Source organism: Hydra vulgaris, chromosome 09 (assembly GCF_038396675.1).
Source record: "Hydra vulgaris chromosome 09, alternate assembly HydraT2T_AEP".
NCBI classification, from domain to species: Eukaryota; Metazoa; Cnidaria; class Hydrozoa; order Anthoathecata; family Hydridae; genus Hydra; species Hydra vulgaris.
Window position 1 is genome coordinate 19047013 of NC_088928.1, and position 72089 is coordinate 19119101.

At 27.1% G+C, this 72089-nt stretch overlaps 2 protein-coding genes and 1 non-coding gene across 4 annotated transcripts in view; 2 read left to right on the top strand and 1 right to left on the bottom strand.

The window, feature by feature from the left end:
• The window catches only part of LOC100210351 (serine palmitoyltransferase 2), a 16436-nt gene extending 13324 nt beyond the window's left edge, over positions 1–3112 (top strand). The window contains exons 8-11 of the mRNA XM_065804959.1: positions 253–289; positions 1672–1770; positions 2094–2223; positions 2597–3112. Coding sequence (XP_065661031.1) covers positions 253–289; positions 1672–1770; positions 2094–2223; positions 2597–2704 — 374 coding nt within the window. The 3' untranslated portion in view covers positions 2705–3112. The remainder of the gene's footprint in view (positions 1–252; positions 290–1671; positions 1771–2093; positions 2224–2596) is intronic.
• A 5824-nt stretch (positions 3113–8936) lies between these two features.
• LOC100198701 (signal peptide peptidase-like 2B) lies at positions 8937–52648 on the top strand. 2 transcript variants are annotated; one of them, XM_065804960.1, is made up of 13 exons: positions 8937–9143; positions 11785–11913; positions 18414–18602; positions 19183–19269; positions 20548–20687; positions 25603–25668; positions 33451–33665; positions 34100–34223; positions 41693–41883; positions 44030–44149; positions 44232–44312; positions 44439–44593; positions 52008–52648. In XM_065804960.1, the coding sequence occupies exons 1-13, from the start codon at positions 9105–9107 to the stop codon at positions 52074–52076; spliced, it is 1605 nt and encodes a 534-aa protein (XP_065661032.1). In that variant the 5' UTR covers positions 8937–9104; the 3' UTR covers positions 52077–52648. The 2 variants fall into 2 exon arrangements, with proteins under 2 accessions (XP_065661032.1, XP_065661033.1); XM_065804961.1 differs by lacking the exon at positions 25603–25668.
• A 13809-nt stretch (positions 52649–66457) lies between these two features.
• On the bottom strand, positions 66458–66529 carry trnad-guc (transfer RNA aspartic acid (anticodon GUC)). The gene has a single exon. It is a non-coding gene; the product is annotated as a tRNA-Asp (tRNA).
• Between the last annotated feature and the right edge of the window lie 5560 nt (positions 66530–72089).

Here is a 72089-nt window from a genome sequence, read left to right on the forward strand (position 1 = left end):
AGTATATAGAATCAGTTTAATTTCATGACTAGAACATGAGGGTTTAACTTAATAACCAGAACCTAAGACAATTTGCAATAATTATGCGCAATTACTTGTAAGGCAACATTTTATTAACTTATCCAATATTTTTTTAATTTGAAAGATAAAGTGTAGAAATTTATTAAAAGAAATTGTTATACAAAGCAATAAAGTATTGTTGTTTTATGTTACTCGTTTTAATGTGTCAAAAATTATTTTGAATATTTTTAGGTGCTCGTCGTTTAAAGCAACTCAGAGATAATGTTGTGTAAGTATTGAGTATTTATATATACACATATGTAAATTTTTATATACACATGTAAAATTTCTTTAAAAGTATGGCAATCTGAACCTCAAATAAACTGAATTTTTTTTTCAAATATCAAGATCTAATGTTTTAGAGTTTTTAACACATTTAGGGGGTTAAGGTAGATATTTTTATATATTGCAGGCCTTGTTACGAGATTTCGCTGCGTAACGAAAACGCGTAACACATTTCTAAGTAACTCAATTCAGCAAATATATTTTGTATCGTTAGAATTTATATTGCGTCACTAGCAACTTTTCAAAATATGAACTAAATTTTATTTTGAAAAAAAAATTTTTTTTCATAAAACGTAAAACAATATTTGCTTATTTTCTTGTGATTTTACAGTTGGTTTTTGATTATTTTATTAACTGTTAATATAATTTTATCTTATTTATTTTGTGAACTCTTTTTAATGTTTTAAACAATAGTTTTTTTTTTAATTTATTAGTTTACTGATAACATATTCGTGATCATAATTTATTTTCATAAATTAAACGAACGTCATTAAAACTTTACGTTATTGAACTAACAATAAACAAAATCAAAATCAAAAAAACAAAAATTAATAAAATATTTACATTAAAATAAATCGTGCATTTTTTTAATTATAATGACAAAAAATAATTTTTATATTTCAAAGGATTTTATATTTAATTCCTTAAGATAAAGCTTAAAACACTTTCTTTTTTTTAACTAATTTTTAACAACAATAAAAAAAATTGTTAAACAAACTGTTTCTTTAACAAAAAATCTATTAGTTTACAATTGAGGTTAAATACTTTTACTTACGACTTTATTTCTTCTGAATAAACGTCACGTTAACGACATCATCAAAAGATAATTTAAATATTCTAAAAGATAAAAGTTTTTGCGTAGCGCAAAACTGCTGAACGCGTAGGCAAATCGCCTTTTCGCAGGCAAAATGCGATTTGCGTAACGCTTCTTAACAAGGCCTGATATTGTTAAAGGGTCACCCTTACAAATTACAAATAAAGTTCCAATTAAAATCCTGATAGAGGACAGAAATTAAAAATTTTTTGGTGTAATAAAAGCTCTTCATACATATTTCTCTTCAGTAAAATTATTGATAGATATTTGTTGCCCAAAACCTCTATCAATAATTTTACTGAAGCCCCCGATTGAACCTTGACGAGATTGGCTTATTTTATTTGAATTAAATGATTAAAGCCATCATTTAAATCTGCTCATAAAACCTTTCAGTTACCTTTTATATACTTAACCTTTGATGAGTCTGATTTTTAGTGTATACCACGAAAGGTTTTAATTTTTAAAGTTAGTTATAGCTTATGTTATAAGTTTTATTGATTAATTACTTATAGGTCATTTCGCAGCAAACTAAGAGATATGGGATTCATTATATATGGTCATGATGCTTCTCCTGTTATTCCTATTTTGTTGTATATGCCTTCTAAAATAGCGTGAGATTTTATAAAGTTAAATTTAATTCAAATTTTTAATTTTTTTTTTCAACTTGTTTTTTTTTCTTTTGTTGCTATTATAGAAGACATATTTCTTGATGGTTTCAGTGCTGTTATAAAAAATATATTTCTTAATGATTTCAGTGCTGTTGTAAAAAATATATTTCATGGTGGTTTCAGTGCTGTTATAAAAAATATATTTCTTAATGATTTCAGTGCTGTTACAATAATATATTTCATGATGGTTTCAGTGCTGTTATAAAAAATATATTTCATGATGGTTTCAGTGCTGTTATAAAAATTATATTTCTTAATGATTTCAGTGCATTTAGTCGTGAAATGTTAAAACGAGGAATCGCTGTTGTTGTTGTTGGTTTTCCAGCTACTCCTATAATTGAATCTAGATCTCGCTTCTGCTTGTCTGCAGCACATACACCTGAGATGCTGAATAAGGTATTTTACATCCTTGTTTAAAATTTTCTGTTAAGGTCATTATTTTTTTATTATACAAATTTTTATATAATCAACAAATAGACTGTCATTATGACGGTCTTAATTGTTGCGTCATTGTAATGGTCAACAGTTATGTTAACATATTTCATATTTATTTATAATTTTTAAAAGTTATTCTGAAATGCGTCTTAATACAAAGGAAAATCTAAATTATACGATAATTTGTAATTATTATAATTATAATTATAAAATGATTATAATTATAAATTTAATTATATTTTTATATGTCAATTTTTTTGTATGTTTAAATGAATTTATGTGATTCTATCGTTTTATTTTCAATCTTGTAAATTTATCGTCTTTTTTTTATTAGGTTTTACTTGCTCTTGATGAAGTTGGTGATATTTTACAGCTAAAATACTCAAGAATATCTCCGGCTAAGTCTTTAAAAAAATGTATAGAGGACAAAAAAGATAATTAAAATATAGAAATTGAAACTTGGTGTCTTTAAATTATAGCTGAAAATAATGTAAATAAATCGCTCTCTGCGATTCACTTAACGAACTCTAAATAAATTATGAATCTTAAATTCATGTAAAATATACTTCGATCATAGATTTGTTTTTTATTATTATGTAAAGTTTGCTTTTTGTTATTTCTTTGTTTTTGCATCTATATTTTTTGCAAATTTAACTATTTTGCTCAACTTTTTTCAATTGAACTTTTTTTTTTGCTGATTTTTTTTATTATGATTTCTTTTCCTTTTTTTTTTTCCTATTGTTTTTTATATCTGCGTCTTTATTGTATTTACGTTTTTGGTATGTTTGTAAATTATTTTTAAATAATTACTTGTATATGTCATTAACTTAAATTGCTAAAAGACATTGCAGCTATTGCCTTATTGATTTTTTCTTACAAAGTTAACCAAAAAAAGTAACCATTTGCAGATTCATAAGCATCACTGGAGAGCACCACTGGTTTGGAATTAATCACATTTATAAAATTATTTACAAATGGTGGTTACTATGTTTAAAATTCCTTTTTATGCCAAATAACGCGAATAGGAAACGCAGTGTCGGATTAGTAATTTGTTTGGTATGACTACCCTTCAGTTATATTGAATGAAGCTTTTACAGAAGAAACAGTTGTCTGTTGAGTTAATATTTATTTATTTAAACACCTATTTTTACCAGTAAATCTCAAAATATTTAGAATAGAAACTTGATCATAAACATAATCCTTTTTACTACAATGAATTTATAAAGGCTGCTAATTTTAATTTATAACTTCAAATTTATTTTTATCTTTATATAGCCACAAAATAATTGTCATATCAGCATACCTTGATAAACACTAATGGGCATAAAATTAAAAGATGAATTTAATTTTTTTTAATACCAATTTGGATAGAAAATTTAAGAAAGCATTTACCCTAAAAACTTACAAAAATTTCTGAAAATTGAAAGCCTTATTTTCTCTTTAACATCCAAAATAATGACACAGTGTCATATTTTGCGAATTCAACGATGTGCTAACAAAAGTAGAGGCCACATACCATATTTGTTTTAATTTATTTAGTTTAATTAAAAGCGATTAGTTAACGAGGCTAGTTAAAAAAGAAACAAAAGATCTCAAATAAGTAATATAAGTTAAAAAAGTAAGTTAATAAGGATATAAAATAAGTGTCAATAAACTTAACACTAAATATTTCGCATTCAGATTAGTTATAACTGATAACTGTAATATCAAGCAGACCAGTTTAATGTTTTATAAAATTTATTCCAATTCACACGCATGTTGACAAGAGCTTTAAAAGCTCTTCTCTCCTTATTGCCTTTTCCAACTATCTTCTCATATTTATATAAAAGGCATTGCACTGTTGACTATAATTATTATCAGGTGATAAAATATATTATAGAGTTTCTTCAACAGTCATATCGGAATTAGCATTTCTTGTGGATTTAAAATTGGATTTCAACATTGAAAAGAACTCTTCCATTGGGTTCAATTCAGGGGAGTATGGTACTAAAAACTTGTGAGTAATTTTTTTTTCTCTTAGTAATTGAAGTATTGCAGCTCCTTTATGAAAATTTGCATTATCTATTATAAGAATTTTATTTGGATTTACTGCAAAGAATGGTACTAGTTTGTTGTTAAAAAAATCAATAAATGATTGTGTACTGTAAGTACCGCTTTTGTATTGGAAACATTCAACTCCTAAATTGGAAATTAAGCACATGAGGCTAAAATTCTGTCCTTTATTTGCAGAGACTGTCAATTATGCTTTTCTATCTTTTGGAGAATATCCATATGAGCGCACTGTATGTTTATTGAATCCGGCTTCGTCTAAAAAAACCAAATTTGAATCAGCAGTTCTAGCAACTTCTGCCGCAAAAATTGATCTCTGATTTTTTCTTTCCGTGGTGTTTCTTTTAGAGCTAATCTTTTTCGTGTTAAATTTAATTTCTTTAATTTACGGGAAACAAACGAGGTTGAAACGTTTTTATCATGTTGTTTTAAAATTTGCATTCGAATTACTTTTTAACTAGGGCATTGTTACAGACCACGGAATTAAATATTGTCTGTTCAATGTTTGTATTTATAGAATTTTTGATTTTAACGTTTCTTTTCTTTTTACTGTAGATGACGTGAAGGGTGTAGTATTGCTGTTTTTTATAACACAACTAACAGCATTTCGAGTTAAATTACAAGCGTTGAATATTTCCTTGATTGAATATTTTTCACAATTTCTCAGTGAAATAATCGTATTTTTTGTTTCTTCTGTAATTGTTTTCCGTACTTTTATTTCCATTGGTATTTAAAATATAAGGGTTAAAATTAATTTTATAAATGCATTTATAACTTTGCAAACGTGCACTTATAACTTTGTAAGACCCTGTATTTAAAAAATAAATGAGTAAAATATTAAAATCATTTGATACTAAAAAAGTAAGGTTTTGAATTTTTTTTTTAATTTTGGGAGTAAAATGGAAGAGAAAAAAAGTAACAAATCAATTTCTAATGTTTTTAAAATAAATTGACTTTATTAAATTTGATTAACTAATAAAATAAGCTTATAATCCATCGATTAAATCTTATCTTATGCAATACGGAAAATTATATTCAAACTTTATTGAATCAACTAATATTTAAAAGGTAAAACTTTTACTTTAAAGATATTTAAAATATTTAGAAATAAGATATTTAGATTTTAAGAAGTTTTAGAAATTTAATTTAGAAATTAAGATATTTAGAAATAAAACAAATTTAAAAAAAAAAACAAAGCTGTGTGTAAAGAGCTTAGTGTTAGTTTACAATAAGAACTAATCTATGCCGTTAATTTTTGCTTGATTACAGAGACAGAATTACAGAGATTTGATCGCGGGATCAAGTCTCCCTTTAATGTGCATATTAAATAGTATACTATTTATTTTCTATTTATCACAATATTTTTTTTTTATACAGATAATGCCACGTATCTATAAGAGAAAAGAGGGAGCAAAACCAAGAACTGTAATTGACGAAGAAAAAATGAAGCTATCGGTGCTTCTTACTTTCATTGTTATCTTTATTTATTTACCTATTAAAAAAAAAGCAGTGGCAGAATATACTCTAAATAAAGAGCATGGGTAGAGTTGATCCCCCTGATCTAGTCAATCCATGCCTGGAATCAAGTCTTCCATATAAAGGAGACTTGATTCTTTTTATCACAACGAAGTTTTATTTTATATAACTTTAAAATAGTTAACATTTCATAAAAATACTCTTTTGTTAGATTTATATTGACTGGTATATAATAATTAACTTATTTCATTATATTATAAAAGTTAAAATAAAAAATTAAAATGGGGATCAAGTGTACCTAGTCTTCCCTATCCAAAGTTGTAAAATATGGTCAATATATAAATATGGTAATACTCTCAAGGTAAAATTGTCAATGCACACCAAAATCACTTACAAGAGACATCATCCATGCGCAACACAGATTATTAATACTCAAATAGTTTACAACTTTTAATGGAATCACTATATCTGTAAACCATCACAGATTTTAAAAAACCTTTTTAAAAGCCTCCCAACCATTAAACTGAATTTTAAAGCTGTACTTTCACAAGGAGATAACAGGAAGAGTTGCATTGCAAACTTTCAAGTTGATAAGCAAAAATTCTAGAGATCAAACCTACTCTGCCTTAGGCAAGGAATAAAGTAACGCAGATTTACATTTACGCTCGCCTAATGAAGGGATACAAGTGTAGTCAATCTAGTTACCGGTAAAGTTTTTCTACTAGACAGTAGCCAGATACAGTTAAAATCTGTTCAAAATGAGTATTTTTTATCGAAACACAATCTCTACCCAATTTTTAACCAAGAACACTAAGGGAGGAATATTATTAGTTAGATTTAACTTCTTCTAGCCTTTGCCAAGGAAATTTTATCTTACAAGACAGCTAGGCATTAGACACGTTGTATTAGATTACATGTGGCAAGGTGATCGTGAGATTCCTAAACTTGACCTGGCCTGAGATCTAAGGGACAATTATAGTAAATAACTAAATTTTACTCAAATGAACTAATATTTTAACAAAAACTAATATTTTTAACGTGATAAAAAGAAGCATAAAATTTATAACTTTTATATTGCATTGAACAATCACGAATTGACGAACACGCTAACGTGCTTTGTAGCATACAAAATTGTTTTAGATGATTATTCCATTTTATAAAATTCATTAATAGAGCACTTTTTTATTACTTTAAGACATTAGCTTTACTTTAATTTTTAACTTAGAACAATTTTTTACTTCAAACTAAAGTTTTCTACATGTATGACTTGATTCAAAACTATCTCGTCAACTATAAATTCCTTCCATCGCGATGACTTTAAGTATAAACTGAAAACTATTTTAACTTTAAACGTTTAACTAAAAATATAAATATTTCTCACAGCAACCTTCGACTGTTTTGCCAAATTGATTAAAATAGGGTCTGTTGCACAGTTGGTAAATATTCAACCTAACTGGGTTTGGGTTTTTTGCTAATTCTTGGTACAAGCATTAGCAAAAAATCCAAAAAACCCCAATAATGTAGGTATATTTGCTTATACAATAGCTTAAATAATAATTTCATTTAATTGTAATATAATGCCATTTTGAAATAAAGCTTTAATCTTAAAATTTTATTTATATGCAAAGTATAATTAGACAATACGTTCTTTAACATGCCAAAGTATCATTCAGAGGATAATGACCATATTAAGTGACCAACCTAGTAGAGTAATATGTAATTATTGTAAGAAGAGCAATCTCCAATAATGCTTTAAGGGAGAGAAAAAGCAACATCTAATGGTTGTAGTAAATGAGTAGCTTTAGCTGATAGACATCTCATTGTGATATCATAGTCTTTACATGCATTTAGCACTTTTTCAGAAAAGTGTAAAAGTTTTGAAATACCAATCTTCAAAGCAAAAAGTATCAAACCATCCACTAATAACCATCGCCTTACTTAATCATCCAAAACAACCACTTTTACTTCTGTTATAAACAGTTTTATCAGGCAAACCTTTCATCCAAGTATCACACAAATGTTCTGATATATAAACAACATAAATCAGTAAAATAGTACCTTTAGCAGTTCCAACAAACATTCAATTTGTGTAGTTTTTAGAAGTGTTTAAAATTCTTTTAGGATACTTAGTGTCTTGTTTTAAAATATATTTTTTGGATCCAGGATCTTCCTCAAGTTTGTCTTATCCTTGTAAATGATGCAGTCAAGTGAAACTCAGCCAACTCAGCGCTTGAGTAGTACTACTGTACGCAAAAAATGTTGGACGCTACTTTGGATTAGTCTTAATGACTATTTGTGGCTGTTCCTATGCTAAGTCAACAATATCTCCGGATAAAAATATTGTATAGAAAAATATAGCATGAAAATTTAAATAAATAAAAATAAATAAAAATAAATAAAGTATTACTTCAATTGAATAATAATTTTTGTTATGTTTTATAACAGGACTTACACGGAAAACAGATTTGCAATAATTCTGAAATAATTAATCCTGTATAAATATTCGTCAAATAAAAATAAAAATAAATATTTAACAAAAAATGTTTGTTACGTTTTAAAAAACTTGTAACCCACTCTTTTCCTGGAAGTTTATCTTTTAGAAAATATACTTTCGTTCCAATTTTATTCAAATATCGTTGAGGGATAATTCTCAAATCCAATAAATCAAATGGAAATCCCTCAGCTCAGCCAAACCCTCAGTCGATGTAGTAGCACACTCCCTTGTGGCAGCAGGCTATGAAATAGTCGATGTATGTACTGAAGCCAATTAATATTCCTTATATTTAAAAAGTCTCCATTGACGAGAGCGCAACAACCAAAAAAAGTAAATTTATTTTAGGCCGCTTAACTGTAGGTTTACGGGGAGAAAGATAACACCTATTACTATTTTATTTTAACAACAGACAAGTAGTTTAATAAAAAAATTGCAAACATAACTACTTAATTTAAACATAGTCACAAGAAATTAAATCTATTTCTTGTGATTATGATCTAAAGAATATTTATATAGCAAAAAATAGTTATTTCGAAATAGCCTCCATTGTTTTCAAATATTTACGGTACCGTGTTATTTTTTAGTTTCGGTTCTATGCCGGATTTAATAAATTTAAATTTAAACTTAACCCCGGATAATGTTTTCAATTTATTTTGATGCCGAAAGTTAGTTTAAATGCTCATTTTAAAAGGGATAAAACCGTTTACATCGTCTGCTGTTAATTTACTCATCAAATATGAGTTGACATCTTGAGAATTAGTTCACTTAATCTTAGTTTATTAGTAGAAATTTCTATCGACATTTGATATACTTATTTGTAAATATGAAGAAAAAAGGCTTACAGTTACTATTTGCAATCTTGGTAAGATATTTATCAACTATTAATTCAAGTCGATTACTTATGCTTCATTCAAAAAATTCTATTTTTTGGAATATTTAATAAAAAAAGTCAAGCTTGGTGACATTTATAATGTCAAAAAAGAAAAGAAAACTGTAAAAAAGAAAATCAAAAAATAAATAAATAAAAGTGTTTGATGTTGTAAACTAGTTTTAAAAGTATGGATATATTAGACTTATTACATTGAACACATCAAAACTTAGTCCACGCGATCAAATTTGCTGTTCAAGCTTTATTACGATTAGAAAGTAACAGTCAAATTAGGGCAAATTCAAGGTGCAGGTCTTAGGTTTGCCAGATGTCCGGCTTTTACATTGGAGAATACAGTGTCAAACCTAAAAAAATAAGAACATTTACACCGATATTGATGTTATGCAATATATGTACATTAAAAAAAATTAGCACTGCATCCAATTCTTTTCTGCACCCCTCAGTGATATTAAAACTGTTTTGGTTTTGTTTTAACATTAACAACAACAACAACAAGATATTTATTTAACGTAAATTATTTTTACAATAGTATTGATAATGATTATAATAACAATAATAATAGTAATAATAATAATAATAATAACAATAATAATAATAATAATAATAATAATAATAATAATAATAATAATAATATATTATAATAATATAAGATTAAAAAAAAATAAAAAAATGATAGTAATAGTAATAATATGTATGTTTACAAAAATGCTTATTGAAATGAAAAAATAATAATAATAATAACTAATATTATAATGGTAGTTATGAGCATAAAATTGTTTATAATAATAAGTTAATGATTTAAACTAAAATACATATTATACATATTTACAAATCAATAACTGGAGATAACACCAAGGGTCCACGAAAGGCCCTTTACTCCAACTTTAAGAAGCAATGGAAAAATTTTGTTCCATTTTTATCTTTTTGTTCTGCCTCTTCTAGTTTTAAAAAGTTTGATGAGAATACTCTCATAACTGGTTCTGGAATTCATCAGATGTACTTAAAGGCGAAGTAAAGAAAACAAAGGTTTGTTTGGAAGCATGCCAGAATAAGGTTTAGACTCAATACCCTCTTACAAAAAATTTGTCATTTTTATTTAACACCTCAGTGTCACAAATAGTTGTTCTGAAAGAAAGATTGGACTTATACAAGAGTTTGTAAACTCTTCATACTCTGAGGATCAGAGACAAAACAGTTGTTCCAGAAAATCAAAAACAGATTTCAAAGAATGTTTATCAGAAAGATTTTGTTAATTTGAAATAGATATTGGTAATTTGAAATAGATATTGTTATTTATTATATTGTTGTAAATGCAAACATGTTTTATTTGTTAAACTCTATTGTTAATTATGACAGATGGAAGGTAATAATACTAATAATATAAAACAGTAATTATGCAAACATATGCTTTTTTACATACATTTGTTAGTATATATTGGAAAAAAATGATGAATATTCAAATTATTGAAAAAATATATCTACCTGTTCCAATGACCCTAGTAAGCTAAAATTTTCTATATAAGCTAGTATATAGATGGAGAATATGTATTTACACAATGTATTTGCATTTTTTGAAAAAAATTAAAAAGTGCATAGTTGGCATCCTAATGTACATACATATGTTGAATAACAAGACAAGTGTGTGCATAGATTTAAAAATGATAGTCAACAAAAAAAAATGTATAAATATAATAGAATAACATAGATATATGCTCATTCCCTTCATCTAGTATTTTTTTCTGATTCATATAACTTGCTATCTTTCAAGTTGTCTGTTAAACATTATCTTGTTTATAAACTTCTTTTCTCTTCAGTTATAAACTTCTTTTCTCTTCTCCAGTAAAAGTTATTATAATTCTCCTTGTTAGATTTACTTTATTATTACTATATGATTGCTGTTACTATTTATTGTTTTTTGTTATTATTATTTATTGGTGTTTAACTTAGATTAATACTCGTACTATTAGTAAATAACCATGAAATGTAAAAACTTTTATTCCAAAAGATATATTGTTATTGTTGTTATTTCATAGCAAAGGTTGTAAGTAGTTTTGTTATTTATTAATGATAAAAACCAGGCTGTTTTTAAAGTTTACTTTGTTAAGTTTAAAGCTGTTCTAAAAGGTGTAACTTTTCTTTAAACCCTATTATTAGTCTTTAAAATTAACAACCTAACAAAGAAGTAAGTATGAAGCTGAACAGAGTCAATATAAGTTGTATTAAGATTTTTTAGTCAAGAAAAGTTATTCAAAAACTAATAGTGTTTTGTGAAATACAATATAACTTATATTATGCCCTTCTTTTATGTAAAGCGCTTGGTGTGCCTCACTTTGTAACAATTAATTAGAAAACAGTTTCAATAAGTTTAACAGATTTAGTAATCTTAAATTTTATATTAAATTCTTTAAATTTTAAATTTTCTCATATTGAAATAAATAAATTTAGCTTTTCAGATTACATTTTTTTAATTTGGTATTAACTTTTTTGGCTTGGTATTAATAGCTAATGAAAATGTATTTTAATATACATTGCACTTTTTCTAAACAGGTTTTTAGGAAAAATTGTTTTAGTGTCAAAAATGATCATAGTGTTTAGATTTTATCTACTATTTTAGGTCCCTTATACTTTAAATGCTTCATTTCCACTTGCTATTCTTCATCTTGAAGGGCAGTTAGGTTCTGCTGATGTTTGTGCTATATATAATCCTGAGTTTTCTGCTATACCAATGGAGTTGTCAAGTACTGTAAGTATATTTAGCAATGTTTATAGAGTTCCAAATTAAAATATTGCCATATTATTATATTATTATTATACTATACATTACCAAAAATATTTCTCTCGAAAGTATATCAAGTTTTGTCTCAAAAGAAGCGTAATTTCATAAAAACTTTTTTTTAGAACTAACTCTAATAGTAATTTATAAATAATCAGGCCAAAAAAGTTTATTGTTTGTGGCCACAGGAGAAACATAACTTTTCAAAATTAGTTTTAGTCATAACCCTTATGTACACTCCTTTGTTAGTGACCATAGGAGAAACAAAGTTTTGCAAAAATATTTTCAGTCATTACCTCTTATGTACACTCCTTGCATGTTCTACTTATCTAAATCAGTGGTCATTTAAAATAATGCAGTTAATTGAGCCAGAGATATTAATTATATATAATTAATACACTTTATATAATCCATTTCCTTGTTATTTAATTGTGTTTTGTAGTTTGATTTTGTAGTTATTTAATTATATTAATAAACTTTATATTTGATTAAAGCCAAAGTATGTAAGATAGACTTTTTTTATTACGGTTTACAACCATTTTATCAAATATGAAGTTAGTATGGATGATTCACACAAAAAATACTATGTTTTAAACCATTTAAAGGAGATTGTATATACTGGAACAAAATGCTATCAGTTTGTCTAGATAAAGCTATAATTTCAGAGGACTGCAAACTTTAGTTTCAATTTGTTCTATGTAAAAGCTTTCACAATAACCCATCAGACAATGATGCAACCAATAAATTGATAACAAATATCAGAGACAACCAACAGCCATCATGATGCGCCACAAACTTCACTCTTTTATGTAACAAGATGGAGAATCAATAAAAGCTTATCTAATATGAGCAATCTGAAACAATTTTCTAGAAAATGTCTAATGAAACCCCTAACAGCAGATCAACATATTAGTTTCATTATATGTGACGCTTTTATTTATTATTATTATTTTTTATTCAAATAACTCCCAACAAGGCTTTCAGCCTTGTTTGGAGTAAATTGAATAAAAAATAATAACAATAAAAAACTGAAAGCAATTGCTATTAAGTTAGGAGTTACTAGAAAACAAACTATAGAGTTGAAGAACAAAGAAATGATTGATAGAAGACTTTATGACAATGGGAGAGAGGCTCAAGCTTGGCAGATAAAGCTACAACTACATTTACAATGTGTTTTTGGACCTTGTCCAAAGTAAAAGAGCATCATTAGAAGAACCACCCCAAATATGATATCAGTATTCCATACAGGGATGAATAAGAGAGATGTAGAGGTAGAGAATGGAATCAGGAGTACAACCTTTGCAGATGCTAACTTTGCAAATTTCTTTTTGTTAATAATTTAAAAATAAACACGGTAGCTAACACCATGCTACCAACCTTTGCTACCTAACCAAGTCTTATTGTTTTTGGTGTTTTAAAGATCGACATCCAAAAACCAAATGCCCAGCACAAATTTCACCTGCACACATTGTCAAAGAAATTGCCACTGTCAACAGTCTGTTTCTCAAAGAAACAAAACAAAACCTACTCCAAAATAGCAGTTGTTTAAGAATATAACAAAGAAAGCAATAGCGCAATATTATCTGCACATAGCAGTAACTAATACACCTGATAGATTAATTAAGTTTATCTTAAACAAAAAAGTATAACCCAACCACTAATACATAATCAGACAAAACCAACAAAATAGAAATTATGATGTAATAAACATCAGAGTTTCTATCGAGTTGGAACCTTTCTTACCATATAACCATAATACCTCTAAGGTATAACTCAACATTAAAGCTCGAAGGAATCTTGCAGGGCTCATTTTCATTAGTTTGCAAAAAATTGAATGTACAACTCCTTGTTGTAAGTAACTTGGTGGTATTGGTAACTGTCAGAATGACAATTACCAATACCACCTCGTAAATAATACCACTTACTTATGAGGCATTTTTCCTACTAGGGGCGGACCCCACACGCCAAAGAAGCAGTTTAAAAACTCAAAATTAAACTCCTTAAAGCTTAGCTAGCTTTTCCTAATTTCAAAGTTCCGCTAAATATAGAAGCAAATGCCTAAACCGGCATGGCTTGTCTAAAAGGGTCATTGACTTGGCAATTTGTTGCTGCATTTGCTGATTGACTTGTCTAAAAGAGTCAAATTTGACCCTTTTAGATAAGTCAATCAGCAAATGCAGACACTTTACACAATTCAGTCAGCAAATTTTGACATTCAGTCAATTTGTTGGCAAAAATTGTAATGGCACACACTTTAACCACCACCACTACGTGACAACTACTCGCGCCGACTCTGCAGATGCCTCTGACACAGAACTGCAGGCTTTCACAAGAAGGCGTGTGATCACATGTCATTGTATTGCCAGGCAATAATATTTTGCTTTGATGATTTGATCTTGGCTATTTCAAAAAAAATTTTAAAAACACACTGAATGAAAAAGATTTGGAATTATACCTTAGAGAAATAAATAACATCAAAATTTCTTACCTGATGTTTTCATATAAGCAAAACGCTTTTCAATATAGTAACACTTTACTGAATATGATTTTTGTTTGAAGTATCATTGACATTCGTAGTTTTTTAATTAATGTTATAAAAATTATTTAAGTTATGCATTTTATAATATGCCTTTTTTATAATAACTATAAGGGATTACCTTTTTCCGGATATTTCCAGAATTTCGGATTTTTTTTTTAACTTTTAGTTTTTCCAAATATCCAAAACATTATCCATACATGTTTTGGATATTCAGAAAAACTAAATGTTTAGATTTATATTTTTGTGATATATTTGTTTTTTAAGCTTTTTCACTCATCACTTTTACAAAAATTGTGAAAGGTTTGAAAAGAAATTAGAAACAACTCAGCTAAAACCAAAATTAAAAGGAAAACAAGGAAAAACATATTCTTGATTTTTTCCGGATATTTTATTCAAATAATTTTCCAGATTTAAAATATGACTTGGGTGATATATGAGCTATATAAAAAAATTAAAAATCATTTTGTTTTTATAAATGAAGACTTTCTTAGACAATAAGTGTCTCTTTAATGAACTTTATATAAGAATTATTAAAGTTAATACATTTAAAAAGATTAAAAAAATTTTGTTGAAAAAAAAAAAGACAAATATTTTTGAAAGGCATTACTAAAACATGGCATTACTTAAACAAGTTGGATCTTTATTAATTTTAAAAAATATTTAAAAAAATCAATGTTTAAACAAAGTGTGAAATGGTTTTTTGATGCGTAATTATTTATTTTACTAATTATTTACACATATTTTTAAATCTGTAAAAAAACACTATAGTTTAAATTAACTGTGAATATCTTTATACAATTATTTAAAATTAGAAATAAATCATTCCTTTAGTTTATGTTTCCCATAATATTATATCCTGTAATATTTTAATATTTAATTTAATGCTAAAATAAAATAAAAGTAAAACTTTATATATAAAAATGTCTATAGAACTTCAAAAATGTTTTATTTTGTATTTTTAAAAATTGAAAATTAAGGCAATGTTGCCAAAATGCAATTTTTAAGTAAAATTAAAACTGTAAAACTTGATATATGTTTTAACATTGCATAATTTGAAGTTTACATAAGTTAGATATTTGCATACACTTTCATAAATTGCTATTAAACCCGAGTTAATGGCAAGAAAGAGTCACAGCACTTTTCCTTATAAGCCAATGTACAACTTGCAATGAACTCAAACCACATTTTTACAAACCTCTCTCAGGTTTTCTCATCCAGGCAAAAAGGCCTAGGGAACCCTTATCCATGGAATTTGTTGGGCCTTTACAATCTACCGCAACTAATAAATACATCCTCATGATAGTTGACAAGTACTCCTACTACCCATTTGTGTTCCTCTCAGTGTTAAACTCAGAGTATTCCTAGAAAAGAACAGTGTGAATAAAACCAGAACTATATCACCCACAAGGCAGCAGCCAATGCAAACAAAAAAATGGAAAAATATAAAAAGCTGGAAGTCTGGCACTGAAAACATTAAGTCTTGGAAAATAAAGATGGTAGGTAATATACAAGTGGATCTATTTTTTGTAATAAGGTTTCTATGTTACTAATAAAACACCCCATCAGAGGATGATGAACTTCCAAAGCTCATTAGTAATATGTACCATTTTACTAAAGGTTCTAACAAAACAGAGTTCCACAATTCTATACAGACGTCAGATTCAAATAAAAGGAGATTCATTTGTTGACAGAGTTCAACTATTAGGAACAATATTACCCCACTTCACATGTATCAAATTTCAAACGAATTTCAAAAGCGAAAGCATTTATTAAAACAAAACAAATCTTTTTTTGTTTATCAAATACTTTTTATGAAAAATTGTGAAAATGTATGAATTATTTTATTTAGAATTTAAGTAAATTTTTTGTTTTGTTGTTTTTAATGTAGTTATTTCATTTTTAATTTAAATAAAATATTGTTTGTTTGTTGATGTTTTTTTGCCATTTTTATTTTATTTTAATTTAGAATTTAAATATAACGTTTGTTTTGATATTTTTATTTTTATTATTTTATTTAGAATTTAAATAAAATGTTTGTCGTTTTTGTTTTTATTTTTTATTACTTTGTTTAATGTTTAAATAAAACTTTTTTGTTTTGTTTTGTTTTGCTCTTTTTATTGTTTTTATTTTATTTAAATTGCAAATAAAATGTGTTCCATTTTAATTTTTATTATTTTGTTTAATATTTATATAAAATGCTTTTTTTGTTTTTTTAATTATGTTATTTTGAATTTAAGTCATGTTTCTTTTTCCATTTTTTAAAAAATTATGTTATTTAGAATTTATTCAAAGCATTTTTTTTGTTGCTGTTTTTATTTTAATTTGAATAGCAAATGAGGATAAATGCCAGCACTTTTTGTATGCTCGCACTAAATTTTAAAACAGAGAACGTCTTTCACGTGTGGTTGCATGCCTTATATGACCACGCATATAAAACTTTTTTGACAACTTGACCATAACTCTTTGCATGTTTTGATAATTAACGCTTTTTAATTTTTTAATTAGCGCTTTTTTTTTGATAATTAGCGCAATAAGAATTTGCTAAAAAAAAAAGGTAAACTTAAAAAAAAAGAGAATAAAATCTAAAAAAAACACAAAATTTAAACTTAAAAAAAAAAGTCTTAAAGAATGTCAAAATAAATAGAAGAAAAACCAGAAAAATTTAAACTTTTATTATTTAATGTAAACTTAATTGTAAGCGAGAGTTAAAGTTATCACAGCTCTGTCAATCTTTATCATTCCCTCCAATTAATAAATAGGCTAATGCAAGGGTGGATACATAGTGAGGGGCAGTGTAACGAGGTCATCTGCTCCCACCCCCCACCACTTGAGATTTTTTAATTTTTAGAAACCAATAAACACAGCAAACATGTTTTAAAGCGTAAGTAAATTAGGCTGTTTACAAGTGCCATGAAATTTAATAATTTTGTGATTAAAAAATTGTTTGCAGATGCAATTACTTCAAGATTATTGTAATTATTTTGTTTCCTTAACTTAGGGTGCTTTTTTCAGCAACAATATACGATGCAAGCCAAGGAACAAAACAGATGTCTGAAATTTTTAAAAGCCTATTTGTAAATGTATTTATGTATTTGTAATGTGAAAAATTTCTTGTTTCTTACTTCTCCCCTTAAACTCTAATCTGATTATTTTTTCAATGATCACCTTTTATTACATTGCAATAAAGTTTTTTTTTTTTTTTTTGTAATTCATCTTCCCAAAGCCAAAAAGGCCTCTACAGATGAGGAGGCTACTTGTGGTTATAACTCTCTCTCAACTCTATAACTCTGAAACACAAACCTTGATGAACAAGGCTGCTGCGCAGAGAAACAAGTACTCAGGAAATTTTGTAGCAGTTTAGTTATAATTATGAAATCATTAAAGTTAAAAATCATTTGTTTTAAAAAGATATTGACACAATTAAAAGCTTATTGATGAAAATTGTGTTGCATGAAATTGTTATCTTAAGTTTGTTTAATTGTACAGAATATAATATGAAATGAAAAATTGCTTAAAAATTTTATTAACATTAATGACTTTTTATTACTTTTAAAATTTGTTACATTACAAATATATAAATAGATTTAAAAAAATTTCAGACATCTGTTTCGTTCGCATTTTTTAAAAGCGATTATTATCAAAACTTGCAAAGTGGTGTGGTCAAGTTGCCAAAACAAAGTATTATATGCGTGGTCATATAAGGTGTGCAACCTCATGTCTCTTACGCAAAAGCTTTTATATATATATACATATATATATATACATATATATATATATATATATATATATATATATATATATATATATATATATATATATATATATATATATATATATATATATATATATATATATATATAAATATAAATATACATATATGTATATGTATGTATATAAAACTAATAAATTAATTTTTCATTATTTATTACAGCCCAAGTATAAGGTGTTTGTTCCATATCCACCTAATGGGTGTTCAGAATACATTGATGTAACAAGGTCATGGAATGCATCTTCATTTGTAACATCAGATGGAAACTGTTCTCAGTTTGAAAAATTTCAATGGGCTTCTTATGCTCATGCTAGACAAGTTATTATTGTAAGATCTAATGACTCAACAGAGGTATGAAACTTAATTATAAAATGATAGTTAAAAGTATAAAATGATAGTTAAAATTTAAAATTTTGGATCATGCTTAAAACTAGCCTTGCTAGTTTTAAGCATGACCTATTTATAGTTTATATGCTTTTATCATATCATCTGATAACTTATAGTTAATATGTTTTTATACTTATAATCTGATAGCTTACAATCATCAAATCAAGTTTAAAAAAGTTTTTGCAACATAACTAATAAATTACTATAACGATTTATGTTAAGTATATAATACCTGGAAGATTCATTTGAGACTAACATTAAACATGATTTGTAACCAAATAGCTTACAGTGTAATGTTTTAAAAACCCTATACTAGACTTAGCTTGTTTTTTCTCTTTTTTTTTTTTTAATGTATAGTGACCTGATTACAAAATAAAATATTCTTGAATTAAACATCAACTCATTATACTATAAGAGAGATGTCTTCTAATGAGAAGGCTTGCTAACTCATGAAACTATTATGTAATAAAATGTTAAATTAATAAATTGCGTTAATAAGTTTTGTTTTATTGATTTTTACTTTTTTTACCATTTTTTATTAAAGGAATTTGAAACTGGTACCCATTATCAACATAATCAAGTTCATCTATCGGTTGGTATGATATCTTACAATGCATGGAACAAGGTTCAGGTAAATAAATAAGTTAAAGATGTTATAAAAGTTGCAGAATATTTTCTAAGATCATGTGTGAAAGTTTTGTTTAATTGAAAAGTTAAACCATTGTTAAGATCAGTCAATTAAAAAAATAACATTCAAACTGTTTTCCAATTTAGTTACTCTAATCCATGAAATAGAAATAACAAAAAATAAAAATAATAAAAATACGTATATAAATCTTATTCAGTAGTGGTTTACAATTGTTTTTCAATTTTTGAGTATATTCAATGATTCTATAAAGTTAAAGAGTTATGTAAACTTCTCTGAAAACTTAAAGATATAAATTGTATGTTTAAAAAATATATATATATATATATATATATATATATATATATATATATATATATATATATATATATATATATATATATATATATCTTTACATATAAGTTATACCAAATTGTTTATTATTCAGTTCTGATGTGCTAAACTTATATAAATTTAAATGCATAATTTTTATAAAAAGCAAGATCAATTTTTTATAAAACAAAGTTTTATTTTTATACTTTTAATAAAACTTTAAAATAGTAAAATAGTTTATTTTTATTTTTTTAAGTTTATTTTAATTTTAAAAATAATGAATAAATTTCTCTTCTATTTAGCAAAAAAGTAAAATATTCTATTTTTTTAAATTAGATTTTTTTGTCAAGCTACTGATTTTTAATTAATGTTTGATTTTCATTTATGTTTTTTACTCAAATTTGATTTATGTTGATTAGTGTTAGTTTATCTTATGTTGTTAATGCTATTAGTTCAACTTATGTTGATTAGTTGTAGTTGAATTCAGTTGAATTGCAATTTTACTCAATTTTGTTGTTGTTGAAAATAAAATAAGAATTATTAGCATAATTCTTTTTTTCTATTGTTTATTGTCTATTTCTTAGAAAACAATGATTTATTAGAAATAAACTCTATTTTCATAATATGTTCAAAGAGAAGAAAAACAAGCTTATTATTGCGATTTTTAGTTTCAGAACTTTTTTGTGCATGTGCTGATTAGCTTAGTATAAAATTGTAAATTTTGTTTTTGTATCAATACTAGCTACAATACAAAAAAATAATAATAATAACAAACTCATGAAGTTTTGCACCTAATAGATGAAATTAAATTTTTTGAAAGTATTTAATACAAGTTTTTCTACCAAATCCTGGGTTTGATTAGAAAGGATCTAAGTTGTTTTGCACCAATGCCTTTATTTGTTTTATTCTTTAAATTTATCAAAAAATCTGTTTATATTTTTTAATGTTTAGAAACTTGGTGAACCAATTTATTCGCAACTTTATCATCCTCATGAGCCTTTGTTTGACCCAAATATTGTTATCATATGGTTCATTGCAGTTTTTACTGTGTGTGCTGGGGCATATTGGAGTGGGATTGCTTTTCAACAGAGGTAACAGGTATTTTTGAATATATTTTTTCTAATAAAATTATTTGGGTTCTTTTAAATTTATTTATTTTTTGCTTTTATTATAAATAATATGTAAAACAAAAATTTAATAAAATAAATGAAAATTTAAAATTTTTTCAATAAGTTTTATAATTTAATGTAAGCTCTGAAAAAACTCTAAGCAAGATTCAATTTGAAAAGGAAAGTTTTTTTTTTGTTTTTTTTTTGACTTTGGCTATGCTAAGAATAAGAACTCTGTTAAATTTTTTTTGACTTTGGCTATGCTAAGAATAAGAACTCTGTTAAATTTTTTTTGACTTTGGCTATGCTAAGAATAAGAACTCTGTTAAATTTTTTTTGACTTTGGCTATGCTAAGAATAAGAACTCTGTTAAATTTTTTTTGACTTTGGCTATGCTAAGAATAAGAACTCTGTTAAATTTTTTTTGACTTTGGCTATGCTAAGAATAAGAACTCTGTTAAATTTTTTTTTTTTTTTTTGACTTTGGGTAATAATGGATATGCAAATAATAATAACAATTTTAAATTTATTTTTTTTTTTTGACTTTTGCTAAGAATGGCTATGCTAAGAATAAGAACTCTGTTAAATTTTTTTTTTTTTTTGACTTTGGCTAAGAATGGCTATGCTAAGAATAAGAACTCTGTTAAATTTTTTTTTTTTTTTTGAATTTGGATAATAATGGCTATGATAATAATAATAAGTCTGTTAAATTTTTTTTTTTTTTTTGACTTTGGCTAATATTGGCTATTCTAAGAATAAGAACTCTGTTAAATTTTTTTTTTTTTTTTGACTTTGGCTAAGAACTCTGTTAAATTTTTTTTTTTTTTTTGACTTTGGCTAAGAATGGCTATGCTAAGAATAAGAACTCTGTTAAATTTTTTTTTTTTTTTTGAATTTGGCTAAGAACTCTGTTAAATTTTTTTTTTTTTTTTAATTTGGCAAAAAATGGAAATGCTAATAAAAAAAACTCTGTTAAATTTTTTTTTTTTTTTGACTTTGGCTAAGAATGGCTATGCTAAGAATAAGAACTCTGTTAAATTTTTTTTTTTTTTTAATTTGGCTAATAATTGCTATTCTAAGAATAATAAATGTGTTAATTTTTTTTTTTTTTTTTGACTTTGGCTAAGAATGGCTATGCTAAGAATAAGAACTCTGTTAAATTTTTTTTTTTTTTTTGACTTTGGCTAATAATGGCTATTCTAATAATAATAACTCTTTTAAATTTTTTTTTTTTTTTTGACTTTGGCTAAGAATGGCTATGCTAAGAATAAGAACTCTGTTAAATTTTTTTTTTTTTTTTTAATTTGGCTATGATTGGCTATGGTATTAATAAGAAGTGTGTTAATATTTTTTTTTTTTTTTTGACTTTGGCTAAGAATGGCTATGCTAAGAATAAGAACTCTGTTAAATTTTTTTTTTTTTTTTGACTTTGGCTAAGAATGGCTATGCTAAGAATAAGAACTCTGTTAAATTTTTTTTTTTTTTTTTAGTTTTGCTAAGAATGGCTATGCTAAGAATAAGAACTCTGTTAAATTTTTTTTTTTTTTTTGACTTTGGCTAAGAATGGCTATGCTAAGAATAAGAACTCTGTTAAATTTTTTTTTTTTTTTTGACTTTGGCTAAGAATGGCTATGCTAAGAATAAGAACTCTGTTAAATTTTTTTTTTTTTTTTGACTTTGGCTAAGAATGGCTATGCTAAGAATAAGAACTCTGTTAAATTTTTTTTTTTTTTTGACTTTGGCTAAGAATGGCTATGCTAAGAATAAGAACTCTGTTAAATTTTTTTTTTTTTTGACTTTGGCTAAGAATGGCTATGCTAAGAATAAGAACTCTGTTAAATTTTTTTTTTTTTTTTGACTTTGGCTAAGAATGGCTATGCTAAGAATAAGAACTCTGTTAAATTTTTTTTTTTTTTTGACTTTGGCTAAGAATGGCTATGCTAAGAATAAGAACTCTGTTAAATTTTTTTTTTTTTTTTGACTTTGGCTAAGAATGGCTATGCTAAGAATAAGAACTCTGTTAAATTTTTTTTTTTTTTTTGACTTTGGCTAAGAATGGCTATGCTAAGAATAAGAACTCTGTTAAATTTTTTTTTTTTTTTTGACTTTGGCTAAGAATGGCTATGCTAAGAATAAGAACTCTGTTAAATTTTTTTTTTTTTTTTGACTTTGGCTAAGAATGGCTATGCTAAGAATAAGAACTCTGTTAAATTTTTTTTTTTTTTTTGACTTTGGCTAAGAATGGCTATGCTAAGAATAAGAACTCTGTTAAATTTTTTTTTTTTTTTTGACTTTGGCTAAGAATGGCTATGCTAAGAATAAGAACTCTGTTAAATTTTTTTTTTTTTTTTTTGTATTTGGCTAATAATGGCTATGCTAATAATAATAACTCTGTTAAATTTTTTTTTTTTTTTTGACTTTGGCTAAGAATGGCTATGCTAAGAATAAGAACTCTGTTAAATTTTTTTTTTTTTTTTGACTTTGGCTAAGAATGGCTATGCTAAGAATAAGAACTCTGTTAAATTTTTTTTTTTTTTTTTACTTTTGCTATGATTTGCTAGGCTATCAATACCAAATCTGTTAAATTTTTTTTTTTTTTTTGACTTTGGCTAAGAATGGCTATGCTAAGAATAAGAACTCTGTTAAATTTTTTTTTTTTTTTTGACTTTGGATAAGAATGGCTATGCTAATAATAATAACTCTTTTAAATTTTTTTTTTTTTTTGACTTTGGCTAAGAATGGCTATGCTAAGAATAAGAACTCTGTTAAATTTTTTTTTTTTTTTGACTTTGGCTAAGAATGGCTATGCTAAGAATAAGAACTCTGTTAAATTTTTTTTTTTTTTTTGACTTTGGCTAAGAATGGCTATGCTAAGAATAAGAACTCTGTTAAATTTTTTTTTTTTTTTTGAATTTGGGAAAGAATGGCTATGCTAACAAAAAGAACACTGTTAAATTTTTTTTTTTTTTTTGACTTTGGCTAAGAATGGCTATGCTAAGAATAAGAACTCTGTTAAATTTTTTTTTTTTTTTTGACTTTGGCTAAGAATGGCTATGCTAAGAATAAGAACTCTGTTAAATTTTTTTTTTTTTTTTTAATTTGGCTAAGAATGGATATGCAAATAATAATAACTGTTTTAAATTTTTTTTTTTTTTTGACTTTGGCTAAGAATGGCTATTCTAATAATAATAACTCTTTTAAATTTTTTTTTTTTTTTGACTTTGGCTAAGAATGGCTATGCTAAGAATAAGAACTCTGTTAAATTTTTTTTTTTTTTTTGACTTTGGCTAAGAATGGCTATGCTAAGAATAAGAACTCTGTTAAATTTTTTTTTTTTTTTTGACTTTGGCTAAGAATGGCTATGCTAATAATAATAACTCTGTTAAATTTTTTTTTTTTTTTTGACTTTGGCTAAGAATGGCTATGCTAAGAATAAGAACTCTGTTAAATTTTTTTTTTTTTTTTGATTTTGGGTAATATTGGCTTTGCTAAAAAAATCAAATTTTTTAAATTTTTTTTTTTTTTTTTTGACTTTGGCTAAGAATGGCTATGCTAAGAATAAGAACTCTGTTAAATTTTTTTTTTTTTTTTGACTTTGGCTAAGAATGGCTATGCTAAGAATAAGAACTCTGTTAAATTTTTTTTTTTTTTTTTTGACTGTGGATAAGAATGGCTATGCTAAGAATAAGAACTCTGTTAAATTTTTTTTTTTTTTTTGACTTTGGCTAAGAATGGCTATGCTAAGAATAAGAACTCTGTTAAATTTTTTTTTTTTTTTTGACTTTGGCTAAGAATGGCTATGCTAATAATAAGAACTCTGTTAAATTTTTTTTTTTTTTTGACTTTGGCTAAGAATGGCTATGCTAAGAATAAGAACTCTGTTAAATTTTTTTTTTTTTGACTTTGGCTAAGAATGGCTATGCTAAGAATAAGAACTCTGTTAAATTTTTTTTTTTTTTTTGACTTTGGCTAAGAATGGCTATGCTAAGAATAAGAACTCTGTTAAATTTTTTTTTTTTTTTTGACTTTGGCTAAGAATGGCTATGCTAAGAATAAGAACTCTGTTAAATTTTTTTTTTTTTTTGACTTTGGCTAAGAATGGCTATGCTAAGAATAAGAACTCTGTTAAATTTTTTTTTTTTTTTTGACTTTGGCTAAGAATGGCTATGCTAAGAATAAGAACTCTGTTAAATTTTTTTTTTTTTTTTTGACTTTGGCTAAGAATGGCTATGCTAAGAATAAGAACTCTGTTAAATTTTTTTTTTTTTTTTGACTTTGGCTAAGAATGGCTATGCTAAGAATAAGAACTCTGTTAAATTTTGGTATTTTTCATTTGAATAAAGTTTATAATTAATCATTTTTATTCTTTCTTTAATTTTTTTTTCTTTTCTTTTTTTTTGTTGATAAGTTTGTTTGATTTAATATAAGAATTTTGTTTGACATTAATAAAAATAATGATTAAAATAACTAAATCATTAAAACATAATGCAAAACACTTATATGTAGTATACTGAGGCAATATACTAACAATTAATTAATATACTGAGGCAACTGCTTAACTGATTGCATGGGATGCCATGCTCTATTTATGAATGAGTCAAGTTGTCCTTTACTAAAACCATGACTAAATTAACCAAAAGTATTAATCTTGGAAAACCATCACCAGCACCTAACTGTTTCAATATATCTTTTACAAGTATTTGTGGTCTTGCAAAGTTCACCAAACTTGCTTGCTCTTTGTGAGACTAAATTAAATTTATATATATATATATATATATATATATATATATATATATATATATATATATATATATATATATATATATATATATATATTGTTAATATTAATATTATATATAATTATTAAATATTAAATAATTTTAATATAATTTTACAGCGGTTCTAAAGTGATAGAACAGAATCTCTTTGATTTGGATTGGACAGATGATAAGAAAAATAACAGGTGATATAAACAATCTAAGCAATAATCTAAATTTACCTTAATGCTTTGATTCACTTGGTATAAATTTCAAAAACTGTTGATGCCACTGTAATCTGGCCATTTTTTAAGCATTTTGGACATAAAAAAATTTTTAATTTTTTAAAAATCATTAAAATAAAATTATTAACATTAAATATTTAAACATTAAAAAGTTTAATGTCCTAAATGTTTAAAAACATGTTTTTAAACATTTTTTTATACTTAAATAGCATGAATGTAATCAAGGCACTATGGTAGTTTAAAATCTTAATTTTAAAATGATAAATTAACCGTTATTAATTTATACTATTGTTTTAAACAAAAAGTATTCATAATGAATGTATAGAAATTATAACTGTAAAATATGAATAGAGTAATTGAAATATAGTTATTTAAAAATATTACAATTAATAATATGTAATAATATTCAATCAGCATAACATTTAAACCAAGGTTAAAGTGATTTTTAAACATAGCTTAATACTTTTAAAAATAAAAACAAAATTTAAAACTCAAAAACTGCTTATGGCAAGTTATTAATCAGGTCTTGATTTTAGTCTGGGTTAAATCTTTTGAGAAATCTTATAATGGTACTAATGAAAATACATTGCTTAGGTTTGCAAACCAATGAAAATAAATATTAGAGCCTCATAATTCCTGAATTTAGCCTCACACTGCAATTTAGAAACAGTTATGGTATTTGTAGAGTACATTGTAGGTACTTGTAGGTACAGTGCTCAGAGGCTGAAGATCTTTTGGATTTTATTACATTTACCAGAGGCTGAAGATCTTTTGGATTTTTTTACATTTTACAGTATGTGACCAGGGTCCCGCCTCTGGGTCAGCTAAAAATGAGACATTTTATAAACCCAGCCCTGGCATAAATTATAAGACTTAGCAAAGGTTAATAGCTGAGGCTAGGAAAATTTTTTTTATACTTCATATTATAAATTTATGCATACGTTTACTATTTATTAAGGTGGCTTATAAACATATATATATATATATATATATATATATATATATATATATATATATATATATATATATATATATATATATATTTATATATATATATATATATATATATATATATATATATATATATATATATATATATATATATATATATATATATATATATATATATATAGAGAGAGAGAGAGAGAGAGAGAGAGAGAGAGAGAGAGAGAGAGAGAGAGAGAGAGAGAGAGAGAGAGAGAGAGAGAGAGAGAGAGAGAAAGAGAGAAAGAGAGAGAGAGACCCTCAGCGGGAAGACATAATTTGACATAATATTCTAACTGACATAAATTGCTCCCGTAAATGGTTTTGCATAACAACTGATTTTTTTTGTTGTGCTTGAGATTGTATGTTAACTATACTTGTTACCAACTTGTTGACTTTTTAATATAAGTTTTTTATACTGCAACAATTGTTTTGTTTTTAGTAGAACAGAATTTTAGTATTACAAAAGTGAATATAAATATTACATAATATAATATAAAGTTATAATAGAATTAGTAAAAAAAAAGGATTTTTTCTTTCTTTTTGAACAGTGCAGAGTAATTTCTTTTCCTAAAATCCTTAGTATGAATACAGTGTAATACAAACTATAACATTAATTACAAAATAATCAAGTTTGCAAAGTTGTTTCTAAAATAAAAAATTATCTAAAAAAATGCAAAAACATGCATCAAAGGGCTGTCAAACTCAAGTGAAATAAGGAAAAAATTAGGAATAGGAAAAGAATAGATAATTAAAAATATATTTTGAACAGATGTTCAGAACAAAACAAAGGCACTATAGTAAAGCATATAGTAAAAAAAAAATAATGATAATTTAGACACTGCGCATGTAATAGAAATTATAAATTCTGGCTCCTAATGGAAAATTTTAAATACACTAGACTGAGCAATGAAAGCCCACAGAGAAATATGAAACATTTATATTGAAAAAACTTTTTTTTTAAAGGAGGTTAATTAATAAAAACAAAGAAAAATGAACAGATGTACAGGATAAACACAGATTTATTTAAGAAGAAAAAGCTTATACACAAATCATAGTCAACAGTAATTTTATCGTTAAAGTTAACCTAAAACAAAACAGGACACATAAGTAACCATAAATCTTCATTAAATACAAGTGTTTAACTTACTTAAAAAAATATTCATATGCATAGATATATCAATATTTTAAATGAATAAATACAAAATGTTAAGTGGTATAAGATAAAGAATAAACATTATTGTTTTTGTGTAATCATAGTTTATCTAGCAGTAGTAATAAACTCGAAATCATGTTTATTATTATCGGCGTTTCGAAGAGGGTCAGCACCGATACCTAGTTTATCCTGTCAGATAAACATCATCGCCATTTATGCTTTACCCTGCAATTTAGGCCTAGTCCATACTGCAGTAAAAAAGGGCTTCACTACAAACAGTCAAAACCAGATTTGTAAAGTACTAATATTTTTGAAGAAGTTATATGGATAGTGAGATATGTGAATTAAATTATCGTTTAAAATGAAACGCTTCTTTAAAGAAATTTTTCGTGGTGCAATAAATGATGCTTGTTATGTATATACTTTTGTAACGTTAATGTTACAAACATATGCTTGTAGCAAGTATAAAACCAAATTTTGTATTTAATAGGAAATTTTTTTAATAAAAAAACAGATAGCTTGTGTAAAAACTAAAAGCTCTTGTAAGAAGCTATTTAGAGGAGCAACTCACATGGCTCCTCATATTTGTATTAAGAGAGTTTTTCTTGGCTCTTGCACTCATTTACTCCCGCCGAGGCCTATATATATATATATATATATATATATATATATATATATATATATATATATATATATATATATATATATATATATATATATATATATATATATATATATATATATATATATTTATATTTATATTTATATATATATATATATATATATATATATTTATATTTATATATATATATATATATATATATATATATATATATATATATATATATATATATATATATATGCATGTATATATATAAACTAATTCAATTAACCAACAAGTGGCAAGCATCCACTATTAAGTATTGAGTTACTAGAAAACAAAAGATAGGGTTAAAAAACATGAAAGGGTTAAACTAAAAACTTAAAAAGTTGTAGGTTGTATGCGTAAGGAAAACGTGAAGATTGGTGAGAGATTTAAGGTTTTGTTGACATGTGAGGAAAAAAACTAAATGAATAAGAATTTTTATAGCATGAAGGGAAAGGGAAAGTGAAAGCATGCGACTTTGGTGAATGACAAGACTAGCAGCAATATGTTTTGGTTGATTGAAACTTGGGTTTTAGCTCTTTTGAGCAGCAACCATGATAGTGTTTATAGAAAAAAGAAAGAGATGTGCTTTCAATATGCTTTTGGACCTTGTCTGAGAGTGAGAGGGTTGTTATTTGTTAATATAGAAATGTCAACAATATTGTGATCCAGTTTGTTTCTGGTAAGTTGAATACCGGTTAATTCGAACTTTTGTTATCTAGAACTGTTTTATTTGGTCCCATAAAATTGTCTTATTGATTGCTAACAGAAATCATTGGCGTTAACATGCAATTAGTTAAAATTTTTGGAAAAAGTGCCTCAACCCACTATACATCCTAGTTCTAATCAGTTCAGACGTAAATTTACTATTTATAGTTGTCAAAATACAATATTTCTATCAATTTTCACAAAAAATACTAGAATTCCGACCAAGAAAGAGCCTTTAATTAAGAAAAATTGCCAATAATGATCAGAACAGATCATATTATTAAACTATGTTCATTGCACCTAAAAAACGTATCTATTTAAAATCTTATTCAAATATGGACAAGCGATTATGATTTTTAGAAGTTTTTTTTTTCAAAAAAAAGAATCTTTGGTCTTGGTTTTTTCGCTACAAACATTTAAATTTTATGGTACCGCAAAATTTATCTTTTAATTTTTTTCGTCTTTTCATAATTCACAGACCTAATTGCTTATCGGAAATATGTCATAGTGAACAAAATATTATACAGACGCAATAATATTTTAAAATTGCCTTAACTACGCCAAGTACTTCGGTTAACTTGAACTTTTTGTATGGGAAATTAAGAAATCAAAATAACTTGATTGAAAATTTTTTAAAAAAAGTCATCCCATATAAAGCATAAAAAATAGTAGCCTAATTCTTTTACATTTTTTCGTTATATTTTGATCTGAATAGAGTGGTAATTAGATCTGAATAGAATAGATTGTTATTGGGCATAAAATAATGCTTAAATAAAACTGTCAAAAAATGAATTAAAATAAAATAACGTTAAAAATTATTTTAATGTTTTAATAAATTTCTTAATAAAAGATCTCTAGTTTTTTGATGCAGTTTTATTATCAAATAATAAGGAAGTTATTGTGTTGCTAAACTTTTTTAAATTTTATATTTTAAGTATACAGAGTGAATATAATACATAACTTCTTTTAATGAAACGTTTTTCACGTTTTTGTTAGTATAATGTTGTATATTTAATGTTTATACTTTAGCATTGAATAAGGAAAAATCTTCTTCTAATACCTCTAACTAATACCTCAAATCAGCCAAAGTTCGACTAAACTGAACTTGTTGCTTTAGTCAAACATTTGTAAAGTCAACCCATTTTCAAGCTGTTTGCAGTAAATAATTTTTTGGAGTTAAAAACTCATTTCCAGTAACTCTTAGAGTTACTTATCTTCATTCCAGTAATCCTCAAAGTTACTGTAAATGAAGATGAGTGGAGGCTTTTGTTATATTTTTTTATTATATAAAAAAACTAATAATAGAGAGAAGACTAATCAGTTTTTAAAATTGAAACCAATTATTTAGCACTTAATAATTAGCAAAAATTGAAGAGATTTCTGGGAAACACTTTTTTAGGATTACCATGGAAATTTTGTGTAAAATACAAGCCATAGAAGTTATGGCCATTAGATTCAATAGTAGTATATGGCCATTAGGTTCAGCTTAAATACCTGCTTGGATCCAGGTGGTTAGGTTAGAGGCGTATTTATGCATACATAATATGGACACAGATATAAACATATGTTTGCTATTAAATTTAGATAATGGCATACAATATCTTTACCTAATATATAAATTTTAGTATTTATATGGTGTAATATTTGCCTAAGGAGAAGATGATGATCAGTGGATGTGTAGTATGACTCTAACAAAACAAGAAAAGGAGCTATAATCTTAAACAGTGATTAGTAAAAACATTGTATTGAACAATGTTTGTTAGAGAAGACTAAAGTGATTTGGGTATCAGCATGTAGAGAGGTAGCAGCTTCAGAAGAAAATCAAAGAAGAAAAAAAATTATAAAGAATGAGCAAGTTTTACTAAAGGAACGAAGATGCGTTTATATTAGAAAAACAGAATAAAAGAGGAAGACTAAAACTTGATGATGATGATGATGATGATGATGATGATGATAATGATGATAATGATGATAATGATGATAATGACGATGATTATGATGATTATGTTGATCATAATGGCATTTGTATATAAATATATATGAATATATAAAACATAACATGAATTTTGAACAAAAAAAATAAACTAGTATTAGAGTTTATGCAAACTCGGTCACAAACCTGGATTCTGCTATTTTTTATTAAACCCGGCCCCAGCCCTAGTCAAATAGTAATTGTAGAAACAATTATGGTACTTGTAGCAGTGCTCGAAGACTGAAGATCATTTGGATTTTATTACAGTAACTAATGGCAAAATACTGGCAAAATGAAAGTTTTAAAAAATTATTTAATGTGAGGGTCTCTAAAAAGTGGTTCTTCTTTTTTATTTTCTTTTAGCAAACTATTGTGGTTTATGAAGATTTTTCAAATTTTTTATTGTATTATTGCATTAAATTAATTCAAATTGATGCTACATGCTGCGTTTGCAAATAATATTTTTATGTGGCAAGCTGATGTGTCTCAGATAAAGAAGTTTGTATGTCAAAAAAATTTGGCTCTGACTAAATGTATGCTTTGTATGCTTCATACAAAATGTATGCATTCTTCGATTTATGTATGCTTAACAACGTTTTTAAAAAATGTTCTATTTCTATTAAAAAGTTTTGGCAAAAACTTTTCCTTTAAAAATTAATTTTTTAAGGAAAATTAAATTTTGAAGGAAAATTAATTTTTGAAGGAAAAAGTTTTTGCCAAACACAAGACTACATTAATCATTTATAAAAAAATTGGAAAAAATATATATCAAGCAACTGTTTTGTTTTTAATTAAGATGCATTGAATCATTTTTGTTGTTAATTTTTTTTTTTTTTTAAATCATGGTTTGGCTTTTTTCATGATTAGCTTGCAGAAGGTCAAGAAAAGTTTTCAAAAAAAGAAATTTTTAGAAGTTAATTGAAACAATTATGAAGTTATTTTTAAAAAATATTTCAATTTTTTATTTTAAAAAATTTCAAGAGTTCAAAATATCATTTCATTGTGTGCTTGATATTTAAATAAATAAATGTCTACTAAGTCCTAAGAGATCTTCAAAGAGGAGGAGTTTTTAGAAAAAAGTAAGCCAAAAACCAACTGCAAGAACCAAAAAACTTTGGTTCTTGTAGTTGATTGTAAGTAGTAATCTGAACCCCTCAAGTTGATTGTAAGCAGGGTAATCCGAACCCCTCAACTTCAAACTTTGCTAAAGAAGTTGTAACTTCAAGATAATTGATACAAAGGCTAATCCACAAAGATTTAAGCCTGATGAGTTTTGTAACAAAGTCTCCTAAGTGTAGCAACAAGAGAAAAATCACCTGACCTTGTTCCAATGGATTTTTGCATTTGGTCAGTGATGGAAGATTTAAAGTCAAGGAAAACCTATCAAAATATGGAGGCCCTAAAAAGAGAATTTACCAAGGTATGGGCTTAATTTAAAACATGTTGCAACAATTTTGTGAGCAAGTGCCTGAACGTCTGAAGTCTGTCATTTTATGAAAAGGTGGTTATTTTTAGTAATAAGTAAATAGTTTTTTAATACTTCTCTGTGTTCAGTTTATTTGAAAGTAAATAATTTTCAACAAATCTCAACCTCACTTTGATTTTTCACATTTTAGCATTTAACTTAACATTTCGCACACCTCTATAAATGTGTTCAAAATATAACAAATATTTTAATAAGATATTATTGGAAAGTTTAAAACTTAACTAGGAGATATTTATCTTCACCTTAAATTCTACAATATACTTTATAGTATTAAATATATAAGAATGATGATCTACAAAATGGGGAATTATAAAATCACTTGATAAATATTGTTTTAGTTAAAGTTATTTGCTTGAAATTTATTAGGGTTAGGGGTTATGTTTTTTGGAGGTTTTTTGATCCAAAACTCCAATGAATTTGGCAGGCCTAAAAGGTATGTCTATGTATCTAAAATCCTTACCAAAACCTAAACTGTTGTTTCTTTATTACTATTATTATTGCCAAGTACTTTATTTATTTTCAAAATTCAGTTATATATTTTTTAATGAAGAACAATACAAAAATTAGTTAAGTTAGACTTGAAGAACTATTACTTCATGAATAAATGAAGCTTTCAAAGCACTAACACAAATATATTTGGTCGACCAAATAAATAGAAAATTTATGTTTTAATGATCTGTGCAAACCATTAGCAACTTAATATTGAAATTTGTTTATTTATTACAGCTATTAGAAATTAGTTTGTTAGAATATAAAAGAATTAACTATAACTAAAAACTATTATTTTTTAGTTTAAAAGAAAATAAACAACCCACTGAAGATGATGATGACTTTCAAATCACAACAGTTATGGTTGTTGTTTTTGTGGTGATGATATGCATTGTACTCTTGCTTCTCTATTTCTTTTATAAGTACCTTATCTATGTAGTCATTGGATTGTTTTCATTGGCAACAGTGTCAGGAACTTATCAATGTTTATCAAAATTAATGTCTTTTATAAAATGTGGTATGTTTTATCTTTGGTTTTGTTTAGTTTTTTTATGCTTCTAATATTTATTATATCAATATTGTATAGTTGATTTCTTTATATTGAATAAATAATAAATAAATTTAAAATGTCAATATTAAATTAAGTTTATAAATATATTTATAAAGTTCACTGGATATTAAATTTATTAACTAGATTTTAGTTAACAGTCAGGGGGGGGGGGGAGATTTGACAATTTGTTATTTATCATTTATTAAATTGTTCATTGGAATAAATTAAATATCTAAAATTACTAAACTTTCTAATTTTTTTATTATATTACATAGTGGCATTGGTTACATTACATTTATGTTTTTAATTACATATGGAAAATATATGTTTCCTAATTGCATTTGCAAAATACATTCATCCATTTGAATGTTAGCACTTTGAAAAAATTAAGTATTTTTTAGGACAATGCAGAGTTCCAGAAAATAAAATTCCATTTTTAAAGAACCAACCCGAAGTACGAAATGTGTTACTACTTTTTGGATGTATATTCCTTTCTTTATATTGGTTTATTATTAGAAATAGCAGGTATAAGCTTGTTTTTATATCTTATACCTGTAAAATCAAAACCTGTAATGGTTTTGATTTTACCTTTTTTTTAATATATTTTAAATTTGTAAAAAACTAGATTATTGTTTTTTATCAGAATGCTTGCAATCTATTGAAATCTTATTTGAAATTTTAATAATAATAAAAAATATAGTGACTAAAAAGTAACAAGCAGTGTTTCTAAAAATTTCTAGATTGTTCTAGAAGCTTCTAGAGGTTTCTAAAAATTTCTAGATTGTTCTAGAAGCTTCTAGAGGTTTCTAAAAATTTCTAGATTGTTCTAGAAGCTTCTAGAGGTTTCTAAAAATTTCTAGATTGTTCTAGAAGCTTCTAGAGGTTTCTAAAAATTTCTAGATTGTTCTAGAAGCTTCTAGAGGTTTCTATGATATGTAGGGCATGAAATGGTCTAATGGGCTGATTATTTAATTTCTGAATTACAACTTCTGTATATTGCAAAAAATGGAAAGTGTTAAAGAAAGGTGTTCAAGACCATGTTTTGAGTTTTAGTTGATTCACTATACAGCAATACAGAATATATCCAATCAGATTCTAGGTTTGGTGTTTGAGGCATTGGTTTCAACTTTTTTTTATCTAATGTACAACAGAACCTATTTTTGTTATAACAGTTAACAAGTCAGCAGTAGAATGATAGGATCAAAATCTGTATAGATCAGGGGCAGATCCAGCATTTTATGGTCTTTGCGATAACTAACCTCGAGACACGAAACAAACTCCAAACAATTGAATATTTATACTTACGTCAAATTAGGATGTTTTGCAAAAACTTGCCCTCAGTTTGAGCTGACTTTTTCATTGAAGTGACAGGAAGAGTGTGGCCATTAGGTTCAATATACAGATTAGCGAAAAAGTTTTTTGCATTTATTAAGTTTATAATACAAATAATTATTTCAGCTAAATAAACCTATTCATTTTATGAATTATAGTAAAGGAGAGGGAAAAAAGACTGGTGAAACTGGCCTAATTAAACTCAAATATTCTAACATGAGACAACATTTTGCAAATATTGCCACAAAATCATTTAGTTCTATTTTAAAATTTTATAGGGATAATGCAATGTTAAAGTTTAAATTAATTATGTTTCAAAAAACTTAAAGGTTATAAGTACATTTTTAGGATAGAACTATTGATACAAAACAAACTAAACTTTCTTTCTTGCTCTTTACATATAGCATTTTACAATATCAATATTATTATATATCAAATGACCAAAGGAGTCACTGAAGTTCATATTTGAACTAAGGTCTTCTGATATTATCAGAAAACTTGAAGTACCAGAAAACCCCCAAAAAATTAAAAAATATTATGATATTAAAATAAAAATTTACAAATTATATTGACAATGTTACATATTAATATATGCATTTTAATAAACTCATTTTAAAGGAATTCAAACCTCCGAGACCTGTTGTGTTCATATTAAAGGGAATGATAAAAAAAATGTTTAGACTAAATTTTTTTGATTAAAACGAAGGAATAAATGCATACCAAAAAAAAAAAAATTTTTGGGCTAAAATTTTTTGATTAAAAAGTCAGCATAATACACACCGCAATCTACAGACTTGATTATTTATTCAAACGCGTTTTATTTCTAAGAGTTTCAGTACATAACATCAGTGACTTTTTTGTTTGTTTACATGATCTTTTAAATAAACAAAAAAAATCAATGACTTCATGTACTGAAACTCTTAGAAATAAAAAGTGCTTGAATAAAATATCGAGTCTGTAGATTGCGGTGTGTATTATGCTGACTTTTTAATCAAAAAATTTTAGCCCAAACATTTTTTTTATCATTCTCTTCAATATGAACACAACATGTCTCAGAGGTTTTTTAAGGATTATTTTATTAGAGCATTTCTATGTTTTTGAGTGTTATTTTTATTTCAGATAATACTTTTTAGTTCTTTATTTACTTTATCAATAAGAAAAGATTTTCTCTGTTGATACTTTTCGATTACTTATTTTTTTTATTTTTTAATAAGTTAAATATTTATAATAAAAATCAAGTCACTATTTTATTTCTCCTGCAAAGCCTCTCATAGATCCTTTTGAATCATTTTCCTCATTATAGTTATACATTTCATCATATACCTAAAAATCATTTTGTAGAAAGGCAAGGTTGTAAAGCAAAGCTAGATACAATGTTTATAAAATTTTTTGGTTTTATTTGTAAAGGGATGTTGCAAACATATTTCAAAATAACATTCCACTGTCAAATAGGGTGCAGTGAAAACATTAAAAAAATTTTTTTTTTTTGAAGTTCATTTTGCCTGGGTGTGCAAAAGTTGTCTATTCATATCAGAAATACTCTGTAAAAATTTCAATGCTCTAGAAAATTATCTTGAGGTGTCCCAAGGACTTTGAAATCCCCCAAAATCCCCAAAAAGTGACCTACGGAAAAAAATTTAGAAAATTTTTTTTCTGATTGAAATTCATTTTGCCTGGGTTTGCAAAAGTTGTCTATTAATATCAGAAATACTCTGTAAAAATTGCAATGCTCTGGTAAATTATCTTGAGGTGCCACAAGGACTTTGAAATCCCCCAAAATCCCCAAAAAGTTAGAAATTACAATTATTATTAAATTCATATTTTCACAAAAAAATCAATGGCTAAAAATAAACTGATCTTGTTTTTCTATTTCTATTATAATAAACCTGTATGATGGTTTTAACATCATATCAGAACCTAATGAAAATATATTTATGTAAATTGTAGAACTTTGCGGTGCCACAAAAATTAAGAATAACAATTATTTTAAACAAAATTAAGTAATTCTGGTTCAAGATTATTTCCTGTCAGTTAATCATTTCAAGAACGTCATTTTGAAAGGCTGAAATCAGATTTTAAGACTTTCATAGCTGATCGCGACTCTATTCTTGCAGGAATAAAACCATCACGCTGAGGTTCACAGACTGCCATACTGGCTTCAGTGACTAGCTTCACGCCTTTTTCTACAGACTGAGTGTGGCATGGAAAGCTTTTAAATTGTAGCATTTATGAGGTCAGAATGCTATTTTTAAGCTTAGTCAATTCAATTTATCTGAACATTGGAGGTTCAGCACTTATTGATGACCATTTGATTATGTCTGTAAAATCTGTTGTTTCAAAGTTTAGCGGTGATATCTTGAACAATCTAACTGTAGGTTTAGCATAGGTCTGGTCGGATATCAATCTTGCAGCCAATACACGTCTTAGTGCTAATTGACGAATGTGGGGCCTTTCATCGTTTGCCATTGATATTAATAAGTTTTCTGGGTGAGCAAAGTATGCATTTCTTTGGATTACAGGATCAACAATTTTCTTGAGCTCGATAGGCAAGTATCTGGTATAATGTACCATTTGAAAGAGATGGCGACTGCCATCCGTACAGGAATGCTTAGACTTCACTTCAAACCAAATAGGTGCATATACCTTTTGTATGTAAGTTACAAGAATGATCAAGTTTTTGTCTGGCTTTTCTGTAGATACATATAACCGGAGGATACGACTAGCAGTTGTTATCCATCAAGAATGACACATGGGTCCCGGTTTTCGATTACCCAATTCAAAACTACATTGGCCACTGGATATTGCTTGACACATTTCATGCAAGTACCTTTGATCTGTACTGAGATCATGTGCATCAATGCTGGACAACACATTTCCTTCGATTGGTTGAAAACTGACAATTGGCAAGTCCATGTTCTTCAATAATTTTCAGATTGGACCACTAAATGAATTTGGCCCATGTGTAGATCCATCCAGGTTAATTAGGAGATGTCTCAATGGTAACTCATTCATATGTAATAAACATACAAATCAGTGTAGAGATTTGTTGAAACAAAGCTCGAGAAGTCGAATGACACCACCAATATTACCTGTGTTGACATTCGTGCCATCACGTCCGATTGCCACCAATGAACTGGTATCTATAGCATTTGCATTCAAAAATGATATAATGCTAATCTTTATACTTTATGAAGATCCCTGTAATGTTTTAACATGTCCCAGGTATTCAGAACCAGGCTCCTTTATTAACACAACGTGCTCCTCGGTCTCCAAAGCTAGATGATATCTGTTTCCTTTAATGATCTGGCTTCGAGTTTTGTCCTTTCGACTATCAAAATATAACCCTTCCAATGTTTTGGCAGCACCAGCTTGTAAAATTTTTCTCTTTTTCTGTCTTTCTCTACAAATTTTACTTTGGTCAATAACATCAGATGAGTCATGTGCATTAATAATGCCATAATCAACCAAAACAGCTGATGCTAATGTTGCAGCTGAGCAATCTGATACTCCCCATCGATCACATTCACGAGCTAATGTTGGTAGTGGAGTTCGCATTTGAGAGTTCAAAATTTCTTGTGAGCATATATTATTAGTTGATGATGGTGACTTAGGCGAGTCTGTCATGAAGTCAACATCTTCATTACTATCTCTTTCGGTGATAACTTCATCTAAATCACCTAACGTGACATCATTGCAATCATCCTCCAAGCTACAATCTGGATGTGATTTCAAAGTTTCAGCATTTGTAATTGATTCACATTTATAAAATCTCAATTCATCTGCAAGTTTTCTTTTCAGTTTCTTTTCCTGTTGCTTTGTTGTTTTAATATCAACGTTGCCAATAGCCATTTTCCTTTCTGTTCTTTGATCTGCAAGGAATATTATTTAATTTGGTGGAACTTTACGATTCTTTTCACAAGCACATGTCGAAAAGTCTTTACATTTACATGAAGCAATATCAAAAATTCGATTTGAGTCAATTTTGAAGTTTTCAACTTTGTTCAGGTACTGTGACTCCTTGTCCTTGGACCTCTATTTAAACGGTTTCAGAAGTGAGCGATATTTGTCATTGTAATCTCTTATTTTAGCTATTATTTGCTGACGGGATATTACTGGAATTGATGCTCTGTGCCATATTGTCTCAAGATCAACAGATATCTTCCTGGTTGTTTCATTATTTGTAGCTTCTTTGGCATGGCCATCAGACAATTCTTTTCTTACTGATATAAAATGTTTCATGATATCTGCATATGATGGCAAAACATTTATGCTCATCCGTGAAATGATGCCAAATACTGGGCATATGTTATCATTGCGAGTGAGTGGTTTCTTCATTCGTACAGTTTCAATCTTTTCTGCCATGATCTAACCATACAAAGACAACACAGCAAAAATAAATGATTATTTTAATAATTATCTGCTAGATTCGGTGTTGTTTGTTTGACGCCATTTGTATTTTACATAATAACACATGCACATTCACTTGCCATATGGCAGCATTATAGCAGCTAATTATATAGCACTAAATAATAATATTATTATATCACCCAGACACACACAAATTAAAAAAAAAAGTCTTAGTCTATCTCGGTAGTCCGTGCTATGTACCTCGTAGTCGGTAGGTCACATTTTGGGGATTTTGGGGGATTTCAAAGTCCTTGGGGCACCTCAAGATAATTTCCTAGAGCATTGCAATTTTTACAGAGTATTTCTGACATGTATAGACAACTTTTGCGCACTCAGGCAAAATGAATTTAAAAAAAAAAAATTTCACTGCACCCTACTGTCAAACCTGTTCTGATAATGTAGGACATTGTCCCATATAACATGGATGTGCTGATGAGCTTTTAAAACCTGTTTAATAGCTAAGTTTTGGTGAAATGTATTTATATAGTATAAAAATTATGATTCATTAGTAATTCGCTCATGAAATCAGTAAATAAACAAAAATTCTATATAACTTTTTATCATATATTCAGGCCTTGTTTTAAATAAAAAATACTGAACGCATTAGCCTAATGTGAATTTGACATCATAAAATTTTCTTTATTTTTTTTATTTTTTAATGACATTAACTTTTTCAAATTACTGCAATAATATTAATTACCACAAAACGAGTTAAATATTACTTATCCTGTTTTTTATTATTTCTATTTGGGAACGTTTATTTTTTTTATTTTATTTTTTTACATTTAATAATTAAATTAAATATTGCATTTTAAAAAATGTTTAATATATTTTTTAATTAATATATTTATTTTCTCAACATTTGTATAAATGAATTAATTTATGTTAAATTTTTTCAAGCAGTTGTTTGTTAAATTTTTAATTGTGGCTTTGCAACTGAAAATGATTTTTATTTTAAAAAAAATAGAGACTAACAAATAAAAAAATTACTCTATTTATAAAAAGTTTATTTTTTTATTATTTTGTTTTGAAAGCAAAGATTATTATTCCAAACACCATTTATTAAAATTATATCGCTGTATATATCATTTATTAAAAATAATTACTGCGTTTTAACTTGTGTATAAAAGAAAGTTCAACTTACGTTTAGCCTTGAAACACATTTATTTAATATTTAATTTTGATTTAAAAAAAAAGTTTAGGAAGGAAAACTGAAAAAACAATTGCAATAAAAATGGGCTATTTTTTTTTTAAGAATAAATAAAATTTGAATATTGAACAATATTTAGTAAAATTTTCAAATAAATTTGACAGTTAAGTAAAACCTAAGCATTAACTTTAATTTCAATAAACTTAAATATATTTTTTTATTCAGAACTAAATTATATATTTTTTAAATCAAAATTAAATTATATATATTTTTTTATCAGAATAAAACTATACATTTTTATTAAATTAGTTTTTAATTAAATCATATTTTTTATTAAACTAAATTATATAATTATGATCTTTGCTAGAAGCTTATAGTATTAGCATTTTTCAAGCAACAAAATCAATCATTACAATAAAAAAAATATATATCATAATATAAAATAAAGATAAATAAAAATTTAACTTTTTTTTATTAATAATTTATTTTTTTTTAATAGAAATTTAAGTAAATTTTTTTTATTGCAATCAAAAGTTGTATAAATATTATTATACATATTAATGTAAATATATATTATTATGATTTTTTGCTTGCAAGATTATAAATAATGGTTTTTATTACTTTTTTTTTTTTCCTATTTTTTTTTTTTTTTTACGTTTCGTTAAAAAACTTCATATACAAAAAAAAAAATGTGTAGTTAACTATAAACAATTTTTTTTCTGTTACTAAATATTTTAGTAAAATAGTTATTTATTAAAATTAAGTTTTCGTAGTTTTCATAACGCTTACATCTTAAATTGCCAATTTAAGTACACATTAAGCAATTTTACGTACGTCTAGAGCGATTTCCATTAAGCAACTTTTTATCATTTTTCAACTTTTAAATTATTCTAAGCAGTAAGATGAAAATTAATTTTATAAAAAAACCACATTGACTTTAGAATAACAATTAAGTAAAAAAGTTTGTTACAAAAGTTTTGAATGACAATTATGGCCTTTTTGAGTTATTAAAAAAATAAATTGTGTTTATTTGGATTATATATTGATAAATACTTTGAAATATTTTATATGTTAATCTCATAATCTGATGTTAATCTTGATTTAGTTATGCATGGATTCTACAAGATTTTCTTGGAATTTGTTTTTGCATCTCATTAATAAAGATAATTAAATTACCAAATCTCAAGATTAGTACTATTCTTCTGATAGCTTTGCTAGTTTATGATATTTTCTTTGTGTTCATAACGCCACTGTTCTCTGCTCGTGGAAAAAGTGTTATGGTGGAGGTTGCAACAGGTTATGGATTGTTTGTTTTCTTTCATTTCTTTGTGTATCTATTTGATTAAATATCCAGGGTTCAAAATAAGTGCCGGACATAGATACCCCTTGAACCATTTTTGAGACCTGTTTGAGGGGGACAACCTATCATAGATCATTTTTTCTGCCATGAACATTGGTTAGCTGCCCTGCTTTAGCTGGTCTTAAGAATGTCCCAAGGGGTGGCAATGTATGGCGCTTATTTCAAACCCTGAATATCTGTATAAATAATGTTGTAATTATATAGTATAATGAAGCTGTTATAATAGAGTAGAGTAGAATAGAGAAAGGCTTTCTTAAAATTAATTTTAGTGACTTTTTTTTAAAAAAAAATTATTCATAATTTATAAAGTTGTCTGAGCAGCATTGCTTTGAATCATGCTTAAGGTACTTCTCTACCAATAAAATTAAAAAATTATTTAACTCATTTTGCCTTGTACAAAAATTATTATGTACATTGTAAGAAAACCTATCAAGTTCATACTCAGATAAAGGAAAAAAGGACCCATTCTGTTTTTTAAAACTCTTAGAAATTAATTTAGTATTTGGGCTGAAACTTTTAGGGTATAATAACAAAAGGACAAACAACAATGCAACTTAAACTGTTTATGGATAACACTCACATTTTGTTGCCCCAAAATTCTATTAAATGTAAATGTTTGTTTGATGTTCACATGATAGTCAAACTCATCCTAAAACTTCTGGAAAAATTTCAAAGCGTTTTGTCAACAACATTTTGAAAATTTTGGGAAGTGATGAGCACAAAAAGTTGTAAATATATTAAAAGGGTAACCACTTTTAAGTTCCTTGTTAAAATCAATGACTTTCATGCCTTAAATGTTTTTGCCTACATTTAAATTTCTCTGTATTTATGTACATTTTTAAGTACTTCAACCTAAAAATTTTCTCAATCTATCTTACTTTTTAAAACTTTTCTCCATCTATCACACTGAAATTTGAACATTCAACCTTTAAAACTTTTCTAAATCTGCCGTGCTAAGCAAAAAAACAGTATCTTTATCTAAGCAAAATGTTGGGAAATTGTGACTAAACGGGTTTAGACATACTACTGATCAGTTTCGAAAATAAGTGTTAAAGTGTTTTGAAAATAGGCAAAATAACAGTATTACTCCATATTACTCCATATTACTATTTTCTACTTATTGGGATTACCTGTATTTTTGCTTCTAGTTTCACAAAAATTTCAAATATTGGATATACTGCTTTGCTTACTGGATTACTGTTTTTTTACTGCAAAAAACAGCACAAAGCCACATTGTTAACCCCCAGGTAGCAATGTCTAAATTTTTATCATATTAGTGAATTATGGCATTGATTGACATTTTGAAGCCATGCAAGCATTTATTAAGTAATGTATCTTCGCTTAATTCCTGAAAAATTAATTTCATCCAATTTCAATAATTATAGTAATTTTAATATCTAATTTCAAATTAAAGCAAGTAATTTAATAAATTGCCCCTTAGAAACTGTTGCTATACAAGTTATCTAATATGAACAACCATAATAATCCAAAATTCTTGAAAGGTTTATGCTTTAGAGCTTAGATTGGCATTTATTCGCTTTCCTCATAGAGTATCTGTCAGTATTTTATTAAAATCAAAAAAAATTTACTAATTACTCTAATGAATTAAGTTCTGCATCTCTGACAGCCATTTCCCAAAGAATGTAAAACTTTCTTGTGTTTCAAATAACACAATTTTCTTTGCCTCTTATTTAAATATTTCTCTATATTTAGCATATGATAATCAAACTTTAAAAAAGTCTAAGTATAATGAAATTTTGTTAAAAGAAAAGTTTTAAACATAAATTTAATTAAAATCAAACTGAAAGGTCTTTTTTATATATCAGAGATATACTGTGTTATTTATTACAGATATATTAGAGGTAAAAGCAAAAATTGGTTGACAGAGACAAAAGCAGTAAAAAACTAAAATTTGTAGTTAAATTTGCACTGCAAAATCTCAGTAAAAATGTAAATTGAATTGCAAAGTTCATTTTTTTAACAGGAAGACCTCATCTGAAGTATTGTATTGTATTAGCTCCATATCTTATCTCTCAAAATCTCACATCTTATTTCTAACATCAATTTTATGTTTTTTTTTAGGTAATGGAAATAAAGAACAGTTACCAATGGTTATCAAAGTTCCAAAGATGCACAAATCACCAATATCGCTTTGTGAACGTCCTTACTCTTTATTAGGGTTTGGAGATATTCTACTTCCAGGTTCGCAGCATTTTATCCAAGATTATTGAAATGCTATCATTTTAAATGTTTTTGTTTATTTTTCATGTTTTCAATATCTTAGGAATATTCGTTGCTTTTTGTCATAACTTTGATGTATTGGCAAAAACAAGATATAAAGTGTATTTTCTTGCGACAGCTATAGGTCCAATTCAATTTTTTGTTTGTTTGTAAATAAAAGTTTCTGTAACATTTTTTATTGTTTACTAATAGTTCTGTTATTTCTGAAACATTTTTTACTGCTTACTTATAATTCTGTTATTTCTTAAAGCATACGGATTAGGATTGGTAATCACATTTATTGCTCTAATTTTAATGGAAATTGGTCAACCAGCTCTTCTTTATCTTGCACCTAGTGTTTTGATTGCGGCAACCATAGTCGGCGTTTCAAGAAAAGAAATGCGAGCACTGTGGATAGGGAAAGTGGTGAGCTATAAATATTTTGAATTAAAATTTAAAAAAATCAAATTAACAATAATAATAATTAACATTAATAATAATTAACAATACTAATAATTAACAGTGAGTTAAAAAAACAAGTTTTAAAATTGTGTGTACATAAAAAATTATGTGCCATAGTAAATTAAAACTAAAGTAAAAAAGTTAGCTTTCAAAAAATATTTGCAGGAGTGCCATATGGCCTTAAAAGATTTTATTGGTCCCTAATAAAAAAAAGGTTTTTCAAAAGTATATCAACCTGCACATACATATATGTTATATATATATATATTTATTTAACATACATATATGCTCATAACAATGCGTGCATTAATTATTGCAGGGTTTAACGGAGAGTGCGTATTTACTTCTCTCCGTTAAACCCTGCGATATGTTAGCGCTGGTTAAAAGTTAAATGCTAGTTTTTAAAACCAGCGATAAAATAAACTCGTATTCTCATGTTTCTGTTTGGTTAACGACAGGAGTAAATTTGGTTATCGGAAGGCTTTAAATGCCAAAATCTAACCCTGCTGTACCCTACAGGTAAAGCTGTTATCGGAGGAGTTTTCTATAATATTATGAAAAATTAAAAATAGTATCCAATCAAAACAAGTCTAAACAAATAACTTGACTTAAATAATATATAAGCTTTAATATATACTATATCATATTTATATGATTTATTCTTTAATTGTAAAAAAATTTTATGTATATTATTTATAAACTAATTAACTTTTAAAATAAATGTTTTGGCATGAAATGTATTTTGCATTTGATTTTAATGCACGCACTGTTACGAGCGTAATTGTATGTTAAATATATATTTAACATATGTGTATGTTAAATACATGCCTATTTGTCTAAAATTAATGTTTTTATTTATGTATAAAAGCAAATATGCATGTACTTTGAAACGCAATAGACAATTTCATAAATATATTCATATATATATATATATATATATATATATATATATATATATATATATATATATATATATATATATATATATATATATAAAAGTTTGGAGAGGAATGGCATGCGATCGCACGCTGTACCTGACCACGCTTGTAATATTTTTTCTTTACAATTTGACCATGGCGGTTTTGATGTTTTAATTTAAATACCATTAAAAAAATTGTTACGTTATAAATAACTTTTAATAGTTGATCTTTTCTTACGTTTTTATTCTACGCGAAGGCTTTAATGTGATTGTTTAAAATAAATTTATTTTTTGTAAATTAAAAAATAATATACTTAAGTTTTTTTTATGTAGTAATGTTTTACAATAAATTTAAATATAATAAGTTGTTTATAACTATTGTCTTTCTAAAAATCTTTTGAAAGATATTTTTTAAGTTACTTTAAACTTTGAATAAGTTTAATTAAATCTTCCGTTGCTCTGGTATGATTTAATTGCTTTATTTTTGTTTCTATTTTTACTAAGAATTATCGGAGCGATTAATATACAGAGCCTAAACGGCAGGATTAGAATACCATTTATTATTTAAGGCAATCTCGTACGAAAAATTTTCATGGAGAATCTATGAAAAAACCCCTGGAAATTTCATGGGTATTCGGAACACGTTTCCTTGGAAAAACCATGCGTTGTCCATAGAAAGTCCACGGGTTGTCCATGAAAAATCCATGGGTTTTCGATTTCACTACAATATTTAGTGCATGCGTATGTATAAGCATGCTGAAAATAAATAAAACAAAAAACTACAAGTAATTTCATACTATAAGTGATACACATACAGTGATAAAACTGAAATTGAAATAGATTAAGAAAACAATTTTACAGAAAATTTAACAATTTACATGATATTATTATTTTATATAAACTATTTGATAAAAATATAATAGTATATATAAATTTGATAATTAATAACTTCAAGCTTCAACAAATTTAAAAAAGTCCTCATTACAACAGAATCAATCTCAAAAAATATCAAGACCATTTATAAGTGCGATAACCGCCAAATTAAAACTGCCAACTGTAATTGCAGAACCAGGTAATCGTCAAACAAATTACCATTCACATTTTGATATTTATTATTGTTTTCACCACAGTATCATTGTTCATTTCACCAATCTTAACAATAAATCATACAATTAATATATACATGCTAATTAGTTTTCTTTATTTACTAATTTATTTATACTTATAATTATTATTTATTTTAACTATCTTTATAAATACGAATCAACACAACTTTATGAATTTTCTATATAAATGTTGTCAAATGTTGGGTAACATTTACATCGAAAAAGTGGCGATGAATATATCATTATTTATAAATAATAATTATAAGATTTTTACCGCTTTTTCGCTCGAGCTATTTGCATGATATACAACATTTATATTACCATCAAAACTTCCTGCTTATAATGTAGTAATTTAAATAAAATGATAATGTTAAAATAAAAAGATTTATGCGCAATCTAATACATATATAAATCTTACCTGCATGTTAATAATATTTATATAGAACAAGGCAGCGACAAGTATAGTATTACTTATAAATTGTAATTAAAAAAAAAACTTACTCCTTTGATCTGCATGATGTGCAACATTTATATTGCCAGTCAAAGCTGCCTGCTGATAATGTAGTCATTTAAATAAAATGATAAAGTATATAAAAAGATTTATGCACATATATAAATGTTAACTGTATATTGTTAACATTTATACAGAACAAGGCAGCAACAAATAAATTATTACTTATAAATGGTAATTAAAAAAAAAACATACTTCTTCGTCCAATCTATCTGAAAGATAGATTGGACGACGTAAAATATTATTTCTATCGCCATTCAAACTTGCCTGCTTATAATGCAGTAATTTAAATAAAATGTTAAAGTTAAAAAAGGACTTATGCACATTATTAAATTCAAAAATTTATTATATTTTTACTTTACTATTTAAAACATAATAAATATAATAAATATGTAATTTATTAAGTATAGTAATGTAAAAACATAATAAATATAAAAGTGTGTACATAAATTAATTTATTTCTACTTTAGACAAGTAATTCACTTAAGTTAATTATAAACAAATAAAAATAGTTGTATTATAATAGATAATAGTGTATTATTTATAAACATTGCTTTTATATGCTAATATTTAACTGTGAAGTAAAATCTTGTGCATTAATTAACTTCCCTTTCTGATATTTTGAAAACATTACCGTAGTTTTCCTTCTCGACTTAGTTGTTCTTGAAACATCATTACAAGTTGAATCCCTAAGATTACGCTAATATCTTTTCTGGTTAATTCAAACTCAATTTAATAGTAAAGAAAAAACAATAAATATATCCCTACTAAAACTAAATCCCAACTAGAATAGTTGCGTCAACAAAAAGATAAAAACAACTTTACAGAACTAAAATAAAATAAAAAATCATAAAATAAAGTGTTTTAAAACTTAATAAACATTTACCATACAGTTAAGTGTTTCAACTTCAAACATTTTTATGCAAACTAAAGCCATTAGAAAAAAATTGAAAAAAATAGTACTAGTTGTACATTAGTTATTTAATCTTATCCAATACACTGCTCATCCAAGCTTATCTAATACACTAGTTATCTAATATACATTAAGACTAAAATATTTGTAGTAAACCAAGTAAACATCAAAAATCAAACTGATTCACTTGACATACTTGCTATACTATTGCAAGTTATGCAAAGCAAGCAAAGCTATTGGCAATAGTTAGAATAAGATAAATATATGCATTTTATAATGCATCATAATATGATAGTATCCAGAGACGTAAAGACCAAGACATTATGACTCAAGACTAAGAACAAGACTCCAAGCTTCAAGAGCAAGACAAAGACAGTTAAATATGAGTCTTGAGACCTTTCGGAACCAAGATTTAAATCATGAGACCAACATCTCTGATAGTATCATATTACGATGCATTATAAAATGCATGCATTTATCATATTCTGCATATTGCATACGTTTATGTATGTTTATTTTGAACTATATTAAATGTGATGCATTATAAAAAAATATATAATTTATAATCTTATTAAATACAGAAAAACAGAAAAATGCAAAAAATATTATTTTATCAAGTTACAAATGATTGTAACTCTACGAGTTACGTCGCACGTAGGAGTTTTTGACGATTTTAGCTGGCCAAAATTGGAATTATTAAAAGTGGCCGTACCCACTTAATTACCTACCCTTACTATCTCTCGATAATGGTCGCTTAATGAGCAGTTAATGGTTTGGTTATAAAAGTAGTAATTGGAACTACACAGTCTAGTTAAATATCCGATCTATATCTGCGTGGTTCATTTTATTTACGAGCGATTTTAGTGGTGTTTATTGAAGCTGTGTACAAGTGTTTACAACAGAAGTTTTACAGTGTTATATCATGGATGAATCTATGACAGGTATGTACATTATTTACTCTTACTACCGTTTTGAAATATTAATTACCACAAAAGTTATGTACCATGAAACTTAGCATTTTTTTAACGAATTTTAAAGTAAATTTTGACTTTAAAAGTGAAAAAGTTGTAGTGCGCATTGAAATCCTCTTAGTTTTTTTCGTTTTTCTATGAGTTTATACCACTAGCTATTTAAAAATCTTAATTTCAACTGCCTGTTGATGCCATCTAAATTTTAATCATGTTCTAAGCACATCAAGGTCCAAGATGAATTTTTCAACTTAATTTTTTATCTAGATGGGTCATCAGGAATGCAAACAATCTCTCGTTTGGATTTCTACAACAGTATTCAGCAGCAGGAGGCTCCATATTTCAATGAAAAAATGGACTTAGCTGATCAAAATTTGTTATCAAGAAATCAATATACCGAAGAACTAAAAACAGTATACAACCGTCAAATGTCGAGATTGAAAGCTATTTTTAGAAAAATGTGGTCGTCTTCATCCAGAACTCATGAAATATTTATTAAGAAGCATGGCCCTTGGCTGCAAGGGAGTTTCCAAATACCGGGTACCCCATCCACTCCATCATCAGCAGGACGACCAAGAAAAAGTTTTGTCGATTCTAGTGAACGTTGAAAGAGGAGAAAAACAGAACAGCTCAGGAAAGATGTGGAACCAGAAGCTATTGTTTTTGCAGCTGAAACTTGTTTGACAACAAGTGGCAAAAGAAGTGCTGCAACCGTCCTCAAAGATCTTAAAACATCTCCCAAACGAGCGGGAAAGTATAAAAAAGCCTATCGCAGCAGTCTTGAACCTACAAAAAAATAATTGACACTGTTAGAGGCTCTTTTAATATTTACTGATGCAGGCCTAACAAAATCTCAATATGAAATCGTACGTACAAGTGACAAGAAGCAATGGCCCTGCTACAGTATTTTGGTCGAAGAAAAAAAAAACATGCTATCCTGATCCTGATTCGTTCACAGTCACAGAAAGTTTAGCTGAAGTAGACTTACAAAGTCTGTTAAACCATACTGCCGAAAGATTGGTGTTGTATTTAGAAGTTATCAAGACTCTAACGGAAAGTGGGCGTAAACATATGAAATTATCTACGAAATGGGGTTGTGATGGTTCCCAGCAGACACAGTTTAATCAAAAGTTTGAGGATGTCTCTAATTCTGATGCCAGTATATTTCAATGCTCAATGGTTCCGTTACAGCTAACTTGTAGAGTAAATAAAAAGGTTATCTGGCAAAACCCTACACCATCGTCTCCAAGGTTTTGCAGGCCAATTCGAATTAGGTTCATAAAAGAAACTGCTGATGTAATAGCTGAAGAAATTGCTTACATGGAAAACAAAATTGCAGGCTTGAAACCAACTCAACTTCAAGACATAGCAGTAGAACATGTGATGATGTTAACTATGATTGACGGAAAAGTCTGTAACGCAGCAACCACCACTAAATCGACCATGCGATGTTATATTTGTGGAGCAACATCAGGACAATTTAATGATTTGGACAGAACATGTGTTGACAATCAAAGCAGCTACAAATTTGAACTATCCATTCTGCATGCTAGAATACGGTGTTTTGAAAGTCTCCTTCACCTATCATATAAATTGCCTGTAAAAAAGTGGCAGAAAAGGCTGAATGAAGATGAGAAGAGACTCATCTCAGATAGGAAAAAGTAAATCCAAGATGAATTCAAGAGCAAAATGGGCATTCTTGTCGACATACCTAAGGTTGGATTTGGGAATACCAATAACGGCAAAACAAGCAGGAGATTCTTCAACGACCCGGAAACATCTGCAGATATCACTGGAGTAGACTTCTGTTTAATTTCCAGAATGAAAATTATCCTAGAAGTAATTTCCAGTGACCACAAGATTGATGTAGAAAAGTTCAGACAGTATACTTTGGATGCTGCAAAACTTTATGTTGAACTATACCCCTGGTGTCCAATGACTCCAACTCTGCATAAAGTTTTAGTACATGGTCCTGATATAGTAGAGAATGCGCTTTTGCCAATTGGACAATTGTCGGAAGAGGCTGCCGAAGCCAGAAACAAACATTTCCGGGAGTACAGACTTAGCTATGCTAGAAAATTTTCTAGAAAAGATTGTAACCAAGATATCATCAATAGGTTATTGTTAACATCCGACCCTCTGTTGTCCAGCATTGGGAAAAAGAAACACAAACTTACAAAGCCTTTTTCAAAAGAAGCTGTGGAATTGCTTCTTCCTGGAGAAGTCCAAGATTCCGACACTGAAAACAACGAAAATGAAGAATATTCTGACAATGACGAAGTGGAATCTAATTAAATATCAAAAATAGTATGTTATTTACCATAATAAAGTTTGAAAAATAATATATCTTTTATTTCCTCAAATCCTATTGAATAGAATAAAATGTAATCCCTAAAGTACCCATCTTTCCCCTATATTGAACGCCACTGGCTTGGATTTGTACAAAAAACATTTAATTTACAATTTCTTGTCATATGGTAAAGTTTTCAGCTGTTAAAAAGAGAGAAATAATTTTGGCCAGCTAAAATCGTCAAATACTCCTACGTGCGTCGGCGTCTTTAAACGCGCATTTGTAAAACCCATGTTGCAACATGAAAAAAAAACATGGTTCACCCATGGAAATTCTTGGGATTTCCATGGGTGAACCATGTTTTATTTTTTTTTATGGGAAAACCATGGTTTTTTCATATAATTCCATGGGATTCCAAAGGTATTCCATGGAATATTTCCGTAAGGGATAAGACAAATGCTAAATTAAATGCTATTTTCCTTAATTTAGTGTTATATATATATATATAAAATACATATTAAGGATATGAGGAGACATTTTTTAAAAATATTGTTTTGAGCACCAAACCTATATACACACCCTCTTATGAATTTGTTATATTTACATACATACATATAATATATATACATTAAAGTTAAATGAATTTGTTTTTTGTTTTTGTTTTTTATAAGGAGACTCCAAGTCCGGATTCTAATGTTGAAAATTTTGATGAGCAGCGTTTACTTCTCGATAAGCCTTAGGTTATTAAAAGTAATAGAATGATTTTAATATTTTTTCAAATGGATTTTGTTTTTGAAAAGCTTGTTTCAATATGAATTACTCAAAAAAATGAACTTGTTAGTAAGTTAAAGTTGTTGGTAAATCGTTGTCAAATCGTTTTTTGATCAAGAACATTTTATATTTGTTACTTTATCGAGGATTCATTTTCGTCGATAATTCGTATTTATTTTAAGACTGATATTTATCATATTTGTAGATATTTTACTCTATAAAAATTTTTTTACGCATGTAGTTGTAAAACACAGAATATAATGTTATTATTATTAATGGAAAATAATAAACGGTATTTTATTTTTGTACAGAAAGTTTTGTTAACTGACAATTCATAGTTCAAGAACAGTATCGCCTCGAATACTTTAAATCAACCTTTTTCTTGAACACTAATGGTTTAAAATTAATAGTTTTCATTTTATGACGGGAAAGAAATAAACTGATTTTTTAAATGTATTTTTACTACCTATGTATTTTGTTAATTGTATTATATTTTTTAACTTGTAGTTTTAATTGATTTTATTTTAAATGATTAAATTTATGTCTTTTTTTGTTTTAAATAGCAGAAATTTAGGGTTCGTTTCTTGGTTTGATGGTTTCATTTAGCTGTTTCGTTAAATTCATGATTTTATTATTATTAAGAAGTCATTTGTAGGATGAATCCTATTTCCTTGGTATGTCTTTGTTTCAACCATCCCTTTAGTATGATTTATCCCTCCCCTTGGTTTATTATTCTTTTAAGCATATTTATTTTTTATCTTCGATTTCGGGTGAACGTCTTTGACAAGAGGCGATGTTCACAGTTTTATCCTTTAACACACACGTATTGTCATACAGTTTTGTATTTTCACCTAAAAACCGATCTTTTTACCGATGCTCGAGCCATAAATAGTTAAGTTCCAAGTTTAACTACTGTTATATCTCCAGGAGCGTAATTTAAAAAGTTTTTTTAAAAAAATTGTTCTCAATAACTTAAAATATTTCTTTTAATGCTGGATGACAATTTTCATATAAAATAGACCGAACCACTTTAAAGAAGCGGTTGTTTCTTTTTTTCAGAGAATCTAATTTAAGTGATTCAATTAGTGGAGCTGCATTAGTTTTTTCAAAATCAATTAATAATGGAAATGATCATAGTTCATAATGTTCATCAGCATACTTAACATGGTTCGTTTCCATTTATTTGATCAATTCGTACCATTTGTGCACGTTGCCAAGATACTTCAAGAGAATCTCTTTCTCTAACACGATGTGGAATACAAATACCTACAGAATCGGATAGATTGTTAATAAATCTGAATAAGAAATGCTTTTTTTGTTACTTTATTAATTTGTTTAAAAATGCATCTTGAATTTTTTCCATTCTTTTTTTTTTTTTTTTTTTTCTTCAAAAGCTGCATCACGTAAAATAGAAGCTTTAAATTATTACTCAAGTTACATAATTGATTGTTTGAAACTGGTGTAGTTTAATTTCTTCTATACTTTTTTCTTCTTTCTTTGCTAAAAGACAGATAGCTTTATCTTCTTTAAAAAAAAAAAACTTTTTATCATAGTTGTGTTTCATCATTGATACTTTGGTTCTTGAATAATCAAGTAATTCTTTTCTCTCTTCGTCTGTTTTACTATTAGGCCATTTTAATGTTTGATTCTGAAATCATATTGTCAAAGCCTCATTGGAGAGTATGAACATTTGCATTTGGTTTTATACGTATTATTAAATCCAAAATCACAAAGTAACTTTCTGATGCTTTGTTATTAACACGGATATTAAAAGCTGCTCAGCAGCTTAATCAGATGGATTCCAATACTTACCACCTGGTAATTGATCAGCACACCGACGTTACAAAATAACAAGAATAGCATAAGAAATAACTTCAAGTGAATGCACTGTCAAAGAATCAAACTCATCATTTTGTACGTTCTCAAACAGTCTGCAGTAAATTCCTTGATGAAAAAGATTAGTGTCTTCCAAAATTTTTCTATTTGCAAACAATAAAGAAGAAGTATATATATACAAAGATTTAAAAGTCTGATTTTCAAAGGGAGATGGTAGGGATTCAATAGCAAAATACTATCAAGTGGTTCGATAATTTACCACAAAGAACTAGTAAGTTTGTCAATGATTCCTAATGCACGAACTTCAGCAATAAATACAAGATTTGTGGTATCTTCCTTTATAGCCTTCAATAAATTATTAGGATTTGGTTACGCATTAAAAAACCCTATTATAATATCCTTGTGATAATATAGGGGAGCAGCATTATAATACAAAGTGTTAAAACGATTTCCAATAAATGAACATAAAATAACTTTTCATTACAAAGGGAAAAAAAAAATTAAAATATGAAGCAACACAAGCTTCCTCACTACCTTTTGAATGAAATATTTTAAATGCGTTACGAACTAACCTAGCAACTAACTTATCTAGCAACGCCACTTTGTTTACTAATAAAAGCAAAAACATTCTCATAATTATCTTGAAACAAAATTTTTTCAAAAGAATTCAAAACTTTTTCAGTTTCAGATGCAAAATTAGCAAGCAAATTTGTTTTCAGAAAAAATTATATCCTTCATATTATCTTTGATATCTAAAGAAAGTAAATCCCGATTATTGATTGCACTTGGCAAAAGTTTTTCTCTCAATGCTTTTAATTGCGAGTTAAATAGAGGATTAGCTGGACTGAGGTCAGACATTTTTGATTTATTTGATGTTATTAACTTAGCAAAATTGAGTTCTTTTTCAATGGCAGAGTTGTTTACAACGTCTCAGTTATCGTCTATTATGTTAGTAAAGTTCTTTAAATAGTAGCTGCATCATCACAAACCAAAAGATAATGCTTTCCCACTTTTTGTTGTAATTTGAAATTTTTGATGATGTTTATGGTTTTTCTGAGTACCATTACCATGCAAACAAATGCCAACATTATAGTTTTTATCTGTCAGATTATTTTCAAGGATTGCTTCAGCAACTTGAAACTGACCTAAAATTGCAGCCTGCATTAAACTGCATTTTACAGCAGCTGATGGCTGAACTATTTTGCTGGTTTGTTTAGTACTACTTTAATGACATCGTTGACACTATTTTTACTTACATTCATTGAAAGGAATTTCATGATGGTTTCCCGAATGTCATCGCAATATCTGCCATCTTCAGAGGTTGTTATTTTCTTATCATCTAACAAAGAAACCAACTTATGTAATTGTTGTTTCTCTTCTTTCAGAACATTTGTCTTAGTATATAATGCTGCAACTTCTTCTTCTTAACATACAAGATTTTTAATACTGTTTTCATTAATGTAGTTGTTTTTATTTTGTTTTTATTTCCAATTGAGCATCACGGTATTTTATTTTCAGTAAATTTGATGAGCTAAAAGGTTATTTATTTATTAAAACAATACAATTACGTTTTAAATAACATTTACGATGTTATATATGAAACTTACAATGTTATATATGAAACTTACAGGTAAGTTACAAAATATTATAAAATGATACATTTACAGATGATTTAATTAGCAACCATTTAAAACTATTTATTTACTTATCATTAAATAAATAGCTTTATTTATTTACAAACTCCAAATTTAAATCCAAATAAAAAATTAGAAATAAATTGCTTCAGCAAATCTTGTTTTGAATGTTATTAAAAAAAAAGTTATCAAAAAAATTCAACTAGATATATAAACCAAAATCATACTATACCACTATATTGATATAGATAATAAATATAAGTAAGCGTAGTGAAAACTTTCTGCGGATTTCTTTGTAACTCTACTACTCACTATTTCATATGGAAAAAAAATCTGTTATTTTTATTGAACATTTATTATTGAATAAACATATTTTTTTTTGTTTTTATGCTAGTATTAATACCAACATAAAAATGTTGGTATTAATACCAACATAAAAAACAAAATAATGTGCTTGTTCAATAATAAATGTTCAATAAAAATAACAGATTTTTTTTTCATATGGAATAGTGAGTAGTAGAGTAACAAAGAAATCCGCAAAAAGTTTTCACTACGCTTACTTATGTAAATAAAACGGGGGAAAACTCTAATCACCTAAAAGAAAGCAAAAACATACCCAATACAAACTTAAAATAAATAAATTTGACCTTTTTAGACATTCAGTCAGAAAATGTAGACTCTTTTAGACAAGTCAGTCAGCAAATTTAGATAGTCGGTCAGCAAATGTCGACTAAGCATTCGGAAATTTCAATAAACAAAGACCTAATTTTTTTATAGATTGGCAAAAATTAGCCCCCCACCCCTCCTTATACGTGACATCTACTTGCGCCGCAAAGTGACTCAGTACGATTCGACGCGTATAATGCGTATGTGCGCCTTAAAGGTGACTATACGCGTACAAAAACATTTTTCTTTAAGTTTTAGAATCTTCAAGACAAACACATTATCTTGATATATTACTCTACTTGATTTTTAAAAAAAAATGGTTTTTAAAGGATGTTGATACATAAAGAAAAAAAACTCTATTTTGTTACATTTATTTTATTATTTACATTATAATTAATTAATTAACTTTATCTGGTAACGGTTTTCCTCGATAGCTCTTATGTTTTCTAAAAGATATGCTTGATACTTTTGGATCTGATCTTACTAGAAGGTAGTGCATCTGATTCATCATTGTGTTTAACCTTGATATTTTTGCCGTGTGCATAAGTCTAGAATTTCTTATCTGTTTATTTAAACTCTCCGATGCATCTTCCGAATATACCCCAATCGGCAATGGTAATTTATGTGATATAGAAGAACTATGCAGTAGCAGTTTATGTACTGTAGAAGGCATAACATACCAGTCGTACAAACTCACTATACGTTAACTGTTTCAGTGCACTATAAATCTAATTCATTGATATTAACAGGATATCCGCAAAACATGGTTATGAGAATATTATGCAATCTTTCAATTATATCACAATCAACTTAATTTCAGAAAAAACTTCACTATTTTTAAATGCTCTTCTGGCAGCATTGCCGTCATTGGTTTTTCCAGACCCAGTTTTAGGCATGTCAACATATAGGCTTTACCGTTCTCTGAAGAGTACCTGAATCTCTTTTTTTTTAAGTCTACAGATAATTTTTCCTCAATTGTTTTTGGCTTATACTTTTTAATTTCAATTTTATAACTCAAATAAAGAATAAATTCTAAGCATTTGATCCAGTAATGCAAAGCTGTAATTCCAAGCCCTAAGGCTCATTCTCAGTTTTTGCTTTTAATAAATCGATTTTGTTCATTTTGTTGGGTTTAGCATTGTACACATTGCAGGATTGAGTTGATTTTATCTCTGTAAGTGCGTTAACTACTTTATTATCAAACATTGTAAGATCAACTCTATAGCTGATATTAAAGGTCATCTTTCTTCCTGCAATTTCAAAAACCTTGCAAAACGTCTTTAAGGTATTTATTTGGATAAATTTGGACTCTCTTTTTTATATTGTAGATAAAGAGTCTACAATATAAAAAAGAGAGCCCTACAAGTTGTCGCTTTTGTAGACTTTTTATCTACAATTATATTTTAGATAAAAAGTCTACAAAAGCGACAACTTGAAGGATTTCCATTTTTCCAAATTTCGCCATCTTCTACTTTGAGCAATAGAGGCACAAAAGCTGTGCTAAAAAGATTTTCTCCACTTTTAAGTTCTATACTTGTGTTGCTTGTCTCGTATTTCTGTTTATAAATACTTTGGCTTGATGCTCCATCAAAACCAATCTTTCCATATAAAACTCCAAATATTTCGTTACCTTGACCACAATTAGGCATATCAATCATTTCAGTTATTCTACTCACAGTGTGATCTAACATGCTTTGAAAAGTACACTTTGCAGAAATTTCAGAAAAGTGTATATTCTCAGATAGCATTTCAATTTTTCCTCGAAAACATCGTGCAAGGTAGGATAAATATGTACATTGTTTACAAGAGTTTTTGATCATTTGATATTGTTTATCGCTGTGATCAGTGTTCATTTTTAACGCAAGAGCTTCCTCTACACTCATATTAATGGGAAATGTTTTATCCAAAGTTTCATAAACTTTTTCTAAACTCTTTAAAACATTAGAAACATTGTTTTTTTTAAATAGATGCTTTTTTTTTTCTCCAGCAGCATTTGCACTTTTTGCAGAGGCTAAAAATGGAGCTTCATGATGTTCAGTGGCTAGTTCTTTTATTTTATTTTTTTGCTTCGCTCTTCAAGAATACTCCATTGTTTGTGGGGCCTTCCAGAACCAAAATGGCTATTTTTATTGTTTATTTCTTTGAAGCCAACGATTTTTTTTTTGTATAAATGAATCATAATTTCGTCCACATTGTTTTAGTTTTTTTTTCACCTTTGAAATAAATATAACTAAAGCAACCTTTACTTTATTTAAGTTTTCTTTGCGAATTTCTTCAGTATTTTTTATTTCATTAAGTAAATCCTTCCATAATCTTAATTTATCCACTCCTAATTCACGTATATTTGGGATAAGATCTAATCTTTTCATTGTTATTATTTTTAAGAACCATCATTATAATAAAACTAATAAATCAGAAACATTTCAAATTACATCATACATTTTTTTACTTTACACTGTTTAAAATTTTATTTTGTTATGGCTTTAACAATTGTTACATTGTTACATCCTGTAAAAATACTATATTACTAAGTTAACTTTATATTACAGGAAATAATAAAGTTGTTCAGTTAGGCTTTTTCAAATATGTTGTACTTTTCGAATAATAAATCGTTCTTTAAAATTGTCAATAAACATTTTAACAAACTTTTAAATAGTATATAATGACAAAAGCAAGTTTTTTAAAACTTTATTTAATATTTATGATTTAAAAACCATATTAGAGCAAGTAATACAAGTAAAAAATTAAAATGTAAGTTTCCCGCCATTTTTATTTGTTTGACTAACAAAATGCTTTCAAAAATGGCGGAAAACAAAGTTTTTAAGTGTTTAACAACGTTTGTATTTCTTTAATAACTTCCAATACCGCAGGAGACCGCAGTAATCCCTTTATATTTTAAAAGTAGAAATATTAATTAACTAGAAAAAATAAATATATTTTTGGAACTCGGTGGAACATTTTTTCAGCTGACACCATGGCCTACTGTTATTATACTGCCTGATTTGTTGCATTTTCCTGAAAAAATTAAGAGGCCAGTTTTTTTACGGCAAATGTTTATTTTATTAAAATGGTCGAGGAATACCTGAGATTATCATCATGTAATTACATTATGCTATACAATATTTTTTGCTAACTGATTTCCTGTTTCAGTATATTCCAATAACATATGAAATACTGAAATAGGCTTTCAAATAGCTATGTATCAAAATGCTACTAAAACAAACTTACATATTGCAAAGACTACTTACAACTCTTATTAGGAAATAAAAATAAAGGTTTGTAATTTTATATGTATTAAGGATTTGAGAAAAAAAAATTTATTAGCACTAGCTATCAGTTCTTTATTTTTTTTTAAACTCTTTTACCTGATCTTTTCTTACAGAATCTGTAGTTTCTTTTTGTAAATTATTATAAAAAATATTAATAACGATTCGAGATCCATATTTAATTCCCCATTCTTGGTGATACTCGCATGTGAAATCAACACTGCTATAATAAATCTTAAAAATTTGTTCTGCAAAACTTTTAAGTGATAAAGAATAACTGCAATGTTTGATTAGAATAGGAGAAATAATATCTAGAATACTAAAAAGATGATAAATAAAATCAGACAAGGATTGACTTGGACATATAAGTCCACCTCTGGATAATATTTTCAGATATTCGTTATTAAGAACATCTTGGTCTGTAGAAACCATTTTTTGACCACAAGATAGCATTTAAATCTTTTTTTTTCAATTTTTTTTAGCAATGTAGCCTGCTATAGTAACAGCAATTTCCATGCTATCTTCAGAAAGCTGACACTCTAATATCTCTGAAGACAACAATGCAATATCTTGCATAATGTTTTCCAAGTTATTTCTAACATTTTTTATTAAATGGATTATATCATATAATAGATATGTTTTTAAAACTCCATTATAAGCTGGATGATAAATAAATAGTTTTTTATCTCCAGTGTAGGATTTATGTAACTCTGAAAATGCATTAACATTGGTAGAATGATTATCTGTAATAATAGCTCTTACTTTAAAACCTGATTGATGCAATGAGGTAATGCACTCATCAATTTCTTTTTTCAACCATGATCCTATTGTGCAAACTTCAGGTGATGATCTCACAATATAAGGAATAGCTTTTTGAAGTCCTTCAATCATAAAAACAACAACACCTTTATAAAGACTACTTTTTGAATCTTCACCAATTTATTTCCCACTTAGATATTGGGCTGCTTTTTGCAGATACATTTCATCCGCAAGAAGCACACAATCACTTGATACATAATGTTTTTGTAACAAAACTGTTATAGCTTTATATGCATTTATATCACTTTATATCATTTATATGCATTTATATCACTTTATATCATTTATATCACTTTATATCATTTATATGCATTTATATCACTTTGGATTTTTCTAAATAAACTAAATTATGGTAAAGGTAGTTGTTCTAACAATAACTTATAAGACTGTGCTGAAGTGTGACATAAAACTAGTGCATAACGTTAAGGGATGCAGAATATGGAGGTCTGCCTTGAGGAGAATAGTATCTAATTTCATTTAACTCTGTCAAAATTGAATTCATATCATTGGCTTTATTTCTAATATAGACAGGAAAATTTTCTAACATACTACAGTTTGTTAATTTGCAATTATGACCACTATGAAACCATTCAGATAAAAAAATATGAAAATCTTCAAACTCATCTTTTCCTAAATATCTCAAAGTTGCTTCTTTTTGGGGCAACTTTGGAACCTTAGAGTCGATGATGCACTTATTTCATTGGTTTAAATAGTTGGAACTGGAAGAAGATGCACCTTGAAATGGAAAATTCCATTTCAAGGTGCATCTTCTTTAGTAGTTTATAAATTTGTCATCATATGATTCACACAAATAACTGAATATTTTGATGGAACCCATTCTTTTCTATTAACAAAGTATATCCATCGTTCTCGCAAATTAAATTCTTCAGGAAAATGAAATGTTGACTTTTTTGGACTGTTAGAGTAACCAGTTTTACAGTTTGTAACAACACATTTATTAACCATTTTATTACTAAAACAAATAAAAAAATGTAACAGTTATTTTTAAATATAAAGTTCACCTACATTTATTATTGGAATTATCTCCACTTAAATAACATCTCATAAAAAAGTAGTTCGACTATATACAGTAATAATAATAGATTGTCTGTGTGTCTTTTTCATTATTCCACTCTCTAATGGAATATAATGAAACAGGCAATCAGTCAGAATACATTCACATATTATTCAGTTCAGAATACATTACATATTAAATGACTATAAAAGCATACCCCAATGCATGCAAGCAAATATTTATATAGTAATTGTTACAATATTATAATTTAATATTTTATTCAACACCTTTGTATAATATTCACTGGTAAATATATAGTTATTGTTGTTGTTTTTAAAACCTTTCATACATAATTTAAAATTTACAAATAAACCGTAAAAAAACTGGCCTCGTAATTTTTTCCGAAAAATGCAACAAATCAGGCCGTATAATTACAGTAGGCCATGCTGACACATAAACCAAAAAAATACAATTATTTGCTGTCTTTTTTTAAAAAAAGTCTTTAAACTTAAACAGAAAAATCAGACTTTTTTTCTTTTTAGTAAATTTGAAATATATCGAGCCAAAAGATTATCTTCAAAATAAGTAGGGGAACCTGTTGTACCTTTGACCACGTTGTACCTTTGGTCACTCTACTCTGTTGGCTTACTATTATTATTTTAAAAAAACGGGAAGTGTCATTTGAAATAGTAGTCCATGACAACTCTTCTTATCGTAAAACATTATACTTGGGATAGATGGTATTGATCCACAAGCAATTATAAGTTTTGACTCTTAAAAATTAAATATTTGTGTTAATCTTATTCTGATTTTAAAACTGTGATAAATTGTTGTTTGATTCATCTACGACATTATAAACATTACCCAACATCTTTTTTTTGTTATGGAAAATTTTGGATGATTATGTCTGACCGTAAATGGGGATTAAGACAATAACTGTTAAAGAAACCCATCTCGTGTACCTTTGACCAGTCAAGGACGTTGTACCTTTGACCAATAAAAACTGCTTCCTCGGTAATTTGCGGACTTTAAGAGGGCAAGATTATAAAATTTATAATCTACCTTATTAGGCGTCGTCTGTGCTTTATTGCTTTTTAATGCAAAATTGTTTCTAGTATTATGATGATGAAATAATTCCATTGAATTTTAATGCAATTCACTATTTATTCTTGAACCACTACTACACTTAGAATAATCAATTTTGTTAATTTAGTTAGTTGGACAGCTGAAGCAATATTATTGTCAAGTTCATTTTATTACCTAGTTTCTGCTCAGCTATAGGGAATTAAATGTATCGAAATAGTTAATTAATTTTGTTAATATATTTTAGTTTTAAAATGCCAAGGAGCAAGATTGGTGTTTTTCGCAAAAAGATTTTCGAAATGGATATGCTAAATGCAGTGAATTTTGTGCTTCAACAAAAAATGAGTTTAAGTGAAGCTGCAAGACATTGCAACATTAAAACGTCAACTTTAATATATCAGTTGAAGCAGTTTAAAAAATCTGGTAGTTGCGAATATTTATATTCACATACCAAACCAAAAAAAGTATTCTCAACTGAAGAAGAATTAATTTTGGTAAACTACTTGGCAGATGCTGCAAATATGCATTATGGACTTACATTAAAGCAGATAAGATCCTTTGCATATGAGTATGCTTTAGCAAATCATAAAAAAATTGAAACTTCATGGATGAAAAATAAATGTGCAGGTGAACAATGGCTGCGAGATTTTCGCAAAAGATATAATAACAAGCTATCTCTACGTAAACCACAACCTACAAGTCTTGGTAGATCTTCTGCATTCAATAGAGAAACTGTAAGAATTGTATATAAAAATTACAAAAATGTTTTAGAACGTTATCATTTTGACCCATCAAATATTTGGAACTGTGATGAAACAGGAATTACCACAGTCCACGTACCACCGAAAATTCTAGCTCCAAAAGGTAAAAAACAAATAGGGAGCATAACTAGTACTGAACGAGGCAACAACGTAACAATGATTGCAGCCATTAATGCTACTGGAAATAGCATCCCACCATTACTTGTATTTCCACGTGCTAAATTCAAAGACTACATGTTAAATAATTGTCCTCCTGGAAGTGTAGGAGCAGCTAATAAGTCTGGATGGTCAAATGAAGTCATTTTTGTGCAATTTCTTGAACATTTTATTAGTAATGTGCGACCGTCAATTAAAAAACCTGTTCTTTTATTAATGGATAATCATGAGAGTCATGTAAACATTTCTGTTATTGAGTTAGCAAAAAAATCAGGCGTAGTTTTAATGACATTTCACACAACCCATAAAATGCAACCTCTTGATCGTGGTGTTTTTGGACCATTTAAAACTTTTTATAACAATGCCATGAATAACTGGATGATATCACCAGGCAATGCTGGTAAACCAGTCACAATTTATGATATATCTTACCTTGTTGGTCAAGCTTATCCTCATGCTTTTGTACCAAATAATATTATAAACAGTTTTAAATGTACCGGATTTTATCCATTTAATGAAAATATTTTTACTGATATTGACTTTTTAGCTGCAAATGTTACTGATAGGCCAATAGTGAATACTGAAGCTTGCCTTTCTAATGAGATTATTGATGTTAAAACTGCTCCATCCAGTGTACCATCAACATCATCTATTGTTTTAGGGGAAATCCCTACTGTGAGTTTACCATCAAGATCAATTGTTTCACCTGAGATAATACGACCTCATCCTAAAGCCAAATTAAGAAAAACAAATACTTCAAAAAGACGTAATAGAAAATCATGTATTTTAACTGATACCCCTGAAATTAAAGTTATTCTAGATTCAAAATCTAATAACCAACAATTTAAAAAGACCTCTTCAAGCAAAAGAAAAAAAATGGCAAAGCAGATTATTTTTAGTCAGTCTGACATATGTTTAAATGATGAAAGCTCTAATGAAATTGATTTTGGAGTAAATATACTTGATAATGAAAGTGAAATTGTTTCTGGAGATTTTTTAATTGTCAAGTTGGCTGGAAAGAAATGCTCTAGATTTTATGTAGCAGAAGTTTTAGAAGTTGTTGGTATAGTTTACAAAATTAAGTATCTTAAGAAATCAGGAGACTTTTGTAACAATTTTATAAGAGAAGATGACAATCTTTATGATTTGGAACTTAAGGATATTATTGTGAAACTTCCACCACCAAGTATTGGTCATGGTTCATCTTAGCGTCAGTATCTTATGTTTGATGTTGATCTGACTATTTACAATAGTTAATATATTTTACTCTTTTATCATTGTATTTTTTGTTGTCATCATTAAGATATTTTCTATAAAAAGCATTATGATCATATGTAAATGAATATAGACCGCCAGCTAACATAAGTTATAAAAATATATTTTTGCTCTTTTCTTATCTAAAATAATAAAAATAACTGTATATATTAGAAAATATGTTTTGTACAATTAAATCGCGTTTAAAGTTTTGGACCTTAATCCTAATTATTTCATGTAAGTAGCATCTAACTAAAGAAAATATGTGACTTTATCTAAATAGTTATAATAACTGATTTTATTGAAAAAAATTAGTAATACTGAGTATCGCAACTTTAATACACAAGTCTTTGCAAGATTGTAAGGATTGATTTTTCTAGTTTTTTTTTAGACAATTAGGCTTGATTACAAAATAATTAGATTTTTTTTATTGATATAAGATGGACCAAAAGTTTCTATATAATATATAACAAGCTAAAATATTAAAAAGGGTTCAAGCATTGCATGATTTTTTAATAATAACATTTTGGTCAAAGGAACAACGCGCATCGGTCAAAGGTACAACGTACGTGTTGTACCTTTGACCAATAGACTTCTTTTGTTAAAACGCGGGGAAAAGATACTTCTTGGTCAAATGAAAAAAAAGTTCTAAGTATAATTTTTGGGCAAAATATAAGAGAATATTATAAAGTTTGAATGGTTTGGATTTACTCAATAGGCTACGCAAAAAACGCCTTAAAGCAAAAAGTGGTCAAAGGTACAACAGGTTCCCCTATACACTTTTATTTAAATTAAAACTACTCTATTTTAGTTAAATAAAAATCTCACATTTTTCAGATTTCTTTGAAAATAATATCAAATTTTTTCACTTCTGTTTACTATAAAATACAAAATAAAAGTTTTATAAGAAAATTATTTATACTTTTGAAATAAAAAATTATTGCAATTTAATATTATTTAAAAAAGAGCACTTAATTTATAGAAAAGTTGTGAGGGGTTTATTACCATTTTTTGTTGTTTTGAGTCACTGTGCGCCGGCCCTATATATATATATATATATATATATATATATATATATATATATATATATATATATATATATATATATATATATATATATATATATATATATATATATATATATAGTGGCGGCGTTAGGGTAGGGCCTGGTTGGGCGATGGCCCAGGGCGCCGAATATAAAGGGGCGAAACTAATTGGTTATTTTACCCTTTGCCTTTTTTTTGAATGGGGTTAAATTGAGCTAGGGGCGCCGTAGAAATCTCGCCCAGGGCGCTGGTAGTGCTAAAAATATATATATATAAATATATATATATATATAAATATACATATATATATATATAAATATATATATATAAATATATATATATATATATATATGTATATATATATATATATATATATATATATATATATATATATATATATATATATATATATATATATATATATATATATATCGTTTTTTTAATATATTAATAATTAATTTAGAGCGGGTTTTTGGCACTCATAAAAAATAACTTTTTGTTATTTTTGGACAAAGTTTTTCAAAACAAACTAAATTTTTTTTTCCGCAATGAAAAGTCCCTCCATAAAACTCCCAACTTTTTGTCCAAACTTTGGTCCTTAGAAAAAAATAGGAACTATCAGGAAAAAGTTTATTTGCTTAAGAAAAAATATTACAATAGAGGAAAAAATTTTTTAATGATTTAAAAATATATTTATTTTATTTTTATACATCAACAGTAAGATGTCATAAAAGTTTTTTGTTTTTAATTTTACCTTTAATCTTTATATTCTTAAACTGCTAAAACTTCGGCAAAAATAAAAATAAAATATCACCTCCCCGGCGGGGAATCGAACCCCGGTCTCCCGCGTGACAGGCGGGGATACTTACCACTATACTACCGAGGACGAGTAGGTTTGTGTAATATTTTAAATTTATACTTAAAATAAAACACCAAATTCTTTATTTTTGGAAAAATAAGAAGTTAGATTAAAACTCTTTATGCAAAACAAATGCATTGCATCAAGTCACACATACATTGAAAGTGTCACGTATGACTTTAAGACAAATATATATATAGTAAAAGGGAAATAGAATAGCTATTTAAAATTAACGTCTATATCTATAAAATGATTTAAGATTTTGAAACTGAATCAGTAATCAAATAATTAACTATAACTTATAGTTAAATATTTGATTAATGGTGTAGTATAAGTTATAGTTAATTATTTGATTACTGATGTAGTTTTAAAATCTTATATCTTTTTATAGATATAGACGTTAATTTTAAATTGGGATCGTGTTTAGGATTGCAATCTTAATTTATTAACTAAAAATTATTAATTAATTAACTCAAAGAAAATTATAAACATTATCATATTTAAATTCGTTTTATTAAGTTTTTTTAGGAGGGAGGGAGGGGGTTTTACAAAATTGTGTCGTAATATTTGGGAGGGATAGGGGGAGGTCTATAAATGTTACGATGCGTTCTTGGTAAACAAAAAATACATAACAGTCTTACCAAGTGTGATTACTGTAGAAGGCACACAGATCTCTAAAATTGGTGGCAACAAAGTTTAACGAGTTTTTCGTCAATACAGGTCTAAACATAGTCAATACAGGTCCAATTTATGTTACGCTTCACTACCCATTTTTATTGATTCGTTCTTTTAATTTATTTTTGAGAATGAATCTTTGACTTGCTGTTAGATCACGATTTATAAATACATTTTCATGCTATTTGATTTTTCTTATTCTAATTGGTGCTTTAAGAACAATATTTTTGCATTTGATGTCTTCAAACTTGATAAGCAAAAGATCGATGTTTCCTTTAGATTTAAGGCGGCAAATAGATCTCACTTTTGATTCATCGGAAAAGCAGTGATAATTAGTCATTAGTTTTTTTGGAAGCCCCAGATATTACTTTGGACCACAATAATACATTTGTCTCAAAATTTGATTTTTCCATATCTGCAATTTTAATTTCTAGTTGCTTGTTTTCTTTAACACATTCTTCAACCTCGGATTTTAAGTTTTTTATTTTGTCAATAAAAAATTTTTTTACGTTATCTATCATCTTTTTTATTTTTTTTTCTTGTTGAGCCGTTTAATTAGACATGATTTTGCTTATTTCCTTTTTATATAATAAACTTGCGTTTGCCTAATAACTATTTGATCATATCGTATATATTGTTGGTATCATCGGTAAAAAAAATCAGTTAATATCCATGATTATCGTATCTAACTTATTTGAAATTTATTTTAAAAATATCATATTTTAAGGGAGATTGTTTTTTGCTACTCTGCCCCCTTCCCCTTATTTGCAGAATTAGGGTCCCTTTTCAAAATGTAAAGAGGCTTTTTGTTTCGTTTTTTTCAGTAATACCTAGTGGAAAGATTTTTAAGAATTTGGGGTCCTAATGACAGGTTTTAGGGGAGGATGGGGATCCTCCACTTCACTAGCCACGGCACTGCTTACAGTGTTATCCTTACTAAATTTATTTGTAGAAAAATAATGCATCTAAATTTTTTGTTGGACACTGAATTTTTTTTTTTTTTTTTTATTGTAGGTGTGTTATGAAAACAAACTATGTTTTAAACTATTTGTTAATAAAGAAATTATATATCCAGAAAAATTGTTTTATGAGGATTAGTCACATCTTCATAAAGTCTTCAATCATTTCAAATTCTTGGTCATTCTGATCCACTTGAATTTCTGGTAAATTTGGGTAATAATATATGTGATAGATTGGAATTATGATATTTGTAGTTGCTTGGAGGGATGTATCGCAAAAGATGTTTTATAACATTTAGCTTTTTAGCAGAAAGAGTTTATCACTGTATTTATTAGGTAATAGACTTAGTGTGACTAAGTGTTCAGTGTGGCTCCGTTTAAATATTGCATATTTTGAATTTTCATTAAAAGCGTGTTTTACAAATATATAGTAAAAACTTTTTTTTTTTTTTTTTTTTCTAGGTGCCCCAAGAAGTCCTAACGGTCTTGTCACAGAGCACCGCGGAAGTGCGTTTAACCAGGAAGTTCACACCTCCTTCCTTACCGCGACGCGAAAATATGCCCAAAGCTCGTTTCGAACCTCGATCTCCTGCATATAAAGCAAGCGTTCTAACCATTGCGCCACGGCCGCACAAAAACTCTTACTTTAGAAAAATTCAAAGGTAATAAAAAATATTTCAATTGCTCAGTTGAAATATTTTTAAAGTCATTTTCTGTAAGAAACTCTAATTTTTAATTTTTTTCTTTTTGAGTTTAAAATTACATCCCTCCACTGCTCAGGACAGTATTCTTGATTTTTTGACCCTGATTTTTTGTTTCTCAATAAAAGCAAAGGCATGATCTGAGAGTAAATGTGTATACCCACTTATTAGAAATCTATGTTCTATACTTTTAAATCGTTTTTTATAAATTACCTTCAACCATAGTCTTATGACAATTTAATTTTTATTTTGACCTAAGCAATTAAGAGTTGGAAGAATTTTTGGAAGAGTATTATACAGTCCAAGTAAAAATGGGTAATTTTAGTGTATTAAGTTATTTTGTTATTGATAAACAATCTTTATTGCATATCATGCATAAACTATGCAGAATAATGCGCTAGTGGTGTAGTGGTAGAGCGCTCGCTTTATAAGCGAGAGCTTCCAACTTTAATCCCCTGCACGTCCCTGGTAGTTTCGCGCTTAACTTGTTACTCCGTGCAGACCTTGTTTGTCAAGGTTCATATTTCGGAATTATAGAGTTGAGAATGGGTCATATACACAATTAAGTAGCCTCCTCGCCCGTAGTGGCCTTCTCGGGCTTGGGGAGGTGAATTAACATAAAAAAAAAAGATACCTAAACTATATAGATACCTATAATATAAAAGTAAAAAAAAAATCAGACGTAAGCTTTTATGTACTATTATTTTATGAAGCATTCGAAAAAAAAAAAAAAAAAACTCGGTAGACAGAGGTAGAGGAGTGTTTGTAAAATATAAACGAAGGATTTGAAGTATTTGCTGTGCTCAACTATTGAGAATGAACCACATTGTCCAATGAGCCAGATTTTTTTTTTGTTAGGTTATTTTTACCTTACCAAATTTTTTCTTTCATCTCACCTAATTCTTTCACCTCACCTGATTCTTTCTTTCACCTCATCTAATTCGTTCACCTCACCATATTCAATTACCTTGCACATGTTATAACAATCTTTGCTAATAATATGTGTCGTAGTCTTACGTAGAACGATTGGTAAATTAATTTATCTGATATTAAATTTGACAATTAACAACTCGTAAAAACGTGAAAGTGCTTTTCCGTTATTGCCATTAAATGCATAAGTCCAGAAGTGGTGCCGTATAAATACAATACTAAATGTTATATACACTAACAATTGAACTTCCCAAATGCAGTTCTAGTAATCTTATTACACCATTTTTCGCACTGGTCTTTACGTTAGCATAAGCGCATCAGTGTTTTATTTTTGTCAAAAAAAATCTATAATAGCATTTGTCGAGATGCACTTGATAGAGAAACATAACCAAGAAAAATGGAATAAAGTTCTTCTATTAATATATTGTTGGTTATCTTTAGAGCCTTAATATGTTTTGGTCTATGTTAGTTTTTCAGTCATGTTTTTTTACAAGTCCGTAATCTAAAAGTGTGGCAGTAGCTAGTACCTTTGATTTTCTCGGACATGCGTATTTACTGAATTAAGACAATGAAATGTCAAACAAAATTAAACTTACATCTCATCAACTGCTACTGAAGTCTTTGACTCACGTTTTCTTTTAAGAATCATTCTCAAATTATTGTAGCAGATTCCAACTGTTTATGACTTCCAATCTTTATAATATGTTAACCTTTTGGTAATCCTCATAATATATTAATCTTTATATACTAATAAATAGTAAACTTTTCTACAATTTTATTAAAAATAAATAATAATAATTTCAAAAAGTGTTCATTAGAATGACTGAAATTTTATACTAATAAATACTAAATTTTTAAATAATTTAATTACGATAAAAAAGACTGAAAATGACTAAAATAAATTAAAAAATAAATTAAAAAATAGTTATAATCAGTAAAAAAAATGCTAGTTATAATCAGTAAAAAAAATGCTAGTTATAATCAGTAAAAAAAATGCTAGTTAGAATCAGTAAAAAAAATGCTAGTTATAATCAGTAAAAAAAATGCTAGTTAGAATCAGTAAAAAAAATGCAGCATTTTAAAATTTTTTTTTTTATATAAAAATAAATACAACCTTTTAATTACTTGTTCACTGAATAGTTAATTAAAAAATGGTTTATTAATCAAACTTGCACTTATGTAAGTTTGCACCTACGCCAGTTCGCACTAATGCCATTCGCAATTATGCCAATTTGCGCTTATGAAATCCGTACTTGATTAGCAGATAGATGATTGATTGAGTTTAATTAATAACAATAGTTAACAATGTAAACATTTTTTACGCTGTTTTTTATTTCCAAGTACCTAATTGAGCTTTAGTAAAAAATAAATTATTGTTAATTAGCAAGTAGCTCCAGCAAATTTAGTAAAATGTTTTAATCATTATTGACAGGACAATGTGTTATATCATTAAATGTTTATAATGCGTGTGCGTTTACAAGCATGTCGAAATTTAACTATAATAAATAATAAGCGACATAAATATAAAAGTTATCTTTACTTCTTTAAAAACAGTTTGGCAGTTAGTATATGCGAAAAAAGTTTATATGGAATTCAAATATAAAAGTCGCAAAAAGTAAAGAAAGTGATTAAGATAAATCTTTACATGACTATCCTTTATGATACTGTTTGAACAATTTTGACCTACCAGGTTTTTAGAATTTTTATTATCAATTTTTAACAAATTCTTGGTTCTTTTATAATCACTTTGTCGCGTGATTCAATTTTTCTTTAACAACCACTTCTTCACGTGATACAATCTTTCTTAATGCTTTAACAACCACTTCTTCACGTGATACAATCTTTCTTAATGCTTTAACAACCACTTCTTCACGTGATACAATCTTTCTTAATGTTTTAACAACCACTTCTTCACGTGATACAATCTTTCTTAATGCTTTAACAACCACTTCTTCACGTGATACAATCTTTCTTAATGCTTTAACAACCACTTCTTCACGTGATACAATCTTTCTTAATGCTTTAACAACCACTTCTTCACGTGATACAATCTTTCTTAATGCTTTAACAACCACTTCTTCACGTGATACAATCTTTCTTAATGCTTTAACAACCACTTCTTCACGTGATACAATCTTTCTTAATGTTTTAACAACCACTTCTTCACGTGATACAATCTTTCTTAATGCTTTAACAACCACTTCTTCACGTGATACAATCTTTCTTAATGCTTTAACAACCACTTCTTCACGTGATACAATCTTTCTTAATGTTTTAACAACCACTTCTTCACGTGATACAATCTTTCTTAATGCTTTAACA

Coding starts and splice junctions, on each gene's coding strand:
- LOC100198701 (XM_065804960.1), top strand. CDS start 9,105: ATGAAGAAAAAAGGCTTACAGTTACTATTTGCAATCTTG. Junction 25,669..33,450: donor GATGATAAGAAAAATAACAG/GTGATATAAACA, acceptor ATTATTTTTTAG/TTTAAAAGAAAATAAACAAC. Junction 44,313..44,438: donor TTTTCTTGCGACAGCTATAG/GTCCAATTCAAT, acceptor TATTTCTTAAAG/CATACGGATTAGGATTGGTA.